The sequence below is a fragment of the Phaseolus vulgaris genome, chromosome 10 (genome assembly GCF_051622355.1).
Source record: "Phaseolus vulgaris cultivar YP4 chromosome 10, ASM5162235v1, whole genome shotgun sequence".
NCBI lineage: Eukaryota > Viridiplantae > Streptophyta > Magnoliopsida > Fabales > Fabaceae > Phaseolus > Phaseolus vulgaris.
Window position 1 is genome coordinate 7,928,958 of NC_143507.1, and position 72,089 is coordinate 8,001,046.

The 72,089-nt window shown below is 31.0% G+C and overlaps 2 protein-coding genes across 7 annotated transcripts; one reads left to right on the top strand and one right to left on the bottom strand.

Annotated features, from left to right (window-relative positions):
* The first annotated feature begins 24,886 nt into the window (after nt 1-24,886).
* On the top strand, nt 24,887-35,121 carry LOC137818528 (very-long-chain aldehyde decarbonylase CER1). Its single transcript, XM_068622007.2, has 10 exons — nt 24,887-25,116; nt 25,285-25,508; nt 25,816-26,048; nt 26,963-27,182; nt 30,622-30,997; nt 31,279-31,390; nt 32,147-32,343; nt 33,603-33,701; nt 33,853-34,026; nt 34,757-35,121. The coding sequence occupies exons 1-10, from the start codon at nt 25,057-25,059 to the stop codon at nt 34,937-34,939; spliced, it is 1,878 nt and encodes a 625-aa protein (XP_068478108.1). The 5' UTR covers nt 24,887-25,056; the 3' UTR covers nt 34,940-35,121.
* A 7,314-nt stretch (nt 35,122-42,435) lies between these two features.
* LOC137818642 (immunoglobulin) lies at nt 42,436-55,523 on the bottom strand. 6 transcript variants are annotated; one of them, XM_068622179.1, is made up of 13 exons: nt 54,916-55,523; nt 54,077-54,154; nt 52,898-53,055; nt 51,135-51,198; nt 50,395-50,462; nt 45,591-45,849; nt 45,318-45,428; nt 45,056-45,159; nt 44,933-44,986; nt 44,746-44,829; nt 43,770-43,933; nt 43,161-43,310; nt 42,436-42,653 (listed from the first exon to the last, which is right to left on the bottom strand). In XM_068622179.1, exons 1-12 carry the CDS (start codon nt 55,214-55,216, stop codon nt 43,163-43,165), a joined length of 1,593 nt encoding a protein of 530 aa, XP_068478280.1. In that variant the 5' UTR covers nt 55,217-55,523; the 3' UTR covers nt 42,436-42,653; nt 43,161-43,162. The 6 variants fall into 6 exon arrangements, with proteins under 6 accessions (XP_068478280.1, XP_068478279.1, XP_090152596.1 ...); XM_068622178.1 differs by having other exon boundaries at nt 45,056-45,162; XM_090296470.1 differs by having other exon boundaries at nt 50,366-50,462; nt 54,916-55,473.
* Nucleotides 55,524-72,089: the final 16,566 nt, after the last annotated feature.

The window sequence follows — 72,089 nt, forward strand, 5'->3', positions numbered from 1 at the left end:
TGACTGAATTTGTAAAGAAAATGCATGAGAGGATTAAGAAATAAATACAACAACAAACAGAGAAATATATGAAACATAACAATAAGGGAAAGAGAGAGAATATATTTTAGGAAGGAGATTGGGTTTGGCTTCACCTTAGGAAGGATAGATTCCCTAATAAGAGAAAGTCCAAACTTAGTCCCCGAGGATATGGTCCTTTCCAAGTCCTCAAAAGAATCAATAATAATGCATATCAACTTGACATGCTTGAGGAATATGGAGTACATACTACCTTCAATGTTATGGATCTAACACCTTTTGCAGGTAGTGGAGATGAAGAGGCAGAAACTTGTGACTTGAGGACAAATCCTCTTCAAGAAGGAGGGGGTGATGGAAGAAGGTCACGCTCAGGCCCAACAACTAGGTCAATGGCAAGGAAGATCCAAGAAGATTGAGACTCTGCTACTGATGGCAGAGAAACTTTCCTATACATGTTCAAAAATCCATAAACCTAGTGTAGAGTAGAATTTATTTTTGTCAAAAGTAGAATAAGAATTTTACTTGTAATTTTTCTTAAATGTAATTAGGGTTGAATTTAGGCATCTAAAAACCAACCTAGGTTAAATTAGGGTTTCTAGAAACTCCTAATTAAACCTTGGTCGATCCTTTAGACCTAATTTGAGTCAAATGATGCATACCATATCACGCCTCCCTTGTGAGCTCAAATAGGCGCCTATTTTCAAACATTTGTCCATTTGAATTTCCCACCAAATTATGTGTACAATGGCCAGACCCTAAAGCAATATAAAGGGGTGTTTGGCTCATGAATTTTGGAAGATTAATGAATGAGTGAATTGTTGCCAAGATTGCTAGCCATCTCACTCCCTTGTCTTGCCTCTCTAGGATAGGTACTTTAATCTTCTTCTTCACCTAACTCAAGTGATATGGCCCAACCAATCACTCTCCCTACCTATCATGCATCTTCAAGGAATCCATAGCTCCATGAGAGTCATCCTTGCACATTTCCTCCATTGAAGCTTCCACAAATCCTCCAAAATTTCAACAAATCAATTCCGTCATGAAGGCACATTCCATCAAGGTGTCTGGGTTAGGCTATGAATGTATGAAATGCATCAGCCACAATGGTTACCTCATCTCAAGGTAGTGGAACATGAGCATCAACTACTCATTTTTTTCCACTGTTATCTTCACCACATTAGAGGGGAGAGGGGCGTTATGTAAGGTGGTGGCCTCTTGATAGACTTTTCCAATGGCCACCACCTGAGGAAAGATGTCACCCTCTATCAATAACTCACATTGGCTTATTTGGCCAATGACATCCCCCCCTGAGGTTGTAGGAGCTACATAACTCCCCTTTGTGCTCTTGGGAGCATAACTAACATGCGGCTCAAGCAGCTCAGCACAATGTTGTTGCGATAGAAACTTCTATCGCAACTCTAGTTGCACACGTTCAGTCTCCTTTCTGATCTCCTCCATTAATTCTTAATGTATCTTACTCGTAAGTTCTACTTTGGTCTCTGAGGTGGGGGAGAAGGATGAGTTTCGTGTTGCAGCTCCGAAATAATATTTAATTCCAACCCCTTTTCCAGTTGCACGTACATGACCAGGGTGCTCAGGTCATCCAATTGCTTCAATCAGGATATCTTGACGACCTTGAGATACAAAATTACCTTGGGAGCTTTGCTTAACCAAAGAATCCTGCAAGAGACCAAAATCATATAAGTTTTTAATATAATTAATGCTTTAAAATAAATGCAAAAGAGGATAAAAATAACTTACAATTTTTTTCTGAGATTATCTGTGATTGCTCATAACTATATGCACTCAACTTTTTAATTCAGACCATCTTCCATTTTTGGTGGCGGGATGATGGCGATGGAGGTTCACTGACACTTGTATCAATCGCAAACGCAGTCCCCTATTTGGATTGCTCATTTTCCACATCAATGATTTTCAAGCTTTCGATACCCCGAACAAGACATTAGGTGTGAGGTGACATTCTTTAATGTTATCTCTTGAGTTTTCTTTCGACGATCCTGTCATAAATGAAATAAAGAAAGTGAATAAAATAATATTAAGTAATTAATGTTATGATTCACAAATAAAATAATTAAGTAACTTCACTTACCAACCACACTTTAGATTCACGGCTTTGAAAAAAAAGACGCAATGTCTCCTCATCAATATTGATGTACTTTAAACAAAGATTTAGGCCTTTATAACAACCAAAAACATAATTCGTCGTCAATTGTGACTTAAAATGATGGAATTAAATGCCAATATTAGATAAAATATTTAATCTTAGTGGTTCCACATTAGGCATCTCAAAATGTGTTTGCAAAATAATATCATAAAATTAAAATTGATCAATTAATATTAAAAAGAAATATATGATACCGATAATAATGTAAAGCTTACCAGGACATCCTCCCAAAGCATGTTCCAGTCAACCTCAAACACACCATCCCATAAATTAATCATATGGAAAGCCTCTCACGAGAAACAATTCCAAGATAGTTGCTCAAAGTCTCAGCATAAGAACCAGAACCTACTCCAGTGTTGATGTCAATGTTGACAGGTGTCTTCTCACCACTAACACGTCTCAATGAGAGATGCCTTAGTCTGGTAGGTCCTCTGCTGGCTCGTGCAAAAGGGGAGATAGAAAAAATTGGAGTCTAATCGTTAGTCATATCTTTGTTAAAAAATTAGGTAACAAACATTAGTTAAATTACATCGAAAGAAAATCATATAAAACAAATACATAAAATTCTAAATTCGTATTATCAAAAATATTTCTAAATTTGTTACCATAGTGGGTTGAATGTTCATATGTAAATTCCTTCACATTGTGGTCTTTACGGTTTGCATGTACATCATCAACTACATCGTCATCTTTATTCATTATCATTGGTGTGAATGAACGGGGGGGTCACCATTTTCAATATCATCAATAGTTTCCCCTATTTTTTTCCCGTGTAAAACGACATACCAATGTTTTGACGTAGAAAACTGTGATGCTTGTTGAACCATTATAAATGACTCATATTGATAACCTATCTTTTGAAAGTCCACTAATGTGAATTCTGATTCATCAATTTTAACCTCACTCTTATTGTCAACCCATTTACACTTGAGAACTAGAACAAAAAACTTAGTATAGTCAACCTCCCATATCTCTTCTATAATACCATAGTATGCCATTGATCCAACTACAGGATTTGTATCTTTTGAGGTGGAAAATTGCATTGACTCAACTTCAAGAGTAACCCCACAATTTTGAATTATACTCTTTTCATCCATAGGCTTCGTGTAAAATATACAATTGTTCACTTCATAACCTATACAAGAAATGACATCAAACATCAATCCAACAGCCAACCAGGTCAAGGTCTTCTTCGTTGAATCCTTTAATACCTCGCCTTTAAACCAAGGCATGAAAGATCTATTATGTTCCATCGAGACCCATTTCTCTGGTTGTCTTGTGTTATTTGCCTTCACAACGACTTTATGAGCATTTATGTAAGGTATAACCTCATTTGTGTTATTAAATATATATAAATGTGCTTGAAAGACTTTTGATCAAGATTTTCTTACCACATGTACACCACATAAACATTTACTTGTACAACTTATGTGGTGCCATGAGTTGGCTGGAAGACCTATTGGATTTGCTTTTGACATGTACTATGATAAAATTCAATACTTCCTTCAGCTATGTACCTTTCAATCATTAAAACTTTTAAACAATAATGATTTTTGACATACCCTTTCAAAATTTTCATATACCGCTCAACAGGATACATCCATCTTTAAGTACACTGGTCCTCACAATTTAACCTCTCTTACTACATGCACAACTAGGTGAACCATGATGTCAAAAAAAGATGGAGAAAAAACATCTCCAATTCACACAAGATTACAACAATTTCATCTTCAAGTTCATCTAACTTTACATGATCAATGACTTTACAACAAATGGAACAGAAGAATGAGCACAAACAGGTTGTGGTATGTCTAACATTTTTTTTGGTAAGATCCCACGAATAGCTACCAACAACAATTGTTGCATCAAGATGTGACAATCATGAGACTTTAACCCAATTAACTTCAAATCTTGCATTGACATTAGGCTTTTCACAATTGAGGAATGTCCTTGTGGCACTTTCACACCCTTTAGAATTTGACAAAAACTTTTATTTTCATCTTTTGACATGGTGTAACAGGCTAGGGGCAAATATGTACGTTTACCCATTTGTATCGGTGCCAACTCGCCTCGTATGTTCATCTCAATCAAATTTAAACGAGCATTTAGACCATCCTTCATCTTCCCATTAATGTTAAGAAGTGTACCAATTAAACTATCACACACATTCTTCTCAACATGCATTACATCTATACAATGTCTGACTTCTAACCTCGACGAGTACAGAAGATCAAAGAAGATTGATTTTTTCTTTCATATGTTAGTCACATTTGACTTCTTTTTCGACTTACTGAAGGTATGGTCTATGTTATTTACCTTTTCGTAAACCTCAACACCAATTAATGGAGTTGGTGGATTGTCAATCTCTTGATGTCCATTAAAGGCCTTTTTCAACCTCGGGTAAGGATGATGGCCTCTAAGAAACCTCTGATGCTGAAGATATATTGTCTTGCTTCCATGTTTCAATTGCTGAGAAGCAGTGTCTTCTTCGCAAATTAGACATGCTTTATGACCCTTAACATTATACCATGATAAGGTACATATGCTGGAAAGTCATTGATAGTGCAAAATAACATGTCATGCATCTTGAAAGTTTCATTAGTAAATCCGTCAAATACTTCAACACCCTAATCCCACATTAAGTTCAAATATTCAATTAGAGGACTTAGATAAACATTTATGTCATTTCCTGGTTGTCTTTAACCAGATATCAACATGGACAACATCATGTATTTTCACTTCATGTACAATCCAGGAGGTAAGTTGTAAATAACTAATAAAATAGGCCATAAACTGTGATTCGTACTCATATTACCAAACGAATTCATTTGTCTATAGCTAAACCAAGTCGGGGGTCCATGCTTTTCTATCTCTTCAATAGTATCATCATCTTTTTGTTTCAACTTATAACATTATAACCCACACCTCAGACAATTTTTCAACAATTCAAAATCTTTCCTGTATAATATACAATCAATAGGACATGCATGTATACTCAATACCCATCGGAAAAAGAATCTTTTTGGCCTCATAATTACGATTAGGTAAAGTATTTCCCTCTGGAAGCATATCCTTCAACAACTGAAGCAATTCTGCGAAGCTTTTATCATTCCATCCATTTATTGCCTTCAAATTCATCAATCTTAACACCATCGACAATTGTGTGAAATTAGTTGATCGAGGATACAATGGAGTCTCTGCATTGTTTGACATACTAACATATCCATGCGCTTTTGCAAAAGACTCGGCTTCAACATCACGAATCATGTCCTCCAATCGATCATCATCTACTTTACCATGTACTGCATCTTCTAAGGTGGACCCCACATATTCTTCGGATACAAAAACACTTGGTAAATTTAATAATTCACCATGTCCTGTCCAAGTTGTATAAGATCGAACAAACTCATCACATAGAAGGTGCTTCCTGATTTTTTTAACATCCAATCTCCTTTTATTCAAACAATTAACGCACAGAGACCTAAACTTTATTCCATCATGACCACTATTATTGGCATTACGTTGCGCAAATTGTATAAATTCTTGTACTCCTCTTTTGTACTCATCACTTAATTGAACCGAGTTAATCCAATTTTGATCCATTATGTTATGTAATGGTCATTCAGGTGTTCACTAATGAGTGTGAAATCTCACGTTTGCCGAGGGTCGAACACCCCAGACTCAATACCAACATGTATCAATTGCCAAGAGTCGAACACCCTCGGACTCAATACCAAAACGATAATTCTATTCTAATCTAACAACTAACATAGTATAAATTAATAATAAATACAAATTATAATAAATACTAAATATACAAATTAAAAATTATTAAATTAATTATAAATACTAAATAATATAAATCTATAATAATTTAATAATTCTATTATAACCTAACAACTAACATAATATAAATTAATAATAAATACTAATACAAATTAAAAATCATTAAATTAATTATAAATAATAAATAATATAAATCTATTTACAATCTAACACTTTAATAATTCTATTATAACCAAACAACTAACATAATATAAATATAAATTAAAAATAAATACAAAATATACAAATTAATAATACTAAAAACTTATTAGAAAAATTAAAAACACCACCAACCTGGTGCATGAAGGCCATGGTAGTGAAGAACAATGGCAACGAACGGCAGCGACGAGCAAACAGTAGCAACGACGACAGCTAGCAGCCAATGGTGGCACAAGGAAACCAATGAAATTGGCGGTGGAAAGACAATGAAACAACAATAAGAGAAACAAAAAAGAGAAACAAATAATCATGGAGGAGAATGGAATGAGTGAATAAGTGAATGAAAGAACTTACAATGAGCAGAGAGCACGAAGATGAAGAATAAGTAGAGAGCACGAAGACAAAGCACAAAGACAAAGGAAAAACAAAAGCGTAAGTGGTGCGCTTCAAATTAGAGTAATAAAATGACTCTAAAATAGCAGTTCTTAGGTAAAACCTCCATTTTAGGCCAAAGTTGCTTGCTCTAAAACGACGACTGTGAGTGAATATGTTGTTTTAGACCAAAGCGCTTGGTATAAAACAGCGATTCCACCCACAGTCGTCATTTTAGACCAAGCAACGTTGGTCTAAAACGGAGATTTCACCCACAATCGTCGTTTTACACTCGTTTTAATTTCAAAAATGTCACCGTGTTTTGATGGACAACGTTTGGTAGTAAAAGCACTGTGAATTTATTATCGTAAATAGGACTTTTTGCACTAGAACATAGACAATCTTTGTTCCGGTGAAATCTAATAAAACGTAAAATATTGTTCCGCTTGGAAGAGCTAATTTAGTTGTTCAGGGCCTTCAAAGAAAGCCAGTTGGAGCTTGGGTGGGCAGATCGTATGAGAGGGGTTTGTACGGTGGTGAACATGGTTTTGTGAGGATTACGGATAGCTTGTTGGTTGCCACTGTTAAGGCGGGATGATGTGACAGTAATTCGAAAATGCTGGGCGCCACTAGGTGGGGGAACCGTGTGCTCTTCATGTGAAATGGAGGAAACTTGATCTATGAGAAAAGTGAGGGTTGCTTGCATAGAGTCATTACGTGCCTTCATGTCTACCTATTAGGTATGATTATCCTCAATCTACACTTGAATATAGAGAGACGTTCTTGGATGGCGTGTAGTATTTCCTCTTGATCTTTTGTTTGGGGTTTTGGATGCATGGTAATGGCAATGAAAGCACCAAATTTCTAGACTTTTGCTACAACTACACTAAGGATAAGAGAGAATTCACTAAAAAAACTAGGACAAAAAACTTTTTATATTCATTTTTGTTTCAGCATACGTAAATAGACATCGAGTGAGCCGAATGGGCCTTACAAAATATTTCTTTGTTAAATCATCCAGTGTCCTTTTTGTTTTATTACAATGAAACCTCCTTCTAACTTATTTCCTAACTTCTAAAATTGTCTATCCATTTGGGTTGTTTAATTTCTCTCTTGGATCTAATTACGTTAATGGGCCAGTGTGTATCAACATAACACGTGATATATTATAAATATGATGTACTTTGCATAAAAGGAACAAAAGAGGTTTTACCCTACATTAATAAAGAAATGTCCTTTTTTACAAAAAAAATACATGTTTAGAAAAAAAAACCATAAATAAAACATAGAATTCAAAGAGAAGAAAAAAAAAACAACCTTTGTTTTTTTTAATTTCAACCTATATGTAATATCGAATAAGAGATTTCTAATTGATACAACTAAAAAAAAAAAACTACCATGTGTTTCTTATCCTTAAAGTTTGTTTTTTTCTTTTATTAGGTTACATTCTAAAGAATTCAAGCAATTAATTGAGAGTCCTGAAAACTTTTGGTCAATTATTAGGGCTACATTTTTAATATAACCTTCTTTTAGAACATGTTTCACTTAGCAAAGTGAAATATTCTCCCAACTAGCTAGGGTACACTCACTTAAGAAAATGAAGACCTTAATTAATGTACCCTAGTTAGGTTTATTCTTTGGCAAAAAAGAATCCCAATATAGGTTTTCAATGTTTATGGAAACCTTCCACCTCAACTATGTGTAGATGGTAGAAGTTGAGAGTTCCACCTACTTAGCATGTTCAATGAATGCAAGAGACAAAGATGAAGTGTGTGTAGCTGTGGTTCACACAGTTATACATTAACAAGTTGAAAGCTGGCCCAAACACTGAAGAATTTAGCAGTGAAAAGAAACCACATTCATGAGTTTCAAGCACATTTGATGGGGACATGTTATATTCATTTCATTTTTTTTTTCAAGAGTACAAAATATCTACTATTTTTTAAGTTTGTTATGGTGTTAATTTTTTTTATCAAATAAATATCTGATTCTCATCTATATTTTAAATAATTCATATATCAATCATAAAAAAGAAAAAATGAAAAGAAATAACATATTTACTATTGATTATAAATAAATAAAAAAATGTAACTGTTTTATGAAAATAGGAAAAGTTATTTTATATAATGAAAACCAAAAATCTTGTTCTCCAGGTAGACTCACAATTCAATATGTTTGTTTATTAATTATTTAATTTATTTACCTTTAAACTGAATTAATTCATTGAATTATTATGGAAAAGGTTACATTTTATTTTAATTCTCGTAAATAAGTGAGTTTTTATTTTAGTCTTTCTAAAAATTTGTCTAGTGATTATTTAATTTATTTACATATAAATTTAACTAGTTCATTTGATTATCGAAAAGGTTAAACTTTACTTCAATTCTTGTAAAATAAGTGATTTTTTATTTTAGTATTTTTTAAAAATTAAATAAAATTGTCTGTTGTGCTTATATGCTAAGAACATTTTAATAGTAATCCTTATAAAATAATTTTTATTTTCATTATTTTAAAAGTGTAAAATCATTGTGTCTAGGCAGATAACTTTATAAAAACTTCATCGAAACAAAGTTTAGGAAACTTCCTAAATTCATTTATGATAATACCTTGTTAACGAAAATTATAAAAAATAATATTTTCTAAAGTTAGGTATAACTCATTAGAACTAAATTAATAACACGAATACTATAATGAAAAAGTATCAGTGTTATTAGTTTGGCACCAATTGAATCATGCCTTGTGTTTTTTGGATTCTTTCAATTTTTAATTCCCAACTAATAACGACATTCCACAACACCTAAATATGTGTATTTATTCATTACCAAAGGTGAATTTAAAATAGATTTCATTTGTTGTTAGTATTTTGTTTTAATTATATAATTTATATAACTACAATAAAATCATTACATAGCAATTAAATTTAGAGACAAAAATAATTAACTATATTGACTAAATTAAATGCTAATTTAGAAACTACAAAATTATTCATCTAAAGTGATTTCTATTATTAATAAAAAATTATAAAATAATTTTTAAATTAGTATCTAAATTAGCTACCTAGGTTTTAATTACTAATATTTAGATTTTAAATTAGTCTTTAAAAGATTAATAGAGAAGAATTTAGAATATAAAGTAGTAAGTAGCTAAAACTTTGGTAGTTAATGATTAGATATCAATTTAAAAATTATTTTATAAATGTTTATTTAATAATAGAAACTACTTTAAATACCAATAATTTTTTTAGTTTATAAAATGACATTTAATTTAGTTAAATAATAATTAATTATTTTGATCTCTAAAATTAATTTTTATTTAATAATTTTCTTGTAGTAGATATACTCATTTATTAATATATTTTTTAATTAAAAAATTAATATTATCATTCAAGTACAAATAACAAACAAAGTTTTTAAAAAATCAGTTTTATAGCCTTTTTCTTATAAAATATTTTTTTTATAAGAAAAAAAAAATAAAGCATTGAAATGATGTTTAACCCTAAAATAAAAATATGATAAGCTATATGTCATAGTGTCCATAAAATCCTCAAAACAATATGGTATTGAGACACCTACACACACTGCACTTAATAGCATTTATATTCCTTTTAAATCCATAACCCTCACCTCCATTATCATTACTTATTGTTTTCTTTCTCCCCACAAAAGGAGAAGTTGGAATATTAATGATACAGTTTTTTTTATTTATGTTCAATCAACAAAAAGAGATTAGTAAATGCCAACAAAATGAGCTTTTGAAGAACCATATAGGAAATATAAGAACATAGAAGAAAAAAAGTTGAAACGAAACCAGAAAATAAAGCTATTAAAAGAGAAAAATAATAATTTATTGAATTAAGATGTGTGTTATTTACATAAAAGTATAATATATATATATATATAATAAATATATTAATAAATTGAATAAACAAAATAATTTATCATATAATATTTATAATGTTTAATTATATTTTATTTTAATAAGTGGAAGAAAAAAAAAACTTATTGAAGGTTAGGTGTTGGACAAAATTAAGAATAAGGGTAGAAGAAACCTTAAGTGGTAGAACATGATGTAAAATGAGAGTACACACGAACAATTTTAGAAAGTTCTAAGATAGGGTTATAATATTTGGACATTTTTGTGTAAAATTGTAAGGTTTTATATAATTTTTTTTATAAAGGTTTATTATTTTTGTTAAGAAAAATGTATGTAATAATATAATATTTAAATAGTTAGTGGTTCAAATTCATTTGTATTAAATCGAACTAAATTTCTTGGTTTTGAAAGAATAAATGAAAACTTTCAGTTTGAATCGGTTACCTATATTTTGGATTTTTTTTTCTTTTATCAGTGCTATCATAAATAGTTTCATAAAATCAATTTGAAATATTTAGCATCGTATTTTGTAGTAACTTTTCGTCATAAAATATAAATAAATATTTAGTGAAGATTATTTAGAGATGGAAAAATTATATTCACTAAGATTATTTAGAGATGGAAAAATTATATTCACTATTTACTAAGTAAATAATTTTTTTATTGCCAAATCATTTACTAATTAAAAAAAAATCAATTACCTATTTAGTCATGATTATAATTTTTTATCATTAAATTAAGTCGCTGTATATCTTTTTTTAGTAGTTATCATTGTCAGTTCCAAACTTTCACTCGGTCGTCCTTCCTTACATTTATCTCCATTAACATTGTATTTTATCATTATTACTCTCTTAAAAAGTTTCAATCCCTCAAGATTAATATCTCTCTACATAGACACCTCCATCCCTAATTACTACCATTACCTCCTTGATAATTTGTTTTCGGTCTTGCATTCCTAATCCATACCATAATCGTTAAAGTGTTAGTAATATTAGTGTGCTATCTTAATAAGAGGTGTCGAGAACAACCTTGACCGAAGGTGGAAACATGCACAATAAGGGTCTGAATCGAATGAAAGATATGGCATTATGTACTACTTCTTCACTTCTCAAACAACTTTGGAGAGTATGATATGTGAAAAGTTTTCAGAAGATGGGGAAGGGTAAATGAAGTATTCATATTAGGGAAGTTAGACTAGAAGGGATGCAAATTTGGGCTTGTCCATTTTTAGATGTCAAGAATGAAAGGGCTCTAGAAATGGAGTTGGGTGGTATATGGATAGGGAACACTAAATTGCAAGTGAATAGACCAGGTATAAAAGATGTAAGGAAGGGAGACACGACAAAAAATAGAGTCGATGGACGTATAAGGAAAAGGAACAACTGCAAAAGAATAGTGAAAAGTGGTAATGTGGATAAGGAAACCACAATATTAATCCTACGCTCATGTAATGAACAAGGATACAAAGAACAAAATTGCTAATGGAGGGTGGGAAGGTATCAAATTCAATGTAGTTGAGGTCAAAATGGAGTGGTTGAGGGGGAGTTTTATAGGAAGGCTACATAGCCTAGATCACCTGGACTCAATCAATGACAATCTCGTTCTAGATGGTATGAGCATTCTTAGGGCAAGGTATATAGGTGATAACATGGTACTGTTTACAGGAAAGAAAGAATAAAAGATAGAAACGATGATAGATTAAAATAACAAATGACTCGCCACAATGTTCAAATCAATAGTGCCACATTTTCATTAAGAGGAAAAAACAAACATGAAAGGAAGTGAGAACAAATACTATATAAATCATTTACATGACATAGATAGTATGAATATATGGTTAGACTTGAATCAAATGTTATAGATTTAAATTATCTTTGAGTACTAGTCAGAATAAATGACTTTCAACAATATACAAGACCATTTTGTATTGTTGTTGACTATTTTACGACAAGTGTATCGAGTCATAAGTAATAATTTCTCTCTAAGGACGGATATCGAACTCACAAGGAACAGTTATTTAAAATCCTAATAGTAGCATTCACTGAGTATAATAAGAATATGTACAGTAATTTGATTTGAAAGATATTGACATAAGTTTGCACGAAAATTAAATAAAAAAAATAGACGAGTAAAAGATTTCAATTAAGAAAATTGAGAATGGGGTTAATCTTTCTCACTCGTCTAGTTTTAAACATATAACATTCCATCTTGTTTGACATTGATGCACATATAAAGATTATTCGTATTGATTCCTCGTATACAAAATTATCGAGAGAGTCTCCTAAATATTGATTCCTCGCATATTTATAGAATCTCATTATCATTACGAATAGACGCTATAAAGTAATTACCATTTCAAATCTATTCCTAGCATTTTCAAATATGTTAAACATTATCGTTTAGGTCAAGTGTTAAGAAGTACTTTCCAGTCAAATCTAAGGATCAAAATCATGAATAGTTTCAAGTTTTGAGAATAAAATGATAATATCAATCATCAATCAATAATAGAATATTATAGATAAATCTAATATCAATACATAAGAGTTTGAACATATTACTCAATCTCAAAGGAAAGAACTAGCCACTCATGGTAGCTATTACAAGCATGGACAATAAGAAAAGAAGATCAAGTTTTTCTCTCCTTGACGGCGGTCTCCTTTAGAGTTTCCTTCTATTTAACCTAATTGGGCTTAGTCTAAGTGACATCTTGCTTAAGCAAGTTTTACGAGAAAAAACTCAATTTTACTGGAGTGAACTCGCTTAAGCGATTCTTGGGCGAGTTCCTATGGAGTGATATTGCTTGGGTGAGTTTGGGAAAGTTTTCAATGCTCTAACTTTTTCTTTTCATCTTATCTTTAACTTATCCATTCTCCTTTAGCGATTTTACCTCCATTTCCCCCTAGATTCCTGAAATTAACACAAATTTGGGAATAAATCATTCATATTCATCTTATAATCCAAAAATATGTAAAAAGGTTTAAATTCCTAAATTAGAGGTGGAATTATAACTATTTTATCAATTAAAGTCCATATGTGTTTACCTTTTTGTATGAAATATTACTGAATTATGACACTTGTTAATCGTACAAATAATACTTATTTAAATCTCCAAGATCAAATCTCTAGCTACACATAATTTAAATACATACAATGCCACATCAGTCACAAGGTACTAAAGTTACCCTATTCAGGTCAAAACATTTACAAATCAACAGGATAATGAGGTTAGAGACACCTCACTAACAAAGAAAATTATAATTTGAACAATATACACATACAAGAGGATAAATGTCACATTCCCTTACTTGCATATTTTGAACATTTGAATTTTATTTCTATCATTGCAACACTTCTTTCTTTTTCAGGGCTTGCTTTTATTTACTTTCAAGAGTACAAATATTTATCTCACTATAATGTTTTTATTTATAGAAAAAAATTTCATGATTGTACTCCTCTCAATTTAAACTCTAATTTTTTTCAATTTAGTTCTGAATGAATTGAAATTTAAAGGTCACATCATTAAAGTTAATGAGAGGATAAGTTCTCCAGGTAATTGTAAAAACATAATTTAGTAATTTACACTTAGAAGGATTCTAATGGGGTAGAAGAAAAAAATCTAATCAAATTTATCCTTTGCATTAAATTTGTCATGTCATGAATAGTAACTAAGGGTGAAAGAATCTTTTGATTTCATCCTTATCTAGGTGAATGAAAGACTTATAGTTCTATGTAGCCTTGCCCTAAAGATATGTTAAGACTATCTTACATACCTTTAATTAATTTGAGCTTCGATATAATCTTCTTCAAATACTTACTTTACTCAAATGATTATTCCAATGCGTGTTTCATGCATGACTTATTTCTTAAACGTAGTTTGTCTAACCACATTACGAATGCTCCATACAAACATCATTCTAGTTTATCTTACTTCAAAGTTTTTTAGAATATATAAGATCAAATTATGAGTTTTATTTGTCTTGTATAATTTGTTGGATTAAGTGTGTCCGATGAAGCCTTTGGGTTTGTTTATCTTAAAGAATTTCATGAAGTGAAAGATGATATGAAGACTTATGCTTTTCTGTCCTTTAGATTTCGTTAGGCGAAACTTCAATCTGTCTTAAACTTTTGGATTCGTTAGACTACATGTTCCATACAAAACCTTCAATTCATTAGCTAGTGAATTAGATGTAACATTTCAGACCAATCTTTCCATCTATCATATTATTGGCTTAAATTCAAAAGCATATATAGTAAATCATCCAAATAATCTAATAATAACATTAAATATTGTATTAAAAAAAGTATTATTTAATAATTATGAGATTTTACAATAATTATTGATTATGTTTAGTTATAATTGATTATCTCAATTAGTCACCATAAAATGTTTACGAAACTTCATTTAAAAGAAAAGCATTCCATAGTTTTGTTTGAATACCTATAAAATATTTTAACAATTCGAGTTCTTGGAGAATCATCTTTTACATTTGAAAAAAGAACCAGATCAACAATCAATATTAAAAGTGTTATAAGTTTTCTAGCTCTATTGAGGAACATTTGTCACTCCTGGTGATACTTTTCCTTATTTTGTAATCTTCTTTGTTCTAGTACACCAATGTGGTGTGGTTATAGGTATTTGGGTGTTTTCAATACCTTGTGTTTCTTCTTGTAGGATGTTCAAGAAGGTTGTAAGTGTAAGAATTGATGGCTTAAACAATAGGGGGTGAATTGTTTATTAAAGATTTTCGCAAAGATTGAATAAGAATGAACCTTTATCAAACAATCACAGATAAGCAATTAAGGAAATCAATCAAACAATGATAAAGAAACAGATATAAGAGTTATAAGGAGTATTAAAAGCAGTATTAAAACAAACAGTTATAAGGAGTGAGAAAGAGAGAGATTTACACAACCAATTTTATACTGGTTCACTCAACCTTGAGCTACATCCAGTTCCCAGAACAACCACTAGGTTTCACTAGTAATCACTTACAGATTACAACAGCACAACCACAAAGAGGTGACCTTGAAAACCACAAGACCCACTTACCCCCCTTTACAACCACAGACCTCAAGTCAGAACACCCTATGACTTTGCAGGATTTCACACACACTTACAAGTTTATGAAAGTACAATTACAAGAATCATGAAAGGAATAGAAAACACCTAATATTACAGAAACCAGGAAGTCCTATGATCCGATCTTGTACCAGTGCAAAGCTAAACAACAATCTTGCAAACTTTGAAAAACTTCTTTCAAAACTAATCTCAATCTCACTTTGATTTCAAACTGTGTAAAAACTTGTGTATTTTGTTTTGAAAGAAAGGGTATATTTATAGCACTTAAAAACTAGTCGTTCAAGACAACATTTATGAGCTAAAGCAATTTTGATCACACCCAAAACAGATTAATAGGTTTTCAAAAAACTGTTAGAAAATGTCACAATCAACCGGTTCAAAAGTCATTTTAATCGGTTGAATTGGTTAGGCAGATACATAACCAAATCAAAAAACAGTTTTAAAACCTTTAAACGAGCCAAGTGACAAACAACCGATTATTTCAATAATTCAACCGGTTGTTTTCTCTTTGCTTAGAAAAAAACTTTTATTTATAAAACAGATTAGGCAAGCTTTGTGCAAGGGCTAAGAACTGAGTGGTGTTCAATGTTTTGAAGAATCCAAATCCTTTGAAGGATGATGAAGCCTCTACTTTGCTTGATGCTGCTGTGCTGGTTTTAGCCTTGTTCTGGGGTAGTTCAATGTTGTAATCAACACTTAGATTAAATCTCAAAGCAATTAACATCTCAATTTTATCAAAGCAAAATGATTTTCAAACTAAGTTAAAACAACCGATTGTTTTGTCGAAACAACTGATTGTTTACACTTAGGTGTTTTGAGAAAGTTTGAAAACTGTTTTTGAATGGTGTTTTTGTTAAGTAACAAAACAACCGATGGATTCGAGGAAACAATCGATTGTTTGTTTTAAAACCATAACAGAAAAACTGTTTTCTTTGACTGAGCTTTAAATGCTTTAACTGAATACGCTTCAATCATTAAATGCTTTGACCAATCTATTTTAAATGCAATTAAGAGTTTGTTAAGATTTGATAACAAACTATATTCTTAGATATATTCTGAAAAACAGTTTTGATATATTAAGAATCTTGAAACATAGTTTTGATCTAAGAAGAGTTTTTCAAAGTATTCTGAGATTGCTAAAGAGTTGAGAGATTGATCAAAGTGCTGAATAGGGATTCTACTTGTATTGATTTCAGATTTTCATCTGTAACAAGTGTAATCTTTTGTAAACTGCTGAACAATTCGTTTTGTGTGTGTTGCTGAGATTGGCTGTGTGTTCTTGAGGTGTTCAAGATCAGCAATCTTAGTGTTGGCCAAGGAGAGTGTGTTTCTTGAGGTGTTCAAGGTCATTCTCTTGGTTGTGGTGTAAGTGATCAAGTGGTGATTGCTTAGTGGATATCCTCGGGGTTTCTAAGAAGACTAGATGTAGCTCTGGATTGGAGTGAACCAGTATAAACAACTGTGTACATTTTTCTCTATCCCTATCTCTTTAATTCAGTTTTGTTATTTTTGGAACTAGTATAAACAACCGATTGTTTCGTTAAAACAACCGATTGTTTTTCCAGCTTTGTGCTTTTGCTGTTTGTTTTGGAAAAACTGAATCCTTAATCAAGGTTCTTCTGAAGTATTTTCATTCTAAGCTTAAAAGTTTTCAAAAATCCTTCTTAAACAATTCACCCCCCCCCCCCCCCCTCGTTTAAGGCCATATATTCTAACAATTGGCATCAAGAGCTTGGTTCTTGAAAGTTATTCTAAAAAAAAATTTCTATGGCTGGAAAACTATCTTTTGAGGAGGGTGCTTCAATCTACAAACCACCTTTATTCTGTGGATTGAATTACAAATTTTGGGAAGCAAGAATGAAAATCTTTATTGAATATATTGATCAAGGAATTTGGGACTCAATTGAGAATGGTCCTTACATTCCAAAATTCAAAAAGGAAAATGCTTTCTTTACAAAACCTTTGTCCAAATGGACAGATGATGAATGTAAGATGGCTCAGCTTGATAAGTCTGCTCAAAACATTATAGCATCTGCACTTGAAACTAATGAATTTTTCAGAATATCAAAGTGCAAAACTGCTAAGGAAATGTGGGAGACACTCAAAGCTGCTCATGAACCAAAGGAAGCAATGACAAAGAGTCAAGCAAGAAGAAAGAAAAGGCAAAACAAGAAAAGCCTCAATCTTTGCTTAATGGCCAGAAGGGAAGATGACTCATGTAGTGTAAGTTCATCAAACTCTTCAAACTCTGAAAATTATGGTCAATTGCTTCAAGCCTTTCAAGAAACTCATGAAGAAGCCAACCGATTGGCTCTCTTGAACAATCGGTTGAAAGAAAAGAATAGCTGGCTTGAAAACAGAGTAAAGACACTGGAAGAGGATTTAGAAAACTCAAAAATGGATTTTGAAAATCTGGAAATTATTTACAAAAACTCCTCTTGCAAGTGTGATACTCTAATTTGTGAAAATTGCGAAAATCTTGAAAAGAAGGTCCACTATCTTGTTAAAACAGTGGATAAGCTTTCTAAAGGCCAATCTAACTTTGAGAGTGTGCTAGCATCTCAAAATTGTGTTTTTGGAAAATCTGGATTGGGTTTTAATCCACAAAACAAGCAAGATAGATTTTCAAAATCATTTTCGAAAATGCCAGAAAAACAATCGATTGGACCATCGAAACAACCGATTGTTACATGCTTCTATTGCATAAAAAGAGGTCATTCTGTGCGATTCTATAAAATCAGAAAACATGTTGTTCCTAAAGGGCTTATGAAGTGGATTCCTAAGAAAAATAAAGCTTGTATTGATGAGTATAAACCAAATGGACCCACATTCATAAGGGGACCAAACCTATGTACTTGATAATCTTTTTGTAGGACATCTTGGAGGAAAGAAAACATCTTTGGTACTTGGACAGTGGATGCTCCAAGCATATGACAGGGGACAAATCAAAGTTCCTGAGAATATCCTTCAAGCAAGAGGGTTATGTCACCTATGGAGACAACAACAAAGGAAGAATACTTGGAAGAGGATCCATAGGAGATGAAAGCATCTTGGTGATTCATGATGTGCTCTTTGTTGAGGGCCTAAAGCATAATCTTCTGAGTATTAGCCAACTATGTGACAAGGGATATCAAGTGATGTTCAAGACAAACACATGTGAAATCTGTCTACCCAACACTAAAGAGGTAATGTTGGTAGGTAAGAGAGTTAATAATGTGTATCTTCTAGATATCTCTACACCATGTTCAATTGGATGTCTTCTATCCAAGCAAGATGAATCTTGGCTTTGGCATAGAAGAATTGCTCATATTCACATGAATCATTTGAACAAGCTAATACCAAAAGATCTTGTGATTGGGCTCCCAAAACTCAAGTTTGAGAGGGATCACATTTGTGAAGCTTGCCAAAAGGGGAAACAAGTGAAGAGTTCTTTTAAAACCAAAAATCTTGTCTCTTCATTGAGACCTCTTGAACTCCTTCACATGGATCTCTTTGGACCCTCTAGAACTATGAGTCTTGGTGGAAATTATTATGCTCTTGTTATTGTTGATGATTTCTCTAGGTACACTTGGACTTTGTTCTTGGAATCAAAGAGTGATGCCTTTGCTGCATTCAAAAAGCTAGCAAGAAGGCTTCAAAACACAAAGAACAACAACATTGGCTCCATAAGAAGTGACCATGGAGGAGAATTCCAAAATGAGAAGTTTGCAAAGTTCTGTGAGAAGTTGGGGATCCTACACAATTTCTCTGCTCCAAGAACACCACAGCAGAATGGAGTTGTAGAGAGGAAGAACAAATCTCTTGAAGAGCTTGCAAGTACAATGCTTAGTGAATCATCACTTCCTAAGTATTTTTGGGCAGATGCAGTGAGCACCTCTTGCTATGTGATGAATAGGGTGCTTATAAGGCCCATCTTGAAGAAAACCCCATATGAGTTGTTCAATGGAAGGAAGCCTAACATCAGTCACCTCAAAGTATTTGGTTGTAGTTGTTTTGTTCTCAACAATGGAAAGGAAAGCTTGGGAAAGTTTGATGAAAAAGCTAACCTTGGCATTTTCATTGGTTACTCTCTCACAAGCCATGTATATAGAGTCTACAACAAAAGATTGATGACTGTAGAAGAATCAGTACATGTAGTCTTTGATGAGGTAGATCGCAGAATCAGTGAGAACCCAAAGATCAGTGTTGAGGAAGACGAACAGAGCATTAATTTGGAGAAGCTAGATATCTGTGCAGAAAAACAACCGGTCGATTCGCAGAAACAACCGATTGAAATTTTGCAACAGAGTAAGCTGCCCAAAGAGTGGATGATTCCTAGAGATCTATCTGTGGATAACATCATAGGAAAGATAAAGGAAGGTGTCTCCACACGTAGCTCCATCTCAAACTTCTGCAGGCACACAACTTTTGTTTCTCAAATTGAACCAAAGTCAATTGAAGAAGCTCTCAAGGATGAGAAATGGATTGAGGCTATGCATGAAGAGCTAAACCAATTTGAAAGAAATGAGGTATGGTTTCTTGTCCCTAAAACTAATGAAATGAATATTATTGGTTCAAAATGGGTTTTCAGGAACAAGCTAGATGAGGATGGAGTGATCACTAGAAACAAAGCAAGGCTAGTTGCCAAAGGCTACAATCAAGAAGAGGGCATAGACTATGGTGAAACCTTTGCTCCTGTGGCTAGATTGGAGGCTGTGAGGCTGCTGCTGGCTTTTGCTTGTATGAGTGGCTTCAAACTCTTCCAAATGGATGTAAAGAGTGCCTTTTTGAATGGCTACATCAATGAGGAAGTCTATGTAGATCAACCACCGGGTTTTGAAGATCATAAGTTTCCTAACCATGTCTTCAAGTTGAAGAAAGCTTTGTATGGTCTGAAACAAGCTCCAAGGCAGTGGTATGAGAGGCTTAGCAACTTTCTGCTATCTCATGGTTATGAAAGAGGAATGGTAGACAAGACTCTCTTCATCAAAAAGTCTAATGCAGAAATTATTCTTGTGCAAATCTATGTTGATGACATCATCTTTGGTGTTATACAAGATAGGCTATGTGAAGAATTTGTGGCTGCAATGAAAGGTGAATTTGAAATGTCTATGATGGGAGAACTATCTTTCTTTCTTGGATTGCAGGTTAAACAAAAAAAGGATGGGATCTTCCTAAGTCAATCAAAGTATTGCAAGGAAATTCTCAAAAAGTTTGACATGGAGAATTGCAAAGAGGCAAGCACTCCAATGCCATCAAGCTGCTATATGGATGCAGATGCTGCTAGAAAGAGTATAGATCAAACAAAATACAGAGGTTTGATTGGATCTTTGCTTTATCTCACAGCAAGTAGACCGGACATCATGTTTGCGGTGTGTCTATGTGCAAGATATCAAGCAAATCCTAAGGAGTCACACTTCAAAGCTGCAAAAAGGATTCTGAAATATCTCAAAGGAACATCTTATGTAGGACTATGGTATCCTTCTCATTCTCCTATACATTTAATTGGTTATTCAGATTCTGATTTTGCAGGTTGCAAGCTAGATAGAAAAAGCACAAGTGGCACTTGTCACCTTCTTGGCTCAAGCCTAATCTCATGGCATAGCAAGAAGCAAGCATGTGTTGCTCTCTCTACTGCTGAGGCAGAATATATAGCTGCAGGTAGCTGCTGTGCACAGATCCTATGGCTCAAGCAACAACTTGCAGATTTTGGTTTACAAATCAGCAAAGTTCCCTTGATGTGTGATAACACAAGTGCAATCAATCTTACCAAAAATCAGATTCAGCACTCAAGGACAAAACACATTGAAATAAGACATCATTTCATCAGAGATCATGTGCAAAATGGGAACTGTGAAGTGAAGTTTGTGGAGACCAAACTGCAGCTAGCTGAAACTATATTCTTAGATATATTCTGAAAAACAGTTTTGATATATTAAGAATCTTGAAACATAGTTTTGATCTAAGAAGAGTTTTTCAAAGTATTCTGAGATTGCTAAAGAGTTGAGAGATTGATCAAAGTGCTGAATAGGGATTCTACTTGTATTGATTTCAGATTTTCATCTGTAACAAGTGTAATCTTTTGTAAACTGCTGAACAATTCGTTTTGTGTGTGTTGCTGAGATTGGCTGTGTGTTCTTGAGGTGTTCAAGATCAGCAATCTTAGTGTTGGCCAAGGAGAGTGTGTTTCTTGAGGTGTTCAAGGTCATTCTCTTGGTTGTGGTGTAAGTGATCAAGTGGTGATTGCTTAGTGGATATCCTCAGAGTTTCTGAGAAGACTGGATGTAGCTCTGGATTGGAGTGAACCAGTATAAACAACTGCGTACATTTTTCTTTATCCCTATCTTTTTAATTCAGTTTTGTTATTTTTGGAACTGGTATAAACAACCGATTGTTTTTCCAGCTTTGTGCTTTTGCTGTTTGTTTTGGAAAAACTGAATCCTTAATCAAGGTTCTTCTGAAGTATTTTCATTCTAAACTTAAAAGTTATCAAAAATCCTTCTTAAACAATTCACCCCCCCCCCCCCCCCCTCTCTCGTTTAAGGCCATATATTCTAACAATTTTAAAACCTTTAAACGAGCCAAGTGACAAACAATCGAATATTTCGATAATTCAACCGGTTGTTTTTCTCTTTGCTTAAAAAAACACTTTTATTTTTAAAACAGATTAGGCAAGCTTTGTGCAAGGGCTAAGAACTGATCTTTACATAGATTCTAAACACTCTAATCTAAACCCAAACCAAAAGCAACACAGCTTCAAGCTTCATCATGAATTTGAAACATCAAAGCTCTCATACTGTACAGTAAGTTTTCTTGTATCAGTTGTACAAGAGTTCTTGTAATTGAATAACTTAAGAAGATATTTGAAAATTTTAGTTTAGGTTGTTTGGATTAAACTAAATGTAGATTCTTGTTGAATCAAACTAGTATAAAAATTTATGTGCATCTTGCTTTTCATCTTGATTATATTATCGTTATTTTTATTATTTCATTGTGTTCTGATTTAAAGTTTAAATGACATCAAACCAGAGCATTCAAGTTATCCCTCGTTCATATTTTGATGTGTCTTTTATAATCTTTAGTTAGTTGTTTGTTATCCTCTTAGTCTTAACTAATATTATCTCATTTTTAAAATTTAATCTTCCTCAACTAATTTCACGTACCACAAGTAGATATCACTTTATTCTTGGATACGATTTTGGGTAGTTTTATTGAATCTCTCTAATGATTAATAGGCCATATAACTGACTTTAGATAAGTTACAGTTCCTATTATTAGGAGATCAAGCCAACTACCACACAGTCCCCCAGCCTCAAGCTGAGTAGACAAGGCAAAGAGGTTTATCCAGCAAAAAAGCAAAAAATAAATTATGATGTAATGTGTGCCTAATCGGTTTAACGTCTTATTTTCCCTTATCGTTTTGCCCTAATTTAAATTACCTTAAAACTTTATTGTTGACGATTGCCTAAGTTAAAAAAAATATCTTGTATTTATTGTCAATGTTAAATTATAAGAGAGGATCATTTTAATATATACATATTGTATGTTTTTGTTTAGAAGAGAGCAATGAAGAGTATGAATCACCCCATGTGGTGTCTGTTTGAGAATAAATGACAACCACCATCTTCCAATGTTGAAGAACAATAAGTTTTGAACAGAAAGAGTAAATAAAATGTACGAAAGGTGAACAATAAGAAGTGAAGGATATTTAAATTCTGCGCACTGTCTTTGTCACTATCATAGCTTCTCACCTTTACTCTTTCAGAATTCATTGTACTTTTTTCTCAGTGGATATGGACATGCACGCAGCTACTGCTCTAATAATGTTTTTAATTATGCTAAACTCACTCATTCCTCTTTAAAATATTCAGTATAGAAAATAATTATTAAAAATAAAAAATAATTAATTTTTATTGCGATTAAATTAGAGAATGTTACTTAAAAATATATTGGTTTCTAAATTATTTTTTATTAGTGTTAAATAGTTTTTAAATTAATGTTTAATTAACAATAAAAATTTTGCTATCAAATTTAGAATTTAAATAATTAGTAACAGGTGGTTAATTAGACATCAATTTAAAAACCATTTAACAATAATAGAAACTAATTTAGAAATCAAAATTTTTTTAATCTCTAAAATGGTTTCTTAGTCAATATAACAACTAATTATTTTTTATTTCTAAAAATTGGTTTCTATCTCATGATTTTATTGTTAGTGTTTATATTTTTTAATTCTTTTTAATTAGGATAACTTTAGTGCTTTATATTTTTAAAATCTTAATTTTTTTTTTAAATGATATTATTTTATTTTATAACTTAAATATTAAAAAAAAATCAAACCTAACATTTTTTTAAGAAATGTTCAGTAAAGATAATTAAAATGTTAGTTAAAAATACTTAAATTTTTCATAAACTTAAAACTTAATAAAAGATATAATAATTAAACTGAATATTTTTTGTGTTAAACACAGCATTGGAAAATCTGTATATAAGTCTTTGCCCTATAGTCTGTCAAATGATCCAAATAATTGAACTATAATTTTTAAATGGTAAAAAAATCAATACATATATAACCTACATTAATAATTAAATTGATGACAAAAAAATAAAATAGGTTTCAGAATAATTATTTTCTGCCTCCTTAAGATTATTTAAAATATAATTGATTGAGAATTAAGTTTGTGTCCCCATTTACTCCACTGCAATAAGTAGTTAGAAAATTAATTTTCTTGTCTGCATTATTTATTCTTCTGCTCTTCAATGTTCACCCGACATAATCGGACTTTTAGATAAACATAAAGACAAATTTTAAATTTTCCTAAGCACTCCTTAATTATGAGTTTTATGTCGTTAATTTAATTTGTGTAATAAAATAGTTTAATAAAAAATAATGTAGAATATCACACCACAACTTTTCATAGTTTTATGATATTTTTCTATAAACATTTTGTAAAGATTTATCAAATCCATAAAAAAATTTAAAAGAAGTATTTCATGTGATTTTTCTTTTAAATTTATAAAAAATTACAATAAAATTTGAAAACATTTAATAGGTTCAAAAAGCAAACCCTAATTCTTATTTCGAGTAACAATAAATAATTCTTAAAACATTAAATTTTGTTAGTTATATAAGAAAGCGAGTTTAATTTTAGTCTTCAATTGTTTCAATAACTTTCTAAGTATTCTAAAGTTTCAAACATGTTGACATTAATTGTGTGATTTTATAGTCACCAAATGCATCACATCATTATAATAGATAGAGACTCAAATAACATGATGAAATTAAAAATAAAAAACACACAATTAACACTTTATAAATCAAAATGCTACAATTAAAATATGAAAAACTAATAAAGTTAGACATTTATTATTTCTTATCAAAGCAAAAAATTATCATAACTTGTTATCTATCTACCCTACACGTTTTCAATCAAAGCTCTTCATCAATCAATACACCTCACACATTTTCTCTTTTCTTCCCACTATAAATATGAACACCTCCCAAGAATATCACAAACACAAATTTTTGTGCTCCTTCGTTTTCTCACCCTAATCTATTTTGAAAATGGCATCAAAACCTGGCATTCTCACCCATTGGCCATGGGAGCCTCTCGGGAGCTTCAAGGTTTCATAGTTATTTTGAATTCTTAATGTTTCTCATGCATTGTTTTCTATGAACTATTTTTTTGTTTTTCATCAGAAAAAAAAAAGTATGTTAAAGAGTATGAATATGAGAGATTTGGGGTGTTTGGTATTAAGTAATTGGTTTGTTTCATGATGGTGATGATGACAGTGGGTGATTCTGACACCATGGATTGTTCATAGCACTTACTCCTTCATAGTGAATGATCCAAAGGATAGAGAACTTGCCTACTTCCTCATCTTCCCCTACATGTTGGTGAGGATGCTGCATGACCAAATTTGGATCACACTTTCTCGCCATAGAAATGCCAAAGGCAAAAGCAGAATCGTTGACAAGGGCATTGAGTTTGAACAAGTTGATCGAGAAAGCAATTGGTTAGTTCTTTAACAATCTCATTCAAAAACACTTATACCAGTCAACAAAACTGCAGAAAGAAACCAGTTTTTCTCTACCATGTTTCAGAAAATGGTTCATCATCATAGTTTCAATAACAAACCTCAACTTTTTGAAATAATTATCACTGCAATTACCATCATAATGGTCGTAATTTTCTCTACTTCTATAAAGTTATTAAGACTGTGATCAAGTTCATAGCTCAAAACCTTTGATTAAAGACTGATATATGTAACAAATTTTCTTAAACATTGTTCAAGAACTGAACTGCATTGGTAAATTTTGCAGGGATGACCAGATCTTGTTCAATGGGATCTTGTTTTATGCAGGTCATATGTTAATTCCAGAAGCTTCTAAGATGCCCTTCTGGAGAATGGATGGAGTGGTTATCACTGCTGTTTTACATGCAGGAGCAGTGGAGTTTCTGTATTATTGGTTACACAGAGCACTTCACCACCATTTTCTCTACTCCAGATACCATTCTCACCACCACTCTTCCATTGTCACAGAACCCATTACTTGTAGGTTTTCCATTTTCTTCTTTTAGTAATATTTCCCTTTTTATATGCATATTAAAACCATCAAACTTTACTTCAAAAATAATAAAGCTTTTGCTGCATAAAGTACAAAAGAATCCAGTGTTACAAAATCTTTTTTACATAAAACTGTCTCACAGTACACTACATACATACAACTACATACATTCATAAAAATCATAAAATAAAAACCAAATTTTAAAAATAAAAAATAATTAATTATTATATTGAATAAATTAGAGACTAAAAAAATTTGATTTTTAAATTAGTTTTTATTATTGTTACATGATTTCTAAATTGGTATCTAATTAGCAATCAAAGTTTTTGCTACTAAATTTAGAATCTAAATAATTGGTAGTTAAAACCGTGACAGCTAATTAGATACCAATTTAGAAATCAAATTTTTTTTAGTCTCTAGTCTCTAATTTAGTCACTATGACAACTAATTATTTTTTGTTTTTAAAAATTGATTTTTATTTCATAATTTTCTTGTTATTGAGTAAATTTTATCTATTTCTCATTAAATAAAAGCTCAACCTTCTTTTTTTCTAGTAGAATTTACATAAAAAAAAAAAAAAAAACTATATTCCATGCTAAAAAAATCCATGTTGATGGGTGTGTTATTGTCCTTCTCCAACCCATTATTGAAATAGCTTTGATTTTGCGACACATGGAACACATAAATAATTTAAAAGAAAATTATGTTGTATTCAACAACGCATGTGACTTTAATTATTGAGAGCTATAGTTAACACCTCAAAACAACTTTTTGTCTTTATTTAATGAAAAAAAATCACTAAAATAAAAAATAATTTCAAAAATAAAATAATTAATGATTATATCAATTAATTTTGATCATAAAGTTGAATTTTGAATTGGGTTTTTGATGAATTTTGCAGCTGTGATCCATCCATTTGCAGAACACATAGCATACTTTCTGTTATTTGCAATCCCATTGTACACAACTGTGGTTACAAGAACAGCTTCTATAGTATCATATGCTGGTTATCTTGCATACATTGATTTCATGAACAATTTGGGTCACTGCAATTTCGAGTGCATTCCAAAGCCCATTTTCTCTACATTTCCCTTCCTCAAGTACTTCATGTACACTCCAACGTAAGTTTCTACCCTCTCTTCATTTTTTCTTTTATTTATTTATTTATTTTCCATAGATAAAAAATAATTATTTTCGAAATTTATTATATGAACCATGCATGCATATCCTTCATTCAGACAGCTCAATAAAACTAAATGTAGGTGTGTGTTGCTTTCAAGTTTGCATCAATAATGGCGGTGTAAAAAAACAAACCATTAAACAATTAAATGTGTTTTTTATTTAATTTACAAACTTGGTCAAAAAAAGTTTAATAATTTGAAAATAATACATATTTGCCATGAAACAATTGTGAGGTATAAAATTTGGTTAGCAATGTAATGAAGATAGGAAAATGTTATTATTATATCATATACTCTCTTCGTGAAATCTTAAATGTATTTATTATTTAAACTTAATATACAAACACTACTACAAGAAAATAACCAAATTAATTAATTATTATTTAATTAAATTTAAGATTATTTTATAAATTAAAAAAAAAAGTATTGGTATATAAAGTTTTTATTAATTTATAAAATAATTTATAAATTAGTATCTAACCATTAGATATTAAGATTTTAGTTACTTAGTATTTTATATTCTAAATTGATCTCTACTAATCTTTTAGAGACTAATTTAAAATCTAATATAATATTAGTAGCTAAAACCTTGATAACTAATTTAGATACTAATTTAAAAATTATTTTATAATTTTTTATTAATAGTAAAAACCATTTTAGATATCAATAATTTTTAATCTCTAAAATAATATCTAATTTAGTTAATATAGTGAGTAATTATTTTTTATTTTTAAATTTAATAATTATTTAGTGATTAGTGATTTTCTTATAGTAGAATTTAGGTGTGAAAGGAAAAGTGGTTGAATTATTTCTAAATAATAAATGTGTCATAAAACAATATTTTAGGGTAAGATTTGGCTATAAATTTAATGAAGATAATATAGCATAGGTTATTATATCATTTTTATTTTTTTTGTATATATTGTTGGCAAGTCCATAAGATAGATAATCTCACCTTATTCATTTCTTTCCAAAAGTGATCCAAAAGGCAAAGAGAATGGAGGATATAAGAGGAAATAAAAGTTACATTTCACCTTTACATTGCATTCAATAATTAACATCTTCATTCCCCCAACCAACACTGCCAAAATTGTTGCAATGTGATGATGTCTCCATTATTATCATTAAATTTTTTTATGTATTGATGCTTCAATAATTATCATTACACTTTACCACAATCATTCACTCATATAACTATTATACAAACAATATTTACATACAACCATTATGTTATTATCTTTTGTTATATCATTATATTATACTATTATTGTTATAATTATTTTTCATCTCCATTAATAATTCACCAAGTTTTAATATATCCACTACCAACATTAACGTTACTATTTTGTTCACTATTATCACAATTTTTCATTGGCATAATTTGAAACTATAAAAATTAACAAATTTAATAAAAACTAATTATTTAAAAATAGATGTGATAGATTATTATATAAAATCAACCTGTTATTTAAGATCAATGTTTATTGATTTAACACTTCTTTAACAGATTTTTTGTGTTTCTTAAAAAGTCAAAGCATCATAATTTTATGTTGTTCGTAATAAAAGTCCTAATTAAAGCAATAGGTATCATATAGTGACCCAAGTTATGTATAACTAAGTGTCTTCAGTGCATTGGTCACCCAATAATGAATAATAACTAAAAATCAATTCTAACTAGGTTCAAATTAGATTAAATAATTTATTGCTACCCTTCTACTATTGACAAAACATTAACATCCAAAGATTGATGATACACGTGGAACATTCTCAAACGTTTGTTTTACCTAAATGCAAATAAAAAAAATTACTTTAATTGATATATTAATTAAATTATATATTACTTTAGATATTAAAAAATTATTAATATTTAAATTAGTTTTTATTATTGATAAATAATTTTTGAATTGATATTTTTAAGATTTAGAATCTAAATTTAAATATCATTAATAAAAAATTAATTTAGATATTAATAATTTTTAATTTTTAAAATAATATTTAATTTAGTTAATATAATAATTAATTATTTTTAATCTTTAAAATTGATTTTATTTAATTATTTTTTTATAATGAAATCATTGAATTTTGATATGTTACACGTGTCCCTCCTTAATGTTTAAAAGTGGTTATTAGTTCATAGGTTTAATTAAGTATTATGTACAAGGATTGCATTAATTAGTTCATTTATGTTAGTTTTGTATTATGATTGAATTACACCAATTTTCGATAATTCATTCATTAACTCATGTGTCACCCATATCTTGAAGACACCTATAATTGATGAAGTGTGATTGAAACAACCAACTATGCCTTGTCATAGGTAGATTCAAAACAATATTAATTACATATCCTATTGAGATTTTATAGTTGTTGATCTTTCTCTTTATAGAAAATGGTGTGATAGGTGAGGTCATATCTTTCTTTTAAATATATAGATTGTGATAATAAATAATATAGGTGAAATGAACTACGTGTGGCTTTGTGATACATTAAAACAACATTTTTTATTTTTACTAATTATAAATCATTAATTTGAATATGAATACTAATATATAAATAATTCAATTTAAATAAAAAATACATTATTATTCACTCTTTAAACTCTCATTATTATTTTATCTTTACTATTATTACCACTATTCATATTTTTTAAATTATTATAACCATAATATTATAATTGTTTACCATCCAAAGATCAACACAGATCATATCTCCTCCAAAAAGCATAGGTCTCCTACACCAAAAAAAAAAACTTATATATATGTTCATTTGTGTAAACAGAACTTTTAAAATGTATTATTCTGGATATAGGATAGGAAAATGTGATTAAAGTGGCAAATATAAAAAATTCTTGCTGCAAAAATCATGTATACGAGTTGGAGTATATAAAGTATTTTATTGATAAAAAAATCATAATTATTACATTTTTTTACTATATTATCAGTACTTTTCACTGAAGTAATTTTATGCATAAAATTTTATTATATATTATTACAATTTTTTAGTTTTATAATCATGTCAATTCTTATCTTATTTGAATGATAAAAAAAAAACCCTAACACATAATATACTTTAATTTTAAGATTTTCACTGAGAAGTTAAATATCATTAACTAAATATTTCAGTTAATAATAATCAATGGTTGAATGATAAAAGTAAAATATTTTTATACTGTCAGTACATCTTAATGAAGTTAATTTCAGAAACATAGTCATATGCATTTTCTTTGAAACTGATGTTGACAAATGAAGATGAAGAGAGAATTAATAAATATGCATTTTTTTTTTCTTGATATTGATCTTAGTGAAATAATTGTATTTTTTCATACAAGTTAGAGTATTCTTCAAATATTCTAAGTAACTAAATTTTGTTTTTGTGACAGGTTTCACTCACTGCATCATACCCAGTTTAGGACCAATTACTCACTCTTCATGCCCATCTATGATTACATTTATGGCACCATGGACAAGACAACAGACAGCACATATGAAACATCATTGAAGAGAGAAGAAACATCACCTGATGTGGTTCATCTAACACATCTTACAACCCCAGAATCCATTTATCATCTGAGGTTGGGATTTGCTTCCTTAGCCTCCAAACCTCAATCTTCAACATGGTACCTTTATTTGATGTGGCCTTTCACTCTTTGGTCTGTTCTTGTGACTTGGTTTTATGGTCAAACATTTGTCATGGAGAGAAATGCTTTCAAAATGCTCAATTTGCAATCATGGGTTATACCTAGATTCCATGTACAAGTAAGTTTGACATTACGGATTTAGGGTTTAAAATTTCAGTTTCATATTCATAGGTTTAGGGTTTAAAATTTCGGTTTCGTATTTATATTCATAAAATTTAAGATTTAAGATTTAAAATTTTGATTTTGTATTTATATTCATAATAGGATTTATAGGATTTAAAGTTTGGAATTTAAAATTTCGGTTTTATATTTATATTCATAATAGAGTTTAAGGTTTAAGGTTTAAAATTTTGATTTCGTATTCATAATATATGGTTTTCTCTTTTCCACTTTTGGCAGTACCTTTTCAAATGGCAAAGTGAAACTCTAAACAAACTTATAGAAGAAGCAATACTTGAAGCAGAGTTAAGCAAAGCAAAGGTTTTAAGTCTAGGTCTTTCAAACCAGGCAAGTAACTTTAATTTCTTTTGATATTTGCATTGTGTTATTTCTTTCTATCAAATGTCAACAACAATCACTATTCACACCATTACATGTATATAAAAATTATAAGGTCCATTATCAATAAACGATTCTTAATTTCATTCATTAATTTTTTACCAAATGGAGACCCCTATAATTGGTACGTGTATAATGAAATTAGAGACAATTTTTTACTTTTTTTATTCAAAACTTTTCTTGATGGGCCAAACTATTGCAATTGGACTGCCCATGTCTGTTAAATTGTAGGTCATTTCTTTATGCACCCCATAGTTTTCATGTGCCCTCCTTTGGGGTGATCTGAATTATGTAATTTGGAATCTGGAAGATACTTCCAAATTACATAATTTAGAATTCAAAAAATGACTTCTATATTGTATAATTTTAAAATGATTTAAATTATATAATTTGAAAATAAAATAAAAATCTAGATTATATAACTTGAAAGTTTTTTTTTATTGTAAAATACGACTTTCAGATTGTACAAATATATTATTTCATAAAGCAAAAATAAAAAATTAAGATTTTCATATACTGAGAAAAAGAAAATAATGAGGTTGCAAAAAGAATCCCAAACCCAAAATGATGAAGAACAAATTTGAGTTTGTTAATAACACAATCCAAAAAAGAACCATGTATGTTGATTTAAAAATAGTATGATTTAATTATTTTTTCTATGGTCATAAAATATGGTTAATGAATGATTATGTTGAATGGTTGCAGGGAGATTCCCTGAATAAATATGGTGAACTTTACATCAGAAGGTTTCCTGAGCTTAAGATAAAGATTGTGGATGGCAGTAGCTTAGTTGTGGCCATTGTTCTTAACAGTATTCCTAAAGAAGCAACTCAAGTGCTTCTTTGTGGAAAACCTAATAAGATTTCATATGCCATTGCTAGTGCTTTATGTGAAAGGGGTACAAAGGTATCTTTTGTTCTATTTATAATTAAGCATGTGTTTCTTGATTATAAGTTTTTTTTTTCATTTTAATCGGTAATACAAAATAAATAAATAAATAAGAACCACTTCAGGGTGGTTCAACCCTTATACACGGTACCCAACTACCGATTTTTTTCTAAAGCCTTCCAAACTAACTAAAACTTAACTTGTCCTTGCGACAAGTAACACTATCAAATTAGAGTTTGTTAAGTCAATTGTTCTTATTATCCTAAACTTATCTATTAATTCCTCCTAAAACTTTTTCTATTCACTTATTTATTGACTTGTAACATTTCAATAGACTTGTTGGAAGTTTTAAAATTGTGAAAAGTTTTAGATTAACCAAAATTTAGACAAAAAAAAAAACAAAAAGCAGTATTTTGTATTTAATTACAACAAAATTATTATCTTGTAACATATTTTAATCTTTTATTTTATTTATTGAAATTGCTATGATATTTATTTTTATCAGTTCTTGCTGTCTTAAAATGGTTCATTCTTAAGGTCTGCCAAAAGTTTTGTTTAGTTTAAAATGGCAAGAGAAGCTGCAGGCTAAAATAAGCCATTTTCTATTAAATGTTAATTTTTTCTTTTTTATTTTTAACATAATAATGTGTATGCATCCCTTTTTATTATTATTATTATTTTAGTACGTGTCTAAAGTAACCAAATTCATTTATTTCATTGTTTTAATTATTTAGATTCTATATATAGTAAAATATTTTCATTTTAATCAGTATTATCTAAGAAATATTAGGTACTTTTGTCAATTTTTATTAGTCTTGTTAGCACTTAATAGAAAACCTTGATATGCACACAAATAAATAAGAAAACCTTGTTTTGTCTATTTTTATTAGGCATGTAGGTAAAGAAAATGACAAAACACCCTAATTTTAATAGGAACTATTTTTCTAATGTTTTATTTTATTATTTAAACTCTTAAATAAATAATTTTCAAATCTACCAGAAAGCATACATAGATAAACTAATATATGCTGTTTAAAGTCTTATTTAAATAAAAAAATTAATTCTACATATTTTGTCTGTAAATTTAAATATTTTTTCCGTTTAGAATTTTAATTGTAATTTAAACATTTCTTAATATAAAAACATTGATGCAATCTATGAAATTTCTCTTGCAAAGTGCATAAATCTTTACCACAATTCCACGAATTAATATATTCAAAATATAAATAATTTTTCTATACAAGTCTCCTTGCATAAAGTGGAATCATATTTTTCAGGTTACAACTATGTCTAAAGAAGAATATGATAATCTTGAATTAAGACTTTCCAATGAGTCCAAAAAGAACTTGGTTTTCCCAGGATCCTATACTGCAAAGGTAAATCCCTCTAACCATATTTATTAATACACATTTTTCTTTCTATTTTTGATCATTTCAATTCAAGTAATTTGAATCCAATAACAAAAGAAGAAGAAGAAGCAAAGAGAGAAGATATTACTGCAATAATGGGGTTTCATTGAATTTGCAGATTTGGCTAGTAGGAGAGCAATGTAATGAAGCAGAACAAAAGAAGGCACCAAAAGAATCATTGTTCATTCCTATTTCCCAATTCCCTCCAAAGAAACTTCGTAGAGACTGCTACTACCACATCACACCAGCCATGATAGCTCCACCTTCATTAGTCAATGTGGACTCTTGTGAGGTAATTAAGAAGATGCACTTTGGGTGTGTGTGAGAAAAGAACTATTAAGAAGTGAACTTTAAGTCAAACTCAATCTCATAAAATCGACTTATAGGGTAGGATTTGTATCCATTCTACCTTATGAACCGATTTTATAAGGTTGAGTTGGACTTAAGGTTCACCTAATATGAGAAACATTTTAAATAACAACTATTAATCTCATTGAGTTATAATTAAAAAAAATTAATACATGAAACTAAACTTAACATATTTATCTAGTCATCATTATCACTAATACACAAGTCTTGTTCATCTGTGTAGTCATTATCATTAGTCATAACTCAAAAAATCATTATTATTATGTTACCATTGATATTATAACTATTATTAGTAGTAGTAGGATTGTTGATACTATTATTGTTAAAATTTATAGTCACAATGTTTATGTTGTTGACACTAAATGTTATTATAAGTATGATTGATAGCAATGACATTTAAGGGACAATTGATGCTAACAAGTATAACTATGAAATCAACAACAATCATGAAAGTAACCATTATGGTGATGGCAACCACTTATGATAGTTGGTTAATTGTTTCTAATTGTATAAGACATTCTACTCATTTTCATAACTTACTATAATGAGTTCTCATTGGAATATTTTTTTCTATTTGTATATGTAACCCATTCATTGTTTTATGCAATTTGCTGCCAAAATGAATTTCATTGACGAATTTAAATGGACAACAGAATTGGCTGCCAAGGAGAGTGATGAGTGCATCGCGTGTGGCCGGAATAGTGCATGCCCTAGAAGGTTGGAACGTTCATGAATGTGGAAATTTCACGTTTAGTGCTGAGAAAATATGGCAAGCAAGTCTTCACCATGGCTTTAGACCATTCAAGATTAACCCTCTTTCTTCAATTCTTAATTAATTAGCATAAAATAATAATCTTAATTAATCTGCTTGTGTGTCTATACATCTATCACTAATTAATCAACTAGCTTATGGTGTTTCCAAGATACAATATATGAATACTATAAACTATATGTATTATTGTAGTTTGTGTTGTGTAAGAGAAAGTATGTTTACATAATTCATGTCTTTGTTGAAAAATACTCCATTATCCATGTCTTACAATATTTAAAAAGTCATTATCATAATGAATGATATGGTAAATTTTAGTAATAAATACACTTTTTTTTACGTGCACCATAATTGTCATCAAAAGCACAAAATGATGATGGTGAAAGAAAAATCGTCGTAAACATATGAAAAAAAAGGAAAAGATTATCGTTGCAGCGAACTATCGTTAAAAACCACAAGAAACGATGATAGTTCCCTCTTAAGCGTCATTGAAAACTTGTATGATTTTACTTGTTCACACGCTAGACCATCATTTTCTCTATTCCTCTGTTGCATTTCCTTTTTATCTACATTTTTTACCCAACTATCGTCTGCCCCAACCGCACCACCCTATAACCATCGTTTGCCTCAATCACACTAGACCACCTGCAACTGTTGTTCTCCCTAATCGCACCGGAATGCACGACCAAAAGCCACGACATTCCACCCTTGGACCATGCAACGCCAACCGCACTACGACCACATGATGCCCCACCATTGGACTATTCAATGTCCCAATTGCATTGCGACTACGATCACTTCTTTTTAATAGTTGATTAATACATAACTTATAATCTACATTTTATATATTTTACTTAATATTTGGTTCATTGCATTTTGTGTTTATCTTCAAGTGCATATTTTATTGCGGTGATTTGTGTTACCACTTTCATTTTTTACCACCTGAAGACTAATGCGAAATAAAGTCAAAATTTCATGAAATATAAGGGATGGTGATTAAAGTTTATGTACTACTGAACTATTATAAAATTGAATCTTCTCGAATGTGATATAATCATAAATTTAATTAAAAAAGTGAGATTTACATGCATCACACAAAACATAATTCCAATAACATATGTACAGAACACAGATATGGATCAAATTTGGATTAATTAACCACGTATAAGTGATGCATATGAGAGAGGTGTGGAGGAATTTATACCGTTTGCATAACGTAATGCTGATAATAGTCACAACGGACTAAGAATGAGTTGTCCTTGTGTGAATTATTTGAATGGGAAAACATTAAATGTTTCTGAAATTAGAGATGCATCTCTTATGTGATGGATTTCTAAGAAATTATACAACATGGACATGACATGGTGAATTGTTACAATTACCAAGTGTGTGGCTACTACGTCATATAGTAGATGACAATCATTGTGCAAGTTGATATTGATAGAGGTTGGGATTATGTAATATGTTATTACCTACCAATACAATGATAAATTGAATTATTAGTTATGGACTTATGTTAACTGAATTTCCAATCTTACAGTTTTTCAATGACACACACAATCATTAGACTCAAAAACAATGGAACATGTTGAAACAACACGAGCAAAATATTTTGTTAACACTTTACAATAGATGAACACTAGTATAAAATTTTGCACAATTAGGTTTTTATAAAAAAAATTGTTGTCTTCAAACTTTGTTTAAATTGCTTGAGGATCGGTGAAGGTGGAGAAGGTCTCCACAAATTATAATCCCTCTTATATGGCTACGAAAGTGATAGTTATCGTTTAACAGTCAAATTAAATATGATTCCAGCGTAGACTTGTCTAACACTAGAGAGATGATAGTATAATTGTGGTCCGATGACCCCAAGTCGTCTCCCAACGAATCCAATAGTGAAATTAGCATATCGGTGTTTAGAATCTATCTGCAATAATAAGAGTTAGTAATAACAATAATAATAAAAAGGGGGGGTTAAGTTACTTATTCAGAAAATATAAAAGAGATTGAAATAGAAAATAAAAAGTGGTTGATCTCAAGTTCTTCCACCATTGAATTCTTCACAGGTTCTCTAAAGATTAATCCTTTCTCAATCCTCCAACAAAACTAAACCAAATTGAACATGTGCCGATTTAATTCAACTGAAACTCACCAGTAAAGCATGCGTCTACTGGTTTAATCAATACCCATTTTGTTCCGTGTGTATACTCCATGGGAATGCTTATCTCCTCTTCCTTGAATCATGCGCCCAAGAAATTAATTAGAACAATGCAAACTAACTAAGAAACCAAAGTTTAAGTTAAGGAAGACTCTCAATCATGCGTTCAAGTACAACCTCTTACAAAAACCAGTTTTCCAGGAGATTAGACAATAAAAGCAACTGCTATAGAGAATTAAAAATCGGAACTGTATTGAACAAAACCTCATAACTCAATGGGGAATTACAAAAGAAACAACCAAAAAGGTTTAGCCTTCCATGCGGAGGCAAAACAAAAGAATCACAAATAAGAAAAGAAACTAAGAATACCCTATGAAGCTCTCCTATTTCTACTTGATGCTTGTGTCCTTTTATAGGCTTTTCTGCTCCAAGGATCTTGGGAAAATATTGTAGTTTATATTTTGTTAACAGTTTCCAACTTTCCAGAATTCTTGTATTTTGTAGAAGATTTGCTTCCAATTTTGTTTTTGAGATATTGTAGATTTTATTTTCTCTTTCTTCTCCTTGGAATTTGTTTCCTGTTTTGGTTCAAGAAGCAACTTGGACTTTTTGCATATTTGGCCCATTCACAAAGGTAGATGCTTCCTCCGGATAATTTACTCTAAAAACACAAAGTTAACAATAATAAACAATGGATTTATTTATTATTATAGTTCAATAATCCATGATTAAAGCTATTGAGTGTGAATAAATATATGCTCATCAGAAAGCTTTGCATGGTAGTAAGTTCTTTCATTGCTTGGATTTAACCCACTTGATTAGTGATTAAGCCTGTGTGTGCCTACAGGCAATGAGTGTTTTATCACTCAGAAAATTTATGTTAAACTAAGGTGAAGATTGATTTAGTAAAATCTTGTTAAAAGGTTGCTAGGTTGTCTAATATGTAGACTATCTAATAGTCAAGAGAATTTAGTGGTACAAGACTGTCTATCTTGACCAATTCATTTGTCTATCTTTAAAGCATCAAATGGTGTCAAAGTGTCTACTCAACATTAGTTGTACTTCCTTTGTTTAATATAAGAAAGTTTGACCAGTTTGACGTTTTGAGCTCATTAATGAAACATTGTTCATGTGTCTTCTCTAACCGTTTAGGGGTGATATACATAAGTTAGTTTTGACTGTTATTTTCTATATAAATAGGACCTTGTATGAACTGTTGTAACTAACCTAGAGTTAAGAGTTCACTAAAAGAAACTTTGAGTTATAATCTTTGTTATAGCGAATTTTTGTTTGTGGATGTGGATTAAAGTTAGTTAAAACTTCAACTGAATCACGTCAAATTTCTCTATATGTTTTCTTCGTTATTTTTTTTTTTAACTATTTAATTGTTCTTATGGGTTTTTTGTTATCGTTTTTACTCATTTATGTTAGTAGATGTTCTAATGGGTTTGTGAGTTATTCCCTAACAAGATGGATGTTCACATTTTGGTGTAAGTATAGTATGAGTGTTGAGTTATGAAATGTATCGATGAGATATTCAAACTTTATTAAACTATAAAAGAGTGTATCAAGTGATGAAAAGTTTATGGAAGTTCCTATCACCTATTAAGGTGTCGAGTCATCGAGATTTCATAGACGTGCAACGAGTTACCCTACCATATGTGGGTTACTAGTTTGAATTAAAATTATAGAACAATATACCCTCAAATATATGACATGTAATATTCTCATTTATTTAAACTCAATTCAATTTTCTAAAAATATAATCTTATAGTTTTATAGTACTTTGTATGATTCTTTGATGTCTTTACTGTAAGTAACAACGAATATGTATGAATAGTTTTATTAAATCAATATTTTTCCTTTATAAACTATATGTTAGATTATATTACTTGTTGGTAGCTTATCTTATTAATTTTAATTTGTAGTTATTATATGACAGATAATTATGTGTTGACACGAAAGCACTAATATAAAATATTCTAAGAATAAGGTGTAGAGACGAGTCCTCTTATAATATTTAAAAAATTATAATTATATTATATTATATTATTTAATTTTTTATAATAACAATAGTAAGATGTAATTTTATTAACTTAAATATAAATGAACTTCAATTAATTTTATGATATTTAAGATTATTATCACAAAAGAGCTTAAACATAATACCATCCCTCTCAAAAGTATGTAAGAAGTAAATTTAGAAAATGTAATTATTTATTTTATGAAATACAAAAAATATTAAATAAAATTTATTAACATCCTTATTTGTATATAATTAATTAATTTTTTTTTATATTTAAGTTCGTATTAAATTGGTAGAAAGACTATTTTAAATAACATTGCAAATAATAAAAGCAAGAACCTTAAAGATAAAAAATCAAAACACAAATTATTAAACATAATGATTAAAAGTGTCTTTTAGTCAATTTTTAAATTATAATTAAATTTTATACTTATAAATCTAGTATGTAATTTAAATTCAATTTACGATCCATAATTTTTATATTATTATGAATTTTAATACATCTACAATTATGGTCAAAATTATATAATTATGAGAAATGATTTAATTACATTTTATTTTAATTTTGATATATTGTTACGGAAAGTACAAGTTATTTCCCTTTAATATCAACTGAGATAGAAATTTTAAAAATTTCTTTAAATAAATTTTATTATTTATTATTTAATGCTTCACAAACTTATTCAGGTAAATAAAATAAAACTGTTACATTAAGGGATTATTTCCTACTATTTATTTATTTATTTTTTTCATTTTCTATATTTTACTTTATAATTAAAATGCCTCACTTTCCTTATTTTTTAATTTGCTCCTTGCGTTCAAAAATTTGTAAAGAAAATATTGAAAACAACTTTTATTTTTATTTTCTATTTCTTCAACAAATTTTTAAAAAAAAAGAGATAAAAAATAAAATAACATTTTTATAATAAAAAATTGAAAACAGAAAACAGAAACCAAGTAAATGCTCCACATCTTGCTACAATTTCTCACAGCTATTTCTTCAATGCAAGAACAGTTCATCACTGCTAAAACTCACAGCAGCAAAACTCAAATTCTCATGCTATTTTAAAGTTTCAATCATAATGCCCAACCCTGTTTGTATTTGCCAATGGAAAAGGGAAAACACCAAAAATAAAATAAAAACATTATATTTCCACATAAAAGTATGAAAAAATACATTAAAAATCACAAAGTAATTCTATTTTTGACATGTCATAAATATTTTACAATATTTACATATATTTATATTATATACAAACATTATGTTAATATTTACATTTTTAATTATTATTAAATAAATAAACAATTATAAATATATCAAAATAATAAATTATTAATAATAATAAAATTATCTCAACTTTTTTCTTCTTTCACTTCATCCCAACATTCTCCCTTTCTACTTATTTATTACATTCTTTCCTATCTTCTATTTTTTTTTTCACTTGCTCTTTAAAGCATAAGTAATTTTAGAAAATTTCTTCCTGCACCTCCATACTTTTGATAAAAAAATCATATTTACCCTTAATAAAATTAAAATTTAAGTCTAAGTCCTACACCCTCTATCATCTTCTTCATTCCAATACAAGTAGTAAGTAGTATTACGAACATTTTCTAGATTCAGAAATAACTTTCAAATTGTATAATTCAAAATATATTAACTCTAAATTCAGCAATTCAAAAACTACTTTTTAGATTCAATTCAAAAATGACTTTTAAATTATAAAATTCGAAAATTAACTTTGTATTTTCAATTATAGAATTTAGAAGTCATTGTATTCCTGAATTCTATAATTCATAACACAAAGTTGACTTCTAAATTGTACAATTCGAAATACAAAAAGTTGACTTCTAAATTCTACAGAAACCATTTTCAGGATTTAAAAATAACTTCCGAATTGTAAAATTCAGAAGCCAATTATGAATTCTCCAATTTGAAAGTCTTTTCTGAATCCAGAAAATGACTCAAATAGTAAAATTCGGAATACAAATTCAAAAGAGTATTTTTGAAATTTCAATAATTATGGAGGTGCAGGAAGAAACATTGGAGGCAGGAAGAAATTGCCTTCATTTTAACATGCAATGCAGGTTGAGAAAACTCATTTTATAAGAAAAGTGCACCGTTTGTAATAAATCTAAATCCTTTTCTATCTGGTATAAGCTAACCCTCTAGACATAATTGATTACATTAACATCACAAACAAATACAAAATATATAAAAATAAGTGTACAAAGCAAACTTAACATTGTTCATCCAAGAGGTCCAAGAGATTGAAACCATAAAATCTAGGCAAATGCTTCCTACACCCAATCATTTTTAACCTGCACCCAACAAATTTTTTTAATTTCCAAAAATACCCTTAATTCTGGAAATAAAAATCCGGAATTGAAAATAATATATTCTGGAAAAATATTGAGTTTCAGAAATAAAAATCCAGAAAAAAAATTAAAATTCTATTTCAGACAAAAAAATCCGGAATTGAAAAATAATATATTCCAAAAAAAAAATACAGAAAAGAAATTATTGTGTTTTGGAAATGAAAAGTCGGAAACAAAAATGAAAAACTCATTCCAGATAAAATAATCCGAAATATAAAATTTCGTTTCGGAAAAAAATCTGGAACACATATTTCGGAAATTTTTTTAAGGACAGTTTCGTCTTTTCTGCTGGAATTGGGTGCAGTGATATGGTAAGCAATTGCCTAAAATCTAAGGCACCAACTTATACCCTTCTATCTCTATTTAATGATTTAGTAACCACAACAAAAAAATGATTCATACAAGGCTTCTTCTTCCTGCACCCCCCACAATTTTCTAAATCCCAAAACTGGTCTTGACCTTTTATTCGAAAAAGGACACTGTGGTTATTGGAAATACAGATTCATCAATTCGAACCTGAATATTTTTTTTTGGATGAAGAGGTGTTTAACAGATTGATAGATCCAAGATGTTTTTTTTTTTAATTATGGATTTCTGAATCTAAAATGCATACTTCTGTTATGGATTGGTGGATCCGTAATGTTTTTTTTAATGATGGACTTTTGAATGTGAAATGCATATTTTGAATTACGGATTGGTAGATCCAAAATTTAACCGAAAGTGCGAATCCGAAAATTTTCTGGATTTCATAATCCGGAATGCAAAAAAATAAATACAGTTCAAGTGCATTTTAGGGTTTTTAAATAAAAATAGGGACAGTTTAGTCTTTGCATAACATTGTGGGGTGCAGGAAGAAAAATGTGGGGGTGCAGGAAGAAACTGTCTTCATACAATCTAATAACACCCTTTTTGAGTTATAAAAAAGTAAAACAAAATCAATTAGCCGCATAAACTATGGGACATAAATCACCTGGCACCAAAGGCAAATATGAAAAACATGAAATGAGAAGAAATACTATACTAAAAAGACCTCTGCCACATTTCAGTTAAACCAATGACAACAAATTGCTCGAATTCTGGTATGCTACAAATGATCATTCTGACATTTCACTCGCTGTTATTTTGTGAAAATTTTGTACATTTAAAGAATTGAAGCTTGAGGCGTATTATAAAAAAGGCTACAATGGTCGGTTACCATATTTCAGCTTCAGCTTAATTTAACTGCAGAAAACAGATCAATATCAAAAACAAATCTGAGTATATATCAAGCATAATGGCGATCAAGTGATAACCAAATTAAAAAAAAAAAAAGACCAAATATGGTGGTTTTTAATGGATTGGAGAATAGAAACTCAAGTATTGAACAATATTATTAAAGCTGGTTATTGAAACTGCAGGATTTTAGGTACAGAGAGGAAAGAATGGAGACTAAATATCAAGAGATTGATGTTGACTTGATTCTATGTAATGTATTTACAAAGTATTTATGGGTGAGTAAAATTTAGCATATTAACCTATGTTTACACTAATCATAATCCTATTTAATTTTGGGAAACTGATCATGATGTAAGAAAATATGTTAACCAATCGTAAGAGATGATGTAAAATAGGAAAAGCAAATAATAATCTAAGCTACTCTTGTGCATTGATATGATATTTTCGTATGCAAACTGATTAACATAAACAGTTAATGGAGCTAGTTCAAGGTATATCAGAGATTCATATTACCTTCAATTGTGTACCCACATAGGATCCAAAGAGAAAAGTTTCTCGCTTCTTGTGCCAGAAGCAGGAGCTCTTGGTGGGGGAGCATGTACAGTAATTGGGAGAACCCATTCCGTTTTCTCCCTTGTCTCAATCAAAAGAGGATGATCATACCTGTGGTTCAAAAAATACATTTATATTTAAATAACCAATGCCACTAACAATTCCATGAAACCTATTTTCTTCATTTGAAGCTGAAATCACGGTTTGTAATACAACAGTAGCTTATGCCTACATGTGAGGTATACTACATGGATCATATGATGTCATTGAATTTGGTTAAAATACAAATGTTTAGAGATATCACATAAATTATGGTTAGTGAAGTGTAGAATAAATATCAATGAAACTAAAGGTTGATCTTTGGCCGTGCTAATTTATGGTTCAAATATCAAAAATAAAGATTAAGAATCACATGGTACATCCACATCAAGAATAAACTGACAATAGGTGGGCTATGAATTGAAAATTAGGTAGGGTGTAGCCAAATATGGCAGTGTGTGGACTGTAGAATGAATTGCTCTCGTGTAAGATCAACCAAAAAGCAGGTGGAGTTAAGGTTGGAACTCATACTTTGTCCAATCTACACGCTTTGGAGTTGTGAAGAATTCAAAGCGGAGAACCCACTGCACAGAAACATGTTGAGTTGAGAAGGACATTGGACCATCCATGGGGATAGAAAAAAGAAAGCTGGTCTGCACCAAATCTGCTACAACCTCATGATGATCACTCTGAACCTAAAAGTATAGTTGAGAACCACAATTATCAGAAGCCAATAATATATTAAAATACATGTATGCTCATGAATTTTCTCTAGTTAGATAATGATCCACTCCTTTTCTCGAGTATTGTAGACAGACACTATCCAAGCAAGTCTTTCAAAAAGTCAATCAGAGATTGGCCCTTGAATAATCATGCATATGGTTAATCAAAAGGCACCACCAAAACAAAATCTACATCATTCCTTCTGAATAACACATTGTAGTAATCAGTGACAAATGGCTTTTAATGATTACATCAAATGGTGCATAGCATTGCGTGGCTATATTGAAACACTGCACTTCATATATAAAAGTGTATATGATTAAATATGGAAATACTTCAAGTGTAATTTGTGCCCACAAAGTCCTATAAAACTTAGAAAAACAACACCAGCTACTATAGTAGCAAAGCCATACGGTAGCAAAAGCTAGGAAGTCAAGTGGCAACAGGAACAAAACACGTACGTAGGTGCAGCATATATGAATTTTGAGATGAATGAATAGACGGCTAGGAAAAAAGTAAAACCCACATCTATCAAAGAAAAGAAGATACAAAAATCACCATGGTGGTTGAGTCAATACAGGTTTAGACCAATGGAGGCTCTACTTAGAAATGAATAAAATCAAAAGATAGCCAGATGAAAAGAGGTAGATTGGAGCTAAAGAAAACTTTAGGAAAACCATTAACAAAGACCTTAATATAAATAGATTTAGTTGATAGTTTTTATTCAACCAATCAGTATTCAACAGAAGCTTCAGTATTAAGAGCTACAAGTAATAGCAAATACCTTTGTGATTGTAGGAGAATTCCTTCTAGAAGGATGCACAAATCGCCGATTTATAGTTTCTGAAGTTTCAAGTGTTATTAATATCTGAAAATAATAATTATGATGATAAATTCAGTTCCAGTGAAACAACCACAAAAAAATGTCTGTTAACTATTACTTTAATCTCAACAGACACAAGGGCAGTCACCTCAAGGCACCTTCTAGCTCCTTCTTCATGCAAGAAGATGAGAGTGCCACCTATCTGTGACAAGAAAGTTGTAGGTAAAAATAATTCCTATATGCACCATGTATCAAACTCTATAATACTTACCACATCACTGAAGTAATAAGTTGAGTCGGAATTTTTAGGATAAAACTTAAGCAAAACTTGATCATCAAGTCGGATATTATAAGACCTTCCTCTAATAAAGCCTTCTGCTGCAGAAAATGCCTGCAAAATATTAGCTTACATGGAATGGGGATTTTCTTTTTTAATTTTGAAGTACAATTCAATATTCAATGTGTCCAAAGCCCATAAAATCATTTAAGAGTAGAAAAATGCATCAATCCATATGATAAAGATTCTACAGCACCAGCTTCAGCTGAAGAGGATGCTCCCACATCTTCTGCAGAAAAAGCCTTTTGCAGCTTCTGTTGCTCATTTGGGGACCCAACAGCAAATAACTTTTGGCTTGACAAGACATCTGTTTTATAAATGAATTAGCATTGCAAATACTTGACTTCAAAGCAAAAAATAAAAGATGAATCGTATCATTCAGAAACTAATAAACCGATACAGTTTTATACTGTTTCAGAATGAGCAGTTTCACACATAAAGACATTCTGCTATAGTTTAATTTTCTCACCAGCAGCAGAATCAGATAATACTTCAGCAACAGACAGCCGAGGAAGTGCCATATTTGAAGATAAACTTGTTCGGAAACCTTCTACAGTAGAAGCATCCCTGGACAATGATCTTGCAGAAGACGATCGCAGTGATAATGAACTTCCAAAGCCTCTGTGTAGGCTCTCTTTCATGGGGTTATAAGAAGAAACAGATGAAATATCATCTCTTGAGCTGTCATAGCCCTCCTCGACTGCATCATAAATATCATTTGCTCTAACCTGTAAAGAAATTATTCCATTTTATCTACAGTACCAGAAAAGAACAGCATGTAATAAGTGAAATGCCAAAAGTTAGATTTATGTGCAACCAGAAATGGGATACAAAATTCCCCAAAAAGAATTTGAAACAAAGTTTTATACAGTTTTGTTAGTAACCAGCTGATAAGCACTTAGGGAACCCACCCCTTAAGAGGTAGTTGTTGAAGAGAACCAAACACTTAAATACTCCATTGAAAATCCCACACCACTTGATATGAGACTTAGGAACCCCATAATACCCAAGTCTCTATCATAGCACCACCACCACCAAGAGTCAACATTTGGATCACACTACAACACTTCACTTGGTAACACTTCACTCAATTTCCCAAATGATCATAACCACCCTCCACCAGTCAAAACTCTTCATAGGCCTTCTTGAGACACCAACAGCTAGATCTGATACAAATCGGGAAGTTAGTGGTTAAGGACTTGAGAGAGGAGAACCAAACATTTAAATATTCTATTGAGCATCTCAAAAGCATCTGATGGTACCCGAGTCCATCCGCCCCCATATTCATATCAATGTAGATGGAGTGCTTCATAGAATTCTAACCTAGCTATGAGTAAGAGATTGTTGAAAGGATTAGTGACAAAATAGGTAATGGAGGATGGTATCGCTCTTGTATCACGTTGAGAAGAGAGAAATCGAGAAGGAATATAATGAATTTTGTGTGTTGGGTACACACATGAGTGTTCTTGTTTCTAATGAAGAAGAGATACAAAATGAGGAACAAAATCAATATCTAATAATGGAAATTTTTTGGTAAGATATTTCTCTATGAAATCATATTATATTTGTTTATGTAATCAAATCATATTAACATACCAACTCGTATCTCTAACACTCCCCATCAAGTTGTGGAACATAGTTATGATGAGACAAGCTTGTTACAAGACCCCCTTGAAAGACTTAGTAAGCACGTCAATTAGTTGTTTGCCAAAGCTAACAAAGTAAATAATGACAACTAGTAGATATTTTCCAGACATTGTCAAAGTAACAATCAATATTCAATATGTTTAGTCCTTTCAAATCATATCTTTAACACTCATCCTCAAGTTTGAACATATCTATCATGAGTCAAGCTTTTAAAATTTAGTTAGAAGGCACTACGGTAAAAAATACTTGTCGAAAAAACATTGGCAGCAAGCAGTTTTCATCAGAAAAACGTCGGCGATAATGGAAAAAATACTAGTAGTACACAGTACATGTCAAAAAACATCAATGGTAAACACTATAAACCCAAAATGAAACTATCAGCGATAAACAATATTCACCAGATAAATGTTGGCAGGAAACAACACTTGCCAAAATGACATTGACGATGGACTATGATAAGGACGATGAACAATGTGTTCAACATGAACAGTGACGGGTAGGGAGAAAAACAAAAACTGAAAAATGTACACAATTTCTAAAATATTTACTCCTATAAGCATTGGGGCCCACATGGAAAAACTTGATGACTCCAGCTATCTTCACTAGCATCAACAAGTTGAGCCTGTTATTAAATCGTATCGACTTCAGCAATTCATTGTTAATCCTACTATACCTCTACAATATCTCCACGACCCAGATCATGATTCTGATCTGTGAATCCTGCATATGAAGTTTGAGAAGTTCAAGATCCAATACTTCTTAATGGCTTCAATTAATGTTATTGAAGTTGATTCTCTCTCACATTATTGGTTCGACCTACTGCTATCAAGTTTGGGACACGGTTAATGAGTATTTTCATCTTCAGACAAAAACACATGCGCTTCATCTTTGTACCGATCTTCATTGTGTATCTGTCAATGGTAAGACGATGCGAGAGTTTTTAACTCACATCAAAACCATTTTAGACAAACTTCCAGGTGTGGGTAACCCTGTTCTGCTTGAAGAGCATGTTGATGCCATCCTTGAAGTTTACCAGTAGAGTATGAATCAATCATTTCTATTAATGAAAACAAGTTTCATACTCCCTTGTCAAATCTCAAGAAACTAAAGAAATTTTACTCAAAGGAATTGTTGGTCTTGATGGTCTTTACTCTTTCCCAGATCTCCAACTTCAAAGGTCCTTTGTTTTGTTGTCTTCTACAACTGATTCTCCTTCAAAAACTGATAGTGTTTTTTATGTTGTTTTGAACCGAACTGTCACACTACATGGCATGTTATTCTTGGTCATCCTAGCTCTATGTTCTTAAATTCATACTTAATCGTTGTAATATTCCTTCAACCAACAAAAATGTTCCTGACTTTTGTTCTTGTTGTATTGAGAAATCCAATAGACTTCCTTCTTCTACCTCTGAAACTGTTTACATAGCCCCTTTGGAATTAATTTTGAATGATCTTTGGGACCCTCACATATTACCTCACATTTTGATTACACTTATTATGTTTTCTTTGTTGATGTGTATTCTAAGTTCACATGGATTTATATTTTTAAATCTAAATCTGAAACTTTCAATTTTTCAACAATTTAAAACCATGGTTGAACTTCAGTTTAACAATCAAATCAAAAGTGTTCATATCCAATTGGGGTGGAGAGTTCAGACCCTTTAATGATTTTCCATCAAGTCATGGTGTCACCCACAGATTAATTTGTCCACACCATCAAAATGGTGTTGTTGAAAGAAAACACACAATGCTGAAACTAGAATTACTCTTCTCCACCATGCTTCTTTGCCTTTGGTGTTTTGGGATTACACTTTCACTACTACAAGGTATCTCATTAACAGAATACCTACTCATTCATTACAGTTTAATATCTCCTTCATGTTGTTGTTTCAGAAGACCCCTGATTATAACTTCTTAAAAACTTTTGGGTGTTCTTTTTTCCTTTTTTATGACCTTGCAATACTTACAAACTTAATTTCAGGTCCCAAGAGTGCTTTTAGGATATCCATCCTCTCAAAAGGGCTATGTTTGTCTTTCTAGTTCTATCAAGATTTACATCTCCAAAGATGTTATCTTCAATGAACAATTTCCCTATAACAATATTTCTCAGCAAAGCCCTGATTATCTCCTGATGCTAGTCACCCTCTTCATGATCATCATCCTTCCTCTATGTCACCCACTCAGCCTCCTCTCTCTCCTCGGCCTATTAATATTCACCCCATGCAAACCAGATCCAAATATGGACAACATAATCCACCTCCTCATCCTTCATTGTTTCTAGCTCATAGTGAACCAAAAGTAGTCAATCAGGCTCTCGCTGATCCAAATTGGTTGTCATCCATGCAGCATGAATGCACTCATGAAGAATCACACATGGGATTTAGTTCCGCTGCCTTCTGATAAAAAATCCATCGCAATAAATGGGTTTATCGCATAAGACAATGCAGATGGGTCACTCAATAAATAAAAAGCCCATCTTATGGCTAAGGGGTTTCATCAAGCTCCTAGATTTGAATTTGATGACACATTATCTGCAAACATCAATCCCACTATTTTTATACTAGTGTATGTGGATGATATCACTTTCTCTCTCAAACAACTTGGCCACTTGGACTATTTCCTGGGCATTGAAATCAAGCAATTACCCAACAAATCGCTTCTCATGACTCAAAGCGAGTACATTCATGATCTTCTTCACAAAACCAACTTGGTTGAAGCTCATTTTTTCTTCTCTTATGGCTTCTTCCAGAAAATTATCTAAAGCAGGTGGGGATTCATTTCAAAATCCTACACTCCACAAATCTGTAGTTTGTGTTCTGCAGTATGCTACTCTTACAAGACCTGAATTAGCCTTGCAGTTAACAAAGTTTGCCAATTCATGGCAACTCCTCTTTATACTCACTGGGTGGAAATCAAGAGAATTCTATGGTACCTTACTCTCATGGTCTTATGAAACATGTGGAAATCAAGAGAATTCTATGCTGATTGGACCTCTGACATTGATGACCGTAGATCCACCTCTGGTTCTGCCAGGACCGACAAACAGCAAGTTATAGTCAGGTCTAGCATGGAGTGCGCTAAACACATGGAAGTTAATGTCTTTTATCTTCATGAAAAAGTTCTCTCCAAACAACTTCAGATCTATCATATTCCAGCCTTGGACCAATGGACAGATTTGCCGACGAAACCTCTTTCTCCAACCAGATTTGTTTTGGTCAAAGACAAACTCAATGTGAGAGACATTTCTCATGCACCTCCACCTTGAGTTTGAGGGGGGCTATTAGGACATATTAGAATAAAAGAATATAAAAGATATTATTTTCTCTGTCTGTATCTTTCTGTAACATTGTTCCCTCTTCAGTTTGTTATTTCCAGCTGTCCCTTTCAGTGAATCTATTTTGGGTTTTTTGGTCTTTTTGCTTTCAAGGGTAGCAACTATAAATGCTCCTATTGTATTCAGCTTTATACATAATAGAAATAATAAAATATCACAACAGTTTCTCTTTTCTCCAAGAATAATTAAAAACAAATAAAGGCATTCTTAAAATAATAGATGGCAATCAAATATAGGCTAAAACACAGATAAGTTTAGTTTACCCAATTAAAAAATATCACCAATAGCATACCCAATCAGCATCTCCATCCATCTCTTTCCAAAATATATCCAGTTGTACAGTAGTTAAGGGAACAATATCTGAAAACGTATAAACACATGGATATATTACTTGTAATGTTCCATTAAACTTCTGATTCAAACTTTTGAAGCTATATGAAATAAAAATGTATAGTTGCAAAAAAACAACAAACTTAATAGTGATATATGCCGTCAACTTTCGTAAACAAGTAAATTCTACCAATAATATCTGATTCTACCAAAGTTTGTTTACCAGACTTGTCATCCCTTTTGTGTTGCAGATTGAAGGGTTGAATTTGAAAAATGCTAATAATACCATGTTGCCATGGACTCGGACCAAAGAGAAAGACAACTTGATACAAAACATGCTTATCACACATGATAGCTAGCTTTTTAGGTCATCATGTAAACAAGACATAATACTTGGCAACAATTACAGAAGCTTAGGCTAAAAAGCAGAAAACAAAGGCCTATCAGGAAAATTAAATCTGACACATATAGCATAAACTATATTTGTTCAACGTCAGCATTCAAAATTTAAAAGAAAAGGTAATTTTTCAAACAGATAGCAATTTTACTTTGTACGAAAGAACATCTTCACATACTCCTTTATAAAATTAATTAATATTGTATACAAACAGAAAATGTAGGCCTCAATAGATTAAGTCAGAAACTATTACAACATGGTTACAACAGGCCTAAAAGAGACAGAAAGTTAACTACCAAACTAACCATCATCCATTGGAAAGCCACTACTCTTTTGGTTTATCCATATTTGTAACGGAACACGAACTTCCTGTACAAATCAAAGTTAACATACTTGAAAATCTAAAAATACTCAAACCAATACATGTAAAAGGTTGGAATAAAAATCTCCAAAAATAGACATATCCACAACCAGTAAAGCAGGATAAAAGAAAGTGGGATGTATAAGAGCTCAAAACTAAAGAATTATCTAAAATTAAAGACACGGCCATGATTACTAATCAAAAGTGATACCAAAACACAATCATCATCAAAGAGGAAGATGGCGTAGTAAAGGGAAAAAACAGTGCATGTTTACTAGCACTCATCCTGGAAAACAACTACACAAATTAAAAGGGAAAAAATATGAAACACAAGGAATAGCCCTAGCAAATACTTAAGTACAAAAGTAGGATCCAATCCAACAACTCTATGAAAGTTCTCTTAAACCATTGATTCATCACCTAAAACAATCTTTCCTGCTCTTTACCTCTTACCAGCCTTCTTATTCCTAGTAAAGCAGAAACAATCAATAAGCATGTTCACATTCTCTGGACAATCATTTCATTCCACTTACATGCATGTGCCTTGAGATGGCATATTACTGCCTTGGAATTCCTTAAAAAGATGGGAAACCATGCATGTCAAGCTGGAATTTTTAGCTACCCTTTCTTCAATTATTAGCTCCCAATATAACACAAAAGAGTGTTTAAATTAAAAAGGCATAGCACAATTTTCGAACAAGACAAACAAAAACCAAGATATATCATGTTAGGTATCCCACATTAAGTAGAATGAACTACATGATGCGGTACTTAAACCTAGAGGCTCTCCCCCTTAATGGACTAATCTTTTGGGTTGGGTTCTCCTCTTGTATTTAAGTCCTAGCAATTGGTACTTTTACTCTGAGAGTAGGGTCACAAAAAGGCTACCTATAGGCTGGATTAGAGTATAGATTGACTACTAATAGGTGAGTGAAGCCACCAAAGAGAAAAGGGCAACCATCAGTTTACTGTTGATGGAGTAATGCCTGTAATAGATGTCAGTCCTTAAAGAGGAGTGGACAATATTAGGAGTCTCACATTGAGTAGGATGAAGTATTTGAACCTTGAGGTTCTCCCACCTAATAAACTAGTCTTTTTGGACACTCCTTGTGTTGAAGTCCAAACATACTACCATTATAGCTTGCCATAAATAATAACATGAATCGTACAAGATTATGGTTTTAGGTGTAGGCACAAGAATGGTCTTTTATATTATATCTCTAACAGTCCCCTTCACAGCTCATGCAACAGCCCTTTGGACTTGCAGCAGAGATAACGCAGAGGTCTACCAACCTCATGCTATAATTCAACATTTTGTTAGAACAGGAACAAACTCAAGTGAAGAATTATTACGAGATATAACTATTTTTAGGACTTATTTTTAAGAAGCTACTTCTTTTAGCTTTTGAGAAAAGTAATAAAACAGCTTTTATTGAGAGCTTTTTCTCAAAAAGCTTACATAATTATTATAAGTCCTTAAACATGTTTTTAAGCATTTCAAAGAGAAAGAAAAGGAAAGTTTAAACAAACAGGCTCTTGGTCACATGGGCTCTAATACGGTCATGAAGCAACTTTTCCAGAAGCTTTACTTGCTAGGTAAAAAAGCTCATGACTTTCTTCCGTTTCACATCCCAAAAACTGAGCATGAAAATAACACGAAATAAACACTTTTCAGTATAAAGCACAGCAAGTCATTGCAAAACCAACCAAATTAGTAACATCATTTTTGGACTCCGCGTGAGATTGCCCATTTTCAAATATTATCCACCCTCCAGTTATGGCACTTTTAATATAGTACAAATAGCGAATGTTTGAACCCTTGTAAGATGGTGGAATAATGCTAGGCAGCTTTGTTCGCACCACATCTGCAATTAACATCCCACATAATCAACCTTAAATCAAAATATATAACAAATCAGTACTAAAGCATGCAACGTTCAAATTAGTAATCACCAAGCATGTATGCTGGATACCAGAAAAAAAAATTATTTGTTGTTTTGTTTCCTTTTAGAGAATAAATTAGAATGAACATTTTAAAACTTCCTGCAAAATTGAGGGTTTATTATTTAAGTCTATAATTAATAGTTCTGGATCAAATTGCCCATTTGTCCAATTTTAACTTATTTTGCCATCACTTTCCACGTTGCATCAATGCCTAACATCTTTACATAACTCTTTCTTTGATGGTTTCATTACAGGATATAGGTTCTCCTTTATTCCCACTTTCTCTTTTCGTATCAATTATTAGAAGATCCTAATAATATGAGCAAGACCTCTCCCAAATAAGATTGAGATAATTTCATTGATGAAATTTGTCCCAAAATAGCCCAAGACCAAAGAGTCCCGCCTATTGTCTCTTTATTTTATCAGGTCATAAAAACATACTCACGTACTTCAGTTCACATATACCAAGTCCTAACTTCAACAAATCTACAGTGCACTTCATTTTGGTAAAATTAAAACTTTAAAACTCTAGTACATAATTGCGAAACAAAGCAAATATAAAATAACTTATAACTGTGTCATCCCTCAAAACCAAAAGTCATAACTCCAGCAAACAAATAACTTAAAGAAAGCCTATGGCTGAACTAGCACAGCAATCAACACATTTTTAAGGCATGAAAGTTGTGTGGGAAAATAGCATCAGACACTGTTCTACTAGAGGCTATCTCTAACAAAAAATGAAGCAAAATACTTCAGTGTTGTATTGCCCCCGTGAAAATGTATATGGAACAGTTTTACAATCTCTAAAATGCCCATATTAAGAATTTGAGTACCAAAATTCCACATGCATAACCAGACTATGAAGAAAACATATAAGAAGTAACAAAAATGAAGAGAGTCGATAAAAAAAATCAGAATACTTTAGTGTAGAACTTATCATACAGGATTTGGTAGCGCCAGCATTAATAATGTGGTTTGCAACTAGGAGTGGTGTTGAGAACTCCAGAAAAACATGCTCACCTGAAATAATAATAATAACAATAATCATAATAACATCAATGTTATTATATAACTGTTATAGCATCATAGCATTACAACATGGCATTTTCCAATTCCTCCACCAAGGGCATCTTGTGAAGGGAGGCCCTTGTGGCGGAGCCATAAGCCAAACGGTGTCTTATACTGCAGAATTTCCACCATATTCCGCCATCCACCATTGATAACCTTCATACTACAACTACTGCTAATATTAATAAGAGGGTAAAAAATGTTATTGGTCTCCCCAAATATCTCGAAATTCGATTTTAATTCCCATAAAAATTTAATAGGTGTTTTAATCTCTACACATTTTGGTCTCCTCTAGAAGTGCTAGCAATATACCCCACTATCAGTTAAAGTTTATTAAAAACTATAAAACCAAGAGTGACAAAGACTAATTAAGTAATCAGTGAAGAGAGACCCACAAAAAAAATTGTAATTTTTACTAAATTTTAGTCAGTAATACAGATTATGATCAAAAGAGTGTGTTATGTGTTGCTAGCCTTTATCTTAAAAGAAAACCACGTCACTTCAGGTAAGGACTAAAAAAAGTATATATAGGGAGTAGGGAGTAAACCTGAATTTCAAGATATTTTGGCAGAACATAACTTATTTTACCATCATAATAACAATGATGATACAGTAGAAACTATAAATTTTCATCTGGGTGTTAACAAAATAAACAAAACAGCAACTAAAAGAACTCCAACTCCAATTTGACTGTTGTTATTGTACCAACGAACCTCTCCTCTGTTTCGAGCCAGGATAAGGCTTCTGCGTGGCGAACCACTGAGTGTCCAGTTTCTCGATGCCCCTGATCTCAAAACCGAGTCTTTCCATCAGAAACGAGCACCCTTTTGAGGGATTGGAGATCTGGATGGTCACAACGACAGGATCACCGGGCCTGTAAACCTGCCTATCGGTTTCGAGCTTCAGTGTGGGGGAGACAACGGGCGCGACTCCTTCACCCTTCGATGTCGAAGTGGCGTTGTCCACCGCGTGGGAATCTCCGCCTCCGAAAATTGAGAACCTCCCAGAAAACATTGCTGTTTTTTGGGTCCAAGGTGTTTGGTTTTTTGCCTGTGAGAGCGATTCGGGTGAGAGAAAGAGCAATGGGTTTTTTCCAAGGAGGGGGAAAGAGAATTGAAAGGGAAAATTGGGGTTGTGAGAGAGAATTGGGAGGAATGGGGAAGAAGGATATCGCCGGCGATGATCAGAGCAGTGTGTTGAGGTTCTCACACGGGATCTGACCTGAGTCACATGGAAATCCACTGTCCACTATTAGCTGAATATTCAATGTCTAATAAATTCAAAATTAAAAACAAAATAACGATGAGTAATTTTGCATTTTTTATTATTGCACCATCACCCATATGTGTTTTCATATTATATTTATATCATCTTATTTTATTTTAATAAATTCAAATTTAATACTTATGTTAATTCCAATTTTAGATATATCAAGTCAAATAATATATTATTACTTATCGTAGTTATAATAATATATAATCTATATCAATATATATTTCATTCTATATATAATAGATTCTATTTATCACAATATATAATATGAATACATATTTTATTTAGTGTTATTGCTATATTAGAAAGATATGTATATATAGTTACGTTGGATAAGTGTGGTAGTTTTTTATTATTATTTTCTTTTTTATTATTATAGTTGAGAGTGAGTTTTGTGTTGTGATTTAAAAGCACAACTAAAGTTTAAAAAATAAAAAATATTTGTGTATACTAAAATTGTGGATTTTTTATATTTCTTTTTTATTTAATTTGATATATTTTATTTTATGTCTAAGATCAGGGATGACAATGTTGAGACGAACTGACTTTTTAACTTGTTGTCCTACTTAAATTTGTCTCGTAAAACTTGTAATTAGTGCAGGACAAGTATCAGGTAGGGTGGAACGGGTCAGCCTGCATAATCTGCATATCTTAAAATTTCATTTCAATCCCTAAAAATAATAGGCCAGCCAACTGTAATGTCATTCCTCCTACTACATACAGTTCCTGACTTTCGTAGCTAGGATAGTTGTTATATGGGTTATTGGGAAAGCTAGTCAAAATAATCCAATTGTTCAACATTGGAGTTTTTTTATGATTAATAAAATTTCATTAAGATACATTTGTACCTATGATTTTTTTTCAAAAAGTTTTCCTTATGCATCAACTCACATTTCTTATGCAGGTTTGGTCAACCCGACCCACGTTTTGCGAGCCAAATGTAGGATAGGTCAGTCGCATTGTCATCCTTATTTAAGAACTTCAATCTTGTTTTAGAGTGATTTACCTCGTTGACATCTTTTTTTTAATTTAATAGATTATTTTAAGTTTGAAAGATAACAACATTATTATATACCAAAGTAGAATTCAATATCTATAAGCATTTATCAAGGTAGAGTGGCGTAAGAGTTCCTTCCCCTGCAAATAGCAAGAACTTTCTTTTTCGTTACCAAGGCACACAAGATGTCACTGGTCCAAACAAAATTGTATTGGAAATTTGAACATGATGACTATAATCTTTTGATAAGGTCAATGCTTGACCCTTCCAACAATTGCAGGTAGCCAAAAATTGAGTGCATGGTAAAGATTATCCATCACATTATATTAAGTCTCAACCAAGTTTGTCTTTAAATGTTGAATCATTTTGTAGATAACATGATCCATGTTTCATGTTTTCCATATATTGGTGTTAGTAACTTTAAGTATATCAAGTTTCATCTCCTAAAGCTCCACACACCAATGGAGTTGTGTTGAATTTGAATAGGAAGGTTGAAGTAGTACGCCAATGAGAGGTATTTAACCAAGTTGGAGCAAACACAAAGTTGCAAATGTCATTTAGGTTGAAGCTTTGTCAACATGGCCTCATTCCTTGAGGTAGAAGTTTCCTTTTGGAGTAGGAGTAGATAAATACTTCATTGCTTATAGGCTTTGTCCTAGGCCATTAAGTGTAACATAAAAAAAAATTAATATTTTCATATACAGTAATAGATTGTCTAACAATAAGATATTTATAAGATTGTCTTGTCTAATGAGGGATCTAATAGCATGTTAGATGCTTAGACACTTTAATACATCCTACAACTTTACAACCTACTATTAGAATAAAAAAAATATTTTCTTTGGTTCTACTATCCTCAAAACACAAACTCATATAGTTTCCTGATAAAGAGATCGTATAATGAAAAATCTCCTGAGATTGAGAACTCTCATAAAACAAAGAAATAACACTTTCACATATAGCACAATGAAAACCCATTGGGTATAATGATTACACGTTTACTGTTATATATATATATATATATATATATATATATATATATATATATATATATATATATACCAACAAAATGATTTTGCTTTTTTTTTTGCTTGTTTTACCCTGTTATGCTTCTTCAAATGAACCTATTCTATACCTCTCAAAACTATTAATTTTTGTTTCCTATAATATTTCCAAAAGTTCATCTTCTTAGTACTAGACGCTCAAAATCTTTTCTTCCTGTTAAAACGTGATTTGGAACAGTGTATATGAGATCTTCAAACTAAGATGTTTAAAAACAATCAGAGATTATCACGACAAGTTAGAAAGTCATTTACAAAACTTAATTGGAACGAACTTGTTAAAGAAAAAAAGATTCCAGAACTGTACACAAAAACAGGGGCAAACAGAGTATGTTCGAACTACAATTTATTTCCATTTGATTATTTCAAGAATATTTACATTGTATCTCAATATGTTAGAATTGGTTCAAAACAATTTATTTCTCTAAAATATACTCAAAATCTTCTTTGCTTCCTAAAAGCATTCATTGTTACTAGTTTATCACTTAAGTCAAACCTAATACATATTCAAAGTACGGGGATAACATATTAGACACATTGACAGTCTAATAGGTCATAGACCTTATAGAATATCAATAAAATAATAAAATATATACATATACATGTATAATAGTTAAAATAGTGAGGGATTATCTCATCAAAAAAGAGACAAGTCTGGTAAGAGTAAAAATCTACAAGCATTTAATATTACAGATAAGACAAAATTGACTTGGAAAGACTTGAGTCATAAGGTAAGAATATTCTTATTCTTAATTGTGTCATCTTACTTTTTTACCTTGCCACTTGCTTTTAGCAAATTAGATCAAATTAACTTGAGTCAACACAATAAATACATATTTGTTCTTTATCACATCACTTTATTCCTTACTCATGTTATCTTATCTCTTATGAATATATTTTTTACAAAACCTTTTTATACTAATTTGTGTCATAACAATTTTATTATATTTATGGGTCACGTGATCATGATGTACCTAATTTGATTATATCTCTCCGGATTAAATGAGTAGAAGTTATTATCTTTTATGATTGGAGGGTGGTATTGGGATTACTCATTTATCTTGAATATTCATAGCAGAAGTTATTCCCAATGTTGAAGTTATTCCCAATGTTCTCTTAGTGTTATTCTTAAGTGTTTTCTCCTGATGTTATTTCTAATGTTTTTCCTAATATTATTTTCTGAATTCTCTTTAATTGAATGTTGCAAATCATCTAATGGTTATGTTTCTCTTGCTATTTACTTGTTTAGATATAAGAAGCTTCTTTCAAGTCTTTTAAAAAAAGAAAAATATGATTTATTCATTTATTATTTTTATGCAAATCTTATTTGTATAATATATCTCACTTTCCTATTTTCTCTTTTTGGCATATACAAAACAAATATCAAATTAAAATAGATACGGAAGTTCCACTCATTTACAATAGATATGTTGTTATATTTTTTTCAGTTAATAGTTGGACCACTAATGTACCTGAAAGCTTTTTCACTTTCAAAGGCACATGACATTCTACTATCACCTTTGCCCAAATTTTGGATGTTTCACTAGTACTGAAAGTTCCAGTTATGGTGTCATTTTACCTTTCACCTGCAATATACATGAATTCTTTAATTAGTTTATTTCCCCAATCCAAACAAAAATTGTAAATATATATATATATATATATATATATATTCAAATATAAAAAGGATTTAGAAAGATCCTTGTAACCTTTAAAACACATTTCCATGGAAAAATATGAAAAGGTCATTGCATTGGTAAGACGATCTTTGTTGTACAAAGTTAACATCTAAAATTTTATAATAAATATTTATCAGATTCAGTGAGTTGTCTAATACCTTGTTAGACGTTGAGATTATCTAACACACTGTTGTCTAATACATCCCACAATTGTATAAATTGCTATTAAAAAGAATAAACATTTTTATTAAGCTTTGTTATCGTCAAAACATAAACTCGTATAATTTTCTGATTAAAGATCATATAATGAGTGTCAATTATAAGACATACTAATTAAATCATCTATTGATACAAATTATGACTCAAACATATAAGGCTTTTCAAGCTCATTTTTATTTCTTTAAACCCGTCTAAATGCATAAGAACGTTGTTTCCCAAAAACTAAATGGGTTTTAAACTAATGATTCTAAGTATAATCAAAACAATTGTGTTTCAATTGAATATTTACTTACTGTACTGGACAGGAGTGCTCAGAGTTTCGATCTAAACACTAGGACATGTTCAGTTCAGTTTTGGGCGAGTATGGTGTGTTGTGTTTGAGCTTTTTAATTCTATTAGTATCGATTGCTATGCACTTGATGAGATAGAGCCCCGAGCTTTGTCCAAACAAGAGAAAAATAAAGTACGGAATATGGCCTCAGTTTCACTAGTTGTTACTTTGTATGAATTTTAATGCAAAGATAGTGTTAGAGTCTTTTAGTAAAACATATGGCTTTACCTTTTAACCATAATGAACTTTATTGTCAGTGGCCATTCTGAAATGTGGTTTATAATACATATTATATGGTTTATTTACTCATCTTGCAGATTTTTATAAGTAGAGAAGGAGGAAACAAAAAAATTTCATCAATTTTGGCTCCTGGCCAGCATGAAGGTTTAGGGTAAGGTGGCTTGTGTAGAAGTTTGTAAAACAATGTTTCATAACTATAAGTCTTGCAAAAAAATTAAGCAATACTATTTAGCAATTTTATAAATTTCTTTTTCATGTTACATTATGCCTGCCTTGATATCTTAACTATCTAGTAATAAGAGAATATTAATCAGTGGTAATAGAAAATATCATTGGTACAATTACACCCAATCAGTCCCTATAAGTATAACTATCTGATGTTCACTTGGATGATAATGATTGATAAGTTACTGCATGTCATTTGTACCAAAAAAAATTCTCTTATTGGACAATTTGAGATTTCATAGTTGCATTGTCTTGATGACTTTTTTATTGCTTACATGAAGTTATGTATGAAAAAAGAAACCTAATTTTGCATAATATTTCCATCTGCATCTTGAGAAAAGCTTCTGATGATGAAAATAATTGATGGGCTTAGCACAATATAAGTTTGCTTTCTAACTCTTATGTAGAGGCATACCACAATACTCTAGCAAACTTTGACTAATGTACTGCTAACTACTACCTATTTAACACTTGAGAGCATATTGACAATATTAACCAAGTTGCAAAAATGTTACTCTTTTGATCTGGTGATTAGTGTCATTTGAATTTTAGATTATGCTTAACATTTTGGTTTTTTGGGTGCTTTTCATGTATCTAAATACAGATACATAGACTCAAATTCATGTTAATTTGTTTTTCATATCTACCAAGAAACTTAATGATTAGGGCATATCATCATGGGGATGGAATCTAAGTGGGCAACACTCAACCTACCATGCTTTGTTTCCAAGACCTTGGATAGTTTATGATGGTATATTCATTTATATTAATTGGTTCTTTACTAAACGTGTATGATCCTTATTAATTAATAATTTTTTTCTTATTCTCAGGTGAGCCAAACCCAAAACTAAAAATATCATGCCGGTAGATATCCCCATTCGTACTACATAATTATAGAGAAAGTCGTCTACCTGCTGCAATTTTTGCTTATGCGATGTGTAATTTTCTTTTACCATTGTTACTTAAATTTGTATGTAAAAGAATAGAAGGGTCAGTTTCCTTGCACTATTGTTTGATATTTTTGTTTTCCTTTTTATTGACACATAATATTATATACTAAATACAAACTAGTTGTTGCACTTTAGTTTTTTAGAGAAAAATTAATTGCATTTTTCTTAGTTTACATCAGTGTAAAATCTACTATTATGTCCTCTTGTATGAAATGACATTTCACCTGTTTATGTTTTGGTCCTCTCTTAAAAAATTGGATTAGATGCATTCTATAAGGTTGTTTTTTATTGTTGCAAATTACCTTCACTTTGACTTGGACTCTTTTCATCCCTTGAAATAAGTTAGATTTTTATTGATAGTTGTCTGGTATTCATAAAAGAATTATGGATTTTTTGGAATTGAGGAGAGGGAAGGAATAACAAAATTGTAGGAAGTCTTTTTTTTGGTATGCCTATTATTTAGAGAACACAAATTATGTAAAGAAATAAAAAAATGAGTGAAAATAAATTATTTAGATGATTAGCATTTGTTTATGTTAATTCAAAAGTCATTTGAGGCTAGTGAATTCTGGGTGGATTATATAAAAAAAAAATGCTTTGATGTAATAAATTACCAAAAAGGATTTGCAATGATTTAAAAAGTTGGTTACTTATTATTTAGGGAATACAAATTATGTAAAGAAATAAAAAAGTAAGTGAAAAGGGTTTGCAATGCTTGATTTAAAAAGTTGGTTACGGGATAAATGAACTAAGAAATTTCAATTTCTTATTGCTATCAATTTCTTTTACTTTGTAATAATATATCTTTTTAATGATTACAACTTTTACTATTTTGGTATACATTAAAATATGCAACTTGCATATTTGAAATATTAATATTATATACATTATTTTTAGTTAAATTATAAATGTGATTTAAATGTAAAATTACATACATAGTTTAAATGTGTAATTACGTTTTAAAACAGTTTGATAATGTTGTATATTGCGTAATTTTAAGTTAAGATGTATTTCACGATTTTTCACGTTAAAAAAGTGTTGTCTAAAAATACATACAACATGGACATAAATATTGTTTAAAAAGACAGATAACAAGTAAATAAGTGTTTCCTTAAATAAGCATTGCTTAAACATTATGGAAAAAAAATGTTACATATTTTATCAATATGTGTTCTCGCTGATTGACCTCGGGTTGACTGGATGGGCAAGCTCCGCTTCTAGATTGTTTTCCCATTAGTGCACTGAAACAACGCTCCGCTGAGACATAGGGGCTCTACCTGTGGATCACACTCTGACGATCAAGTTAGTGAGAGCATACAAAATAATAATCAGTTTCAGTCTCTAGTACTCAGAAACAGCATACATTTATCGGGGGTCTCAAGACCCTTTTATAGTTATCCCTTTAACATCTTTCACTCACGAGAATATAATCTCAACTGAAAGCATATATAATAGAAAAATATTCTGCCTACGGACACATTTACTCACGATGTTAACAACAGAAGAGAATCTCGTGCACCTTTATTCACGAGTGTTTGCTACTTAGTTAACAACTTTAACAACTTATATATTCACATATATTCTATTCTAACAGTTTAATATATATATCAACATATATATTTAACTAACAACTTTATATTAACATATGATCAAACTTATTATCTTCCCTATTTTTAATTATTCTTCGTCAGGCTTACCAATGAAACTAAGTTGAGCTCATGACCTGCCCTTTGGGCCCAAAACCGAGTTGACCATACCCAAATACTTGTCCCAAGGTCCCGAGCACACGAGCACTCCTTTCCAGTACAATATGCAACACTAAAAATGCGTTGTCTATTCTATCAATATGCAACACTGAAAATGTGTTGTCTAAGACAGACAACATGTAAATAACTGTTGCCTGAAAAGATAAACAATACGTAAATAAGTGTTTCCTAAAAAGACAAACAACGTGCAAATAAGTGTTGTCTTTACCAATGACAACATTCAAAAAAATGTTGCCTAAACAATAGGCAACATTGAAAATGTGTTGCCTAAACATTATGAGAAAAAACGTTGCCTAATTTTTTTTTCAAAAAGCATTGCCTATTCTACCAGCATAAGGCAATGGTTGTAAAAAAGTGTTTCCTAAACCTAAGTCCACGACTGCATACACCTGCAAAAGCGTTGTCTAAAGTTAAGGCAACGCTTTTCCTACTTTAGGCAACGCTTTTTAGATGTTGTCTAAGGTAAAACATGGTGTAGTGCTTGTTTAGATTGTGAGTTGTCATTTTTCACGCGGATGGCCTCCTCCGCCTTTATGTGGGTTGCTCATCGTTCTTTCACTTCAGCCACCGATTCTGCTCGGAACCTGATAAGCGAGTCACTGAAAGGAATTGCCCCCATTCCTTTCATGAATGTCGCGACTACCATATCTTTGTTTGATGTATGAAGTCTTACTGAAACAACACAAAAATGATTCAGATAGTCCTTTAGGGATTCTCATTCCCTTTGTCTAACGTCAAAAAGGTCGGGCAGCGGGGGAGGATCGACTTTGTTAGCCAAAAGTTGCTGCTTAAAAACCTGCAAGAACTGTTGAAAATACGTTATGTATCCGTCTAGGACTTCGTTGAACCATTGTAGGGTCATTCTCGTAAGGGTCCCCATGAGCATTTTGCACCGAACAACATCTGACCCGCCCGAGATGATCATCCGAGCTCGAAATGCTTTCAGATGATTTTTTGGGTCTTCCACTCCAGAGAAGGGGGTTATCTTCGGCGTGATGAAGTGGGGTGGAATCGGTTCTTCCATGATTTACTGCGAAAAAGGCTGGAGGTTGTCTCTTGAGGATATGTTTGGGGAACGTGCTTAGACATTGCGTCGTTTCTGCCGATGCATGACTCTTCGTAATTCCTCGTCGGTTTTCTGGAGCTCCTCATTTACCTGAGTTGCCTCCTCCTCATTCACCTGAGTTGCCTCCTTCTCATTTGCCCGACAGTATTCCACGTTGGCTTGTTGGAGAGTTCTCATTGTCTCCATGATTTGCTGCAACACGGGAGTCTCATCTCCATAGGGCATATGGGCTCCTTGCCTCGTGTTCCTCATATCGTTTGATGACTGGGTGGGATTTTATGTGTTAGTATTTAGCGGGATCAATTTTACTTTCCCTACGGTGGGCGCCAAATAATTTTGCCAACAAATATGGGTCAGGTCTTGATGGTGAACTCCGGGTTAGCCTTCCAACTTTGCCACTTTTTTATGCTTGCAATCACAACAAGGAAGAATTCCACCTGTTGACAAGACTTCGACGATGAAGTCAGTAAGAACATAAATTATGAGTGTAGTGTATAGTGTATGAAATAACACTTACCTTTATTTGGGGTCTTATAACCCTTTTTATAACACTTGTAGATCCTTTAGAAATTACAACTTTAAAATAATTTATTAATATTTTTCTTTATTTTAGAAATATAAATAGGCAGATATCATCTCTGTTAGTTTATATTTGCTGAAATCGATTTAAACAAATATAATCAACTTATTTAGTTATGCATTCATTTTTTATTCATTTTTTTTTCATTTTCTGGCTGTCGAGGTTGATCCATTTACAGACCTATTATGTCTGATATTTATTTGGGTCGAGTTTTATTTTATTTGTATTAGACCTCAATTAAGTGGATCATGAAAAATTATGTTTTAATTGCTCGAGTCCGATGAGTACATATAGTATGAAATTTAAGAATCTAACTTTTACATAAAGAGACTAAATATAAGTTTACTAGGGTAAATGACTTATTTAAGTATATTCAATTACTATGATACAATGTAATATTTTAACAATACAAGGTACAATAATATGTTTAAAATATTTAAAATCTAAGTTGTCTTGAAAACATAAAAGTGATGTGAAGTTTCAACAAACTAGGTGATGGTCTCATGTTTTTGCACATCTTTTAATAGAATAATTAAATGGAGAAAAACTATAAGGGTAAGGAAAAAGTTTTAATTCATTTTCAAGTCAACATGTGACTATGATAGTACGATTTTAATATTTCAAATTAGTTATTTATTTTTTAAAACACATACAATATAAAAAAAATGTCCTTTCTCTCATAAATATGATATGACATTTTTTTTAATAATACACAATGTAATAGTGAGTTTAAATTGATTGAAAAAGAACCAAGTATATTTTTGAAAAAGATAACAATGTGGTGTAAAATTTCAACATAATATTTTTCAATAATACATAGAGTAATAGTGTTTTTAAAGGTGATAAAAGTGTAGTGTGAAATTTCAACAAATTAAATAGTGGTTTTCATCTTTAGGCATTTTTTAAATAAAATTTGAAATAGAGACTAAATATGAATCCAGAGAAGAAAAAAACAACTAATTTAAATTTACCATTGTAGTCTACACGTGATAATGATCATTGTTTTTAAGTTTTTAAATATGATACTTCTTTTAAGTAATTTTTTTATCGTAAAACATTGTGAAATTGAATAATTATGTAAATAAAATTCATAAAGTAACTAATCTTATTATTAAAATATACTTGTTATAAACAACTTATTGTAGGGATGGGAAGCGGCTGGTCCGCCCGCATAGGTCAGTTCCGTATAGGTCCGCTCCGCATAGGTCCGTTCCGTATTTGGTTCGTTTCGCAAAGTGAATGTGGACTAAATTATCTGTTCCGTTCCGCATAAGGGTTAACTCGCAGGTTTGTGGGCCAACCCGCATTTAATTATTATTATTTCTTTTTAGAAATTGAATGTTTTTTTTTATATTTTTTCTCTTAAAAAATTGTCACAAAAAACAAAGGCATTAGGATTAATATAGCAACAAAAATTAATTGAATGTTACATAATCCAAGTATCAACGTTCCAATATTTTTGACTTACCCACTACCTAACATATCCACTATTATTTATTCCAAATTACATGAAAAATATCATATCCAACATCCTGTATTTTCATTCCCAAAATTGGACCAAAAAGGAGTCTCAAGGAAATTATAATGACCCTTGTAATTTTCTACCCAAAATGAAAAGGAAGAAAAATAGAACATTTACTCCACTGCTAAAGTCAATTTTTTTTAATGGTTTGCGGGCTTGCGGGTCAGCCCGCCCTACCCGTTGCTGGCCCGCGCGGGCCGCGGGTTATGTGGAGCGGACTAATGCGGGTTAGCGGATTAAAAAGGTGAACATGATCCGCCCTGCTTTGCCATCCTATGTATAACACACAATGGTCTTCGTTTTGTTTGTGTTGTTATATTTTATAGATAAAACAACCTATTCTTTTCTCTATCATTTTAATACATCATCATTCTTAAGATTTTCTTCCAATTTTCATTATAATGAAAATATTTTATCATATTCACATTTTATTATTTTATTATTGGTATTTCAAAAACAGAAAAATATATATTTTATTTATTTTGTATGACTGGAAGTCTTCAAGTTTATATTATATGAGTTTTATATACCATGGTTCTTTCTTAATGACTAACTCATAGGAAAAAAATAACAAAATTTAGAGAAAAATACATAACTATAAATAAAGAAAAAATTAAGACAAGAAAAGTATTTAACCTTTGTCAAAGAATGAGAGTTATCAATAAAATGTTCTTATACATCAAAACATAATTTTATATAATTTAAATTTAATTATTATGCATTCTTACTTTGATAAATTTTACTTTATTATTTAATAAAATTTATTATTATTATTATTATTATTATTATATTTTTAAATAATTAGCACAAAATCTATCACATATAACTAGTATAACCTTGCACTAGAAGTCACATAACACTACAAAAAAAAATTATTTTTAGTGAGAGTTATATTTGACATTACCGGCAGTTTTAACCCCCGTGCGTTACTCGAGGTTTGCTTTTCTTCTGGAAGAATCAGCGTCGCTAAATGATTACCGACGGTTTCTAAGAACCCTTGGAAAATAATCACTTTCCGGCGATTTTGAACCCCCGTTATTCCCGGCAGTTTGACAAACCTCTGCTATTCTTGACGGTTTGGGAAACCTCCGCTATTTCCAGCGGTTTGAAAACCCCACTAAATTTAAACCTGGAATTGATAAAAAGGGAGATGCAGGTGAAAGATGAAACCTTTATTGAATTTTGCACTTTCTCCACCCTCATATTTTGAAATTCCAATTTTACCCGTTAAAATAAATTATCCCTATTTTCTAAATTCCCAAACGTTTCAAGTCAATTTATTTATTTTTATAAAATTATAATCCAAAATATAAAATATGTATAATTTAAAATCTATATTTTCATTACAAGAAAAAAACGCTATTACCCATGGATTTCTTTTTTAATGTAAATTCAATTTATCTACTGAAAATTCCGTAGGTAATGCTATTACTCTTGGAAAGAGGAGAAGTGATACATTACCTACGACTGTTAGGTGGTGGAAAAAGATGATACAGTGGGTAATATTCTTAACTCATGGGTAAAGTAAAAAACTTAAAAATAATTAAAAAAAAAATACTATTTTTCGTGAAACACTTTTTATTTGTTTCTAAGAAAACATGTTCTTCTTGCTTCCTCTCCAACGAAGCATTCTCTAACCTAGGTTTTCTTCACTTCAAAAATGGAAAACCAAGAAAGGGCTCGATCCTCAACCTTGCGTTCAAGGAGTCAAAGGTCTTGATGAGGAGTTGGTCGTGCGACGTCAATCCTAAGAGCTTGGTGGCGGCCTGGTCTCTGTGGCTAAACGTGTACACCTTCTTCATGTACAACTTCAAATCCAAATTGTGAGCACTTGAGAAATCGAATTCTAAAAGAAGTTGTTCTTTCTCTGTTTTGAAAATGTGTTGCCTAAATTTCCTATTTCTTGTTCCAAAATTGCAACCTAAATATTGTGTCTTCCTGAATCCCCAATTTCTAGTTTCAATTTGTGAAACCGAAAGCCCTAATCTAATTTGTTGTTCGAAAATGAAAACCCAAATTTCCAATCTCGACTTCGAAAATCAAAAGTGAAAAATTCAATCAAGAGCTCTGCAAAGGAAGTTGGATTGAAGCCTCATTCTCGTCTAGCGCTTCAGATTGTGGTGTCGTTGACGAATATCCATCGTCGCGGCTTGAACTAGTGGTGAGTCAGAGGAGACATTTGGAGGATTCATTGATTAAGTATTGAGAAAGGTATTGACATTCTTTCTCTTTCATTTGTGTTTGGATAATGTTCAATAGGTTTAGGGTTTTTTACGGCATACTTTAAATGAAGGGGAATTCTGAGTACTCAAATCTCAGCTTGTGTTTTGGGTGGCTAAGATGGGATATCTCAGTATTTCATGGTTGACTGTGTATGAAATATTGTATGAAGCTTTGATGTGATGAAAATGGACAGTGGTGTAGCATGCGTTTAGAAATTAAGTGTAATTGTATTTATATGTGGAAGGGGTTAGTGATGAGGGTTTATAAGCAAAAACAGATTATATATGTAGAAACATCAAAAGCTTTTTCTTTTTTACTTGAATTAAGTTATTTGGTTGAGTTGAAGAGAGAATAGGATACCTTAGAATCTTAAGTAGTGGGAAATTATTGTGTAAAAATAACTAATATAAATTATTAATGTTAATCTACCTGTGTGCAGTATTCCTTCTTCCTAAAACCCTTATACTATTTTCCTTCTAAAAACACATTCTTAGTTTTTCATTGTCCATTTTTATTTATTGTTGACTATATTCTTGTGATGTATTGCCATATTTTCACCATTTTAAAATAAGTCCAAGAAGAATAGGGTAATATTGGGTCACTTCTCAGATGTATATTTTAGCTTCTTTGTGGCTAGCATCCCGAGTGTTTAGGGTTTAGGGTTTGGGTGGTCCACATTCTCTTCAATTTCAAGATTAAAATGACTTCCTCATTTCAATATTGAACTTAGTATTATCAGGTCAGTACAAAATATTAAGGAATATAAGGATGAAACTAGACATGGAAAAATAAATTATTTGAAACTAAAATATATCAAAAGAATTTGTACTATGTAATATTATCAACAACCCATTTATTAATTTTCTTATTATCTTATAAAAAAGTTAGCATATAAATCAAGGAAGAAAATTGGTAACACAAGATTATGAGAAAATTTACTATTATGTTAAATGAAACTACAAGAATTTTGGCTAAGAGGTGAGTAGTTAATCAACTTTTGTATTGTGTATTGTTTCACCTTCTTGACAATTAAGAACTCTGAATGATTTGTGTTTTTAGTTTCATGTGTTATGTTGAACGGTTTTGGTTTTGATGCTAAGTTAAAGTTTTGTGGAGCTCTAAGGAACCTGTTTTTCTTTATGTTGCATGTTATGTGAGCTCTGAATATGTTTCCAAACACACACTTCATCAAATTATTAGTGTTATAACCTTCTCTCTTCAACCGTATTGGCAATGTAACATGAGGATTTCAATTTGATAGTTGAATTTGAATTTGGAGCAATATAGAGAGGCACAATGACAACTATGATAAGCCAAGTTGAAAGAGTGTTATGCTTCTCTGAAACTGAACAGTACGAGCTCAGTCCATTGCATATCAACCACTTTGGTTTGAAGAAAATCTGAAGATATCAGAGTGATGTCATTAGGTAACCATATTTCAACTTTTTTTAATTCCTTTCACTATCTTAAGAGTTTTGGTCCTCTCAAGTTAAAATTTTTGGATACCAGTGGATTAGTTAAATCTGCTGTCATGGTTAAAAGGGTTTAGAGAATTTGGAAAATGAATTGAGCACTTATAAATGCTGGCCTTTTGTGGGAGGCATGCTCTCTCTCTATCATGGACTAGTGTGGTCTTATTTGCTATTTTGCTGACTTGGCTTAAGTGTTTTCCCTTTCACTAAGTTGTTTTGTGCACTCATCTTCATCCATTATGCTACCTTTTTTTTTTGTTGAAGTATGAAATAATAGGAGAAAATTTTTATTTGTTTTTTTTCCTAACTTGCCTTTAAGAGAAAACTACATTGAAAAGATCAATGGATATGTAAATTCTAAAATGTAAAATTCTCTAAAGCAACAAAACATAATGCAACAATCAAGTATCATAGCAATTCAGAACCATTTTAATGATTCTTTATTTACATTTTCTGTAATGAATAATAACTTGTGGTTTACGGTTGAAGACCACAACATAAGAATGTACATCAAATCATAAAAATTCCATTTGAACTAGAGAATTAGGTTCATAAAAAAAAATCTTGCACAACAAATTGAGAAACAACCTATCATTATTAAGTAGTTGACCTGATTAGCCTTGGGATATTGGAACTCAAATCGTTATTATAGGTTGACCTTTTTAGACCAACCTATAATAAAACCACAAAGGTGGCATTTAAAAAAGAATATTCAAATATATTTCTTCTTTCAATTTGAGATGTTCTTTGGAAGTATTTCACACATGATTAAGAGGAAATAGGAAAAGTTGTTAGAATTAATTTACTATACATTAGAATTTTACAACTGATTGATAAGGAGATTTTCATTTTCTTTGTTTTGTGTAATACAGTTAGGTACCTATTCTAATTGGTTAGTATTGTTCTTCCTTTCCTTATTTCTGATATACGAAGTGCCATTTAACAACAATTTGAACAAGTGTTGCTGCAACAAGAACCACCAAGGCAAAAGGAACCACTAAGGAAAAGGAGCCACCAAGGCAAAAGGAACTACCTAGACAACAAGAAGATGACGATATTGATTATGCATGCTATTAGGATTATGTTTGTAGTTCTTTTAAATTTTAGATTATATTACAAGTTCACTAGACTTTTGAATTATGGATCTTTAGTTATGTTTCAAGTTTGTTTGAATTTTTTTTATATTTCAAGTGGACTTGAGTTTATCTTTCATATGATGAGAACTTCAATTATATTATGTTTGAATTCGAAATTAAATGTGTGTTTTATTTTATTTTATGTTAGGTGTATTGGATGATGTTTGGTAATAGATTGTTCAATTAGTATATCTTGAATATGTTAAATTTATATAAGTGTTTAAAAAGACATTCTTTTAAATAAATGCATGAATAAACATTTTGATGGATATAGGATTACCTACGGACTGGTGGTCATGGGTATTACCTACGGACTTGTGGTTGTGGGTATTACCTACGAACTGGTGGTCATGGGTATTACCTACGGACTGGTGTTCGTGGGTATTACCCACGGACTGTTGTTACCTACAAACTTATATTTTGTAGGTAAATTACTGACGCCAACATTACATACGGATTTCTGTCCGTGGGAATTCCGTAGATAATGTTGATTTACCTACGAATTTTTGTTGTTACATACGGATTTGGTTCGTAGGTAAATTAATTTTTTTTTGTAGTATTGTATTTTGCATCATACAAAATACATATTTCTACTTGAAATTGTAAATGTATATTTTTAAATAGAAACAATTTTGGAATGCATTTTTTTGAAACCTGAAATATATTTATTCCCAATGTTAGTATAAGGTTAATTATACATCTAAATAAAATCATATTTAATCTTAAAATTTACTTATAGTTGTTTTTTAATATTTAAAAGTTAAAAAGATAAAGAAAATTACGTTAAATTTTAGAAAAACAAAAATAATTCAAGTTTTTTTAAAAAATATATCTAATAATACATTTAAAATTTGCTGCACAAAACACATTTTACTCCAAATCATGAGACAGCTTCGTTCCCAAATCATGTTCCCTGATTTGTTCATTCTTCAAATTCCCAGCATTCAAAATCGCAATCGCAAAGCGTAATTCCAATAGCTTAGGAGCTCTAACGCCATTCGAATATAATAAAAAAACAAATAGGAACAATTCTAAAAAAAAACCTTGAAGTTCTTTATATAATTGCATTCCACTTTCAAGAAATTTTTATCCCATTTTTCTTTAAAGTGAATCTGCAAAATGGAAGAGAAAGTAAAGTATCATTTTTC

Coding starts and splice junctions, on each gene's coding strand:
- LOC137818528 (XM_068622007.2), top strand. CDS start 25,057: ATGGCATCAAAACCTGGCATTCTCACCCATTGGCCATGGGAGCCTCTC. Junction 31,391..32,146: donor AGGTCTTTCAAACCAGGCAA/GTAACTTTAATT, acceptor GGTTGCAGGGAG/ATTCCCTGAATAAATATGGT. Junction 33,702..33,852: donor CAGGATCCTATACTGCAAAG/GTAAATCCCTCT, acceptor TTGAATTTGCAG/ATTTGGCTAGTAGGAGAGCA.
- LOC137818642 (XM_068622178.1), bottom strand. CDS start 55,216: ATGTTTTCTGGGAGGTTCTCAATTTTCGGAGGCGGAGATTCCCACGCG. Junction 45,850..50,394: donor TGGATGGAGATGCTGATTGG/GTATGCTATTGG, acceptor ATTTCTTTACAG/GTTAGAGCAAATGATATTTA. Junction 45,429..45,590: donor ATTATCTGATTCTGCTGCTG/GTGAGAAAATTA, acceptor TTTATAAAACAG/ATGTCTTGTCAAGCCAAAAG.